Genomic DNA, 71351 nt, shown 5'->3' with positions numbered 1-71351 from the left:
CATTAGAAAAAGGGTAAACAATCTTGACGAGTCTTTTTATTAAAAACCTTTAAAGAAACGGTAACTATTACTTATGATACTAAAAGCATGTGAATGATCATATGTCCTTGCTAATTGTACTATTTGCTGTGAAATAAAAAAGTTGCTTCCCTAAAGCGAGGGACGACCACACTCTTCAGCCAGAAATCGGAGTGCAGGAACATCTGCTGGTGCTTAGTCGACACTGTCGGCAAGTGCATGATTGATTAATCCAGGCGTTACTTTGTGCAGGTCCAACAATGAACTACCCTAATTTACCTACTTTGCTTCTCCGCTGAAATAACAGCTGTTTGTTTTGCACACACAGTGTTATTCGAGCGTTTATTCCAAAGGATTTTCATGGGTACATTTTAGTTGACATGGTAGAAGATTCTGTTACAGTTACCAGGGAATCTAGTAGAAGTACAGGACGTCTAAAAATAATCGAAAACGTCATCAAATTCTACATTCTACTCATAAAAAATGTGACCACCAAAATAGGGCGGTTGAAAGCTCGAATAATAGGTATGTACCTAATAGGTGTTGTTGCCGAAACCTTACTCACACTTTAAGTTGCCTAATATAAATGTTAACTTCACGCCACTGATCAGCATACTATACTTATATATAGTTTCAAGATTTGTATCTATAGAGGAAACTGGCCTAGTTAACTTGGATTTAATGCTTAAATTACAACAGATAAGGCACCATGCGTATCGTTGCGATTAAGTTTCCTCGAAATCAGTACTCCTAATAATTAAATTGTAAAATCTGGAAACATCAGCATTGCATGTTTTCGACCAAATAGCCTAATGGTAAAAGAAATTGACTTCGTAGCTTCAGGTTCGATCCCTGGTCGTAACTAAGTAATTGACCTATGAGATTTATTTATCAATGGTCGCTGCTCAGAAAGTTTACCCAATAATTAGCAAACACAGTTTTTTCGACCCGACAGCCAAGGGGTTAGAGAACCTGACTACGACGACTTGTACTATTACTTATTCTGTGCTACGACGCTATATTTGTATTTGTATCAATAATACTAATGTTTGCTGTCGGGTCTTGGATATTTAATATGTTTTTAAGATATATATATTCTTCTCTCGTGGCCTAGTATCCATACCTAGTACAAGCTTTGCTTAGTTTGGAACTAGGTCAATTGGTGTCAACAATGTCCCATGATATTTATTTATTATTTAATTATTTTGGGTTGAATCACCTTAAGGGCCAAAGGTACTAGGGATTTGCTTTTATTTACTTGATACTTGATATGAGGTACTTTGTCAGAATACTTTTACGTCATCTTCATTTGCGCCACTAACTAGTGGGATCAAAATGATCCATGATGATGAAACATTGCTAAGTATTTAGCCTAGCCACAAGATCCCAACAAATAGGATTTACCTGATTGTTGGGTTGGCGACGTCTGTTGGGTTTACCTAACTATTTGATGTGATCTATCATAGCATTTCCTTATTGGCTCGCGTTATATGAGGTATGGGTGCACGTGCGTAACGCCAGTCACTAGTTTAAAACTTTTTGTTTATTATTACTCCTGAAGATATAATTAACTATGAATAGTTAAATTTACGGTTAATACCTATCTTTAAATCACTTTTTTGTGTAATCATCACAAAGCAATTATTTTGTGTTGATGTTCTGTCGGATGAAATAATAAATCCGTTAAGCTGTAGGAAGCTGACGGTAGAAATTACGTTTAAAATTTACCACAAGCTTAAAGGTGAAGAACATCTAGTAATTTTTAGATGGTTGCTGTAAAAGACAGGCAGACATAAAAAATAAGGTTTTCAGACTTTTCCTATTGGTTGTGCTGAAGAGCTACTTCATACCGAATTTAAAGTTTCTAGGACAACCGGAAGTGTTATAGGTTTTTCAGTTACGGCAATTTCGTACTGACTTAGAAATTTGATTTTTTCTTTACTTCAAGGGGTAGCAGATCTTAATATAGTTTCAACTAAATGCCTTCACGTGTTCCTGGGAAAAGGCTCTTGACAGAGATACAAGCAGATGGACAACGAAGTTATCCTATAAACGTTTTATTTTCCTTTAGTACTAGTTTCTCCTCAAAAAACCTACCTAATGGATTCTATGCCTTTTCCCAACTCAAGTTTCCCAAATGTTTCATTTGCTAAACAGTTTCATTTGCTAACTCAGGATTTTCTCTGTAATTAAATTTTTTTCGGCACTTTCATAAAACAAACCTAATTTAACATACTGTGTTCTATAAAAGCATGAGAATATACACTGAGAAGTCTCGAGAAACATTTTTGGTTTCGGAGAAAATTGGGAGTTTGGAAAAACAGTTGGCAAATGAAACATTTGGCAAACAATAATTCTGCGAAAGCGCAGAACCCGACCTAATGTTATACTCCCTCCCCCCCTCCGTGGTGGAACTGCCCGCGGATCCAAAACGTGGCTCGCGCAAATTGCTACTCGAACGCAAATTGTAAACAGGCGACCGTTGAGGAACCCCGCGTTTATCTCATTCGGCCAACAATGCTAATGCTGCAATTATCTCCTACCACCACCAACCGGTCCGCCCAATTACCGGCATGCAGTCTCCACGTCCCGATCGTAATGGCGTTGATTGCATGGTAATTTCTAATTAAGTAAGTAATGACGTTTTAATGAGCGTATTGATTGATGTACCATTAGGTATATTGTACTTAATAAACATAATGCGGTCAAGCAAATAAAAGGTTCTGTGAGATGTCACTTCTCCTAAGTTCCTATACTCTTGATAGTGTACAGTGCCTTCTACAGCATTTGAATTTGAATTTGATAGTGCTGGAGTCCGAAGGTCGCTGTTGGCAATAGAGCCCTGCTGCCCATTCTAACATTACGAGTATGTACCTCGAGATCGCATTCGCTATCTCTTTCTACTCTCATCCTAAACTGTGCTTTTGCTTTCGAGCGCATTAGGCAATGAGGCCTCGAGTCGCTTAATCGCCATTTGTGATACCCACGGGAAGATAAGTCCGTCCTATTCTTGTAATCTGTGAACGGTACGAAAAATCCATAGTTCCCATATTCCCTATATAGATATGATCCAATTGTCTCTTATAATAAAGTTCATTTTTTAAGCGAATGCACGAATGCACCTTAAACTAGACCGTATCATACCATGACAGGGATAGAAACGTATCAGGCATGGAATGTAATGCGACACGCACCGCAACACGTCAACGGCGTGTCGTGGGCACGCGACGGCGAAACGAGCTAGTGGGCTAGTCTCTATGGGCTCCCATTAACGCTATTGTATCTATTTAGTAAATATTTGATCGCCGCGCTGACCTCTTAACAAGCAATGCCTAACATTATTCTCAAGTAATCAAAACTCCACGAGGATAAGATTAAATAGGTCATCATTAAACAAATATTTATCAATTTACACATTCTGTGAATATTTACTGTGTGTTTTAAATAAGATAAAGACCTTATTATTGCTTTATCTTATACAATATTATGATTCACGACACCATTAGAATTGTGAGATAAATTATTCTTATCCTTTGGTCACGGCAATTAGAAGATTATCCCACAATCGCGCGCATCTCGCGCGCCATGCCTCAGCGAGGGTTCCACTTGAGCCACGTGGATAGAATTCACATTATATCTAGGCTACCTAAAAAGGAACAACACAAAACATAACCTTACCTTTTCAATACCTCCATCAATTCCCTTGTCAGCATATCAACACACACACGCCCGTCACAGAACACAATTGAAGTCGCGCGCTTAAGTTTTCGCGCACATTTTTCGCAACCGCGCCTAAGCGATCTCACTTTCACTTCACACTTTTTATTATTTAAAACGCTTGAAAATAAGCGTGTGCGAAAGTTGGCCGGCTATTGTCGAATGCCGCGTGCGAAGAGAAGACTTCACGGACTTCGACAATTGGATAGTTGAGCGTTGCATCGTCCCGCCGCGCCGGCCGCCCAGCCACCACTGTCCATCCTATTTGTACGTCTTAATCGATACTAGAGGCCAAAGATTACCCGTGTAATAAACAGGATATTTAACAATAAGCCAGTTCACTCCAGGCCGGTCTGCGGAGACACGCGGCGGGGAGCCTGTCCCGTGGACTGCGGTTCAAATGTCACTGCGCCCCTTTCAGTTTACGATGATAAGTAAAGTGTTGCTCTTGCGAAAGAGCGTGATCGCTCTTGGCCGTATGAATAGACAGACTCGCTGTTGCTAAAGCAGCGTTTATTCGTACTCAATAAACAAGTTTACTGATGACAATATCCATTATCACCTTTTCAACTTGAACTCGTGAAACAACACACGGCGAAAAATAAATACTTAAGTATATTTTTCGGATTTTTTGCTGAAATTTGATAGTTGCTGTTCATCATTGCGTGTTGTTCTTGTTCCCCAAAACATTAGCTGTGATTAACTAATACAATATTTTGGAAATACCTTGGTTTTGGATGAAAATATTTCTTAGCTCTCAATAATTTCAGTTTGCCTCCAATAAAATTTTGTGGAAAGGTACTTGAATCCTTTGATTTGGTGGTTAATTTATTAGCCCACAGTAGTCTGCATCTTCTAAATCAGACGTCAAAGCGGACAAGCAGGTGTAACTCTTAAATGTTTCAAATCACTCTAACTCTATTGCTGATATGAGTGGCTTTAAGCCCCATGTCAATTAGATTGATAGGAAATAACTCCAAAATACCATTCCAAAGTTTTTATTTTTATATATTTTCTTTATTTATTTCTAATGACATAACATATTATGTCATTACAGTTACCCAACACTGATAGAGTAGCACATTATACATATATTTAAAGTACCTAAATAATTTGCAAAGTAACTTAGGTACTTTATACTTGTATGTAACTAATATTATATGTAATCCTGCAAAGTTAGAACTCAAATATATTTTTATACTTGTTGACGAGTTATACTATAATAGACACGTAATTTTCTACTACTCCATTCATATTTTTAAATCAGCGCAATATTCACTACTCTCCTGGAATTTTCGAGCAATGTGATTTCAGAAACCAGGCGACTGGTTCGCTTGTTATTTCTGTGTACCATCAAGTCTACCGAGATTAAATTAAAGTGTCAAGACGATTAAGAGAAATCAGTTGCAAATGTCAATACCATAGCGCTATAGTGTCAAGGGGCACTTGAAGGATGTATTGATTGCGCGACGCTTTCACAATTAACTTAATGGCAATAATGGGGTCGCCGAGGCCGCATGGTCACTCACCAGAAAAACAAGTAGGTCTATCTGCTGGTACTGGTGCAACGCTGTCATGGTTAGTTGCACCATCGCGCGAGCCAGGAAGCGAAGTGTTGCACAGTTTGTGACCTGGCCGAATAACAACAGTCTTTTTTTGCAAGTCAACTGAGTTGAAGGTGCTGGTATGTTAGAAGGGAGTAACCGGTGTCAATGGAATTATAGTATGACTGTATGATATGAGGCCGTATAGTATGTATGTATATAAACTCATTATTGTACAAAAGAAAAGAAACAAAATACAATTGACAAACTTTGAGATACTTGTACAAAGGCGGACTTATTCCTTATAGTTACTCTTGCAGTCTAAGTCTAACGCACTGACATTGCAAATGCGATTACTATCTCTTTCTACCCTCGTTTTATAACGTGTGACAGAAAGAAGTGGTGAAAACGATTGTGATTCCAACTGTGTTAGACAATAAGGCCTAGGCAAGTGTAGGGGTTTTGTATATGGCGTTCTTGGCAACCCATACGCAGCTAGTTCACTACGCATTCGCCGCGACATCGTTGCGCGCTCGCGGCGACATCGTTGCGCGCTCGCGGCGACATCGTTGCACGCTCGTGGCAACATAACGTTGTGCGCTCGTTTCCATTTCAACTCACCTACAAATCGTCAGTGTGCTAAGGCTCTAAGAAATGCCGGTGAAATATCTCCGTATTAGGTGGGCAAGGTTAAATATTATTGTCCTGATCTACTTGGCTTGAATAATAATAATTTATTCTGTATTTCATTATCTTACTCGCCATTCCACTCGGCAAGTGATCAATACAATTAGCTTCAATTAAATGTAGTTCTTTGTACTTCGATAAATAGATGTCTATAGAGGTTTATTATTTATTGCCATTTTTTTTTAAACAATTCTATGAATAGAAAAGGTCAATAAGATACGAGGAAGTATATAGGATAGGAAGTATGTATTGGTGCCATGCCAATCCATGACGCATTTTATATGGTTGTTCTTTGTTATTTAAGGAATAGTTATTTGTGTCACAAGGGAGCAAAATGGTGTATTTACGGAGAGGGCGTACATTGAATCCAGAATGTAGCGAAGGATTCTACAATAGAATCCTGAGCGTAATGAGGGATTCAAGTGTTAACGCCCAAGATGAAATTGCTCCCGAGTGGCTCGTACAACTTTTCACACCGAGCATTAAGAAACTTGAAAAAAAACAAATTCTAAATATTATTAAAGAACAACTAGCATAGAAACTGGCATGGCTTTACAATTATCAACTTCAAAAAATGGCATTTGCAATAAAATGCTTAGAAAAGCCTTGAACAGAAAAGTTGCACTTTGCTCCCTCTCGTCAGGGAGGAAAAGTTACTTTTCTGAAGGAGAGGTGTGAAAAATAATTTGGTTACTATTCATCATTACATTCATATTTGCGAAATGGTATCATAATCATTTCTTTTTTTTATCGGATTGGCTGAATGTGTAGCGATATGTTTTATTCAAATCAATTTTATACATGGTACAGTTATATATACCACTAGATACGTAATATTTAATGATCGGTTATTATAACTAGATAACCAATCAATATGACCTCTTTTATACGACGTGACGACGACTTTCTCCCTTAGCTGATGGATGTAGCTTCGCCTAAGATCTAGGCCCTAGGTCGACCTCTTCCTCTCTTCCCCTCGATCTTTCCTTCTAGAATGGTTTTGAAGAAGCCGTCGTATCGTATCAAATTCCCGATCGATCATTATTACCGCGTTCTAGCATCTATTATAGCATTCAGGATACTTACTTTAACCATTATGTTTTTTTGTTCCCAGGCCGAACGTACAACGACCTAAACCAATACCCTGTGTTCCCGTGGGTACTGACCAACTACGAGAGCGAAGAGCTGGACCTCAGCCAGCCTTCCAACTACAGAGACTTGTCGAAGGTAACATCGCGTTTATGTTCTCCTGGTACTTGTGAACGAAAATCTTGCATCTAGCAATACATCCTACAAACCACATCCTCCTCAAAAGATCGTGACATTAAAGAGGTGGTGTAGATATTTTGACTTTGACTTTGTAATTTGACGTTGACTTTGTAATTTGTTTGCCAGCCCATTGGCGCGCTGAACCCGAGCCGGCGCGCGTACTTCGAGGAGCGCTACAACACGTGGGAGCACGAGTCCACGCCGCCCTTCCACTATGGCACCCACTACTCCACCGCCGCCTTCGTCCTCAACTGGCTCGTGCGCATCGTAAGTAACACACCATACTCCATCCCTTGGGCCCAGGAGGGACGGTGAAACACAACTGCAACGATACTGCAACTTCTAGTTACTTTCGAGTTTTATTTGAGTTTATGCCGTAATCCTTTGAAATACTGCACATGACGCGACCATTTTGAAACCGGTTTGAAACGCGTTGCGATAGCGATTTACCGTCTGTTATGGACCTTATACATAGGTTTACCTGCGTCGGCCAAGCAATCGATAGAAATTTATTAAATAAAATAATGCTAAAAAGTATCGTTTGAAAAATATTTTTTTGCTGACTGTAATTTTTGTTCACTGTAGGTACTTACAATGTCATCCAACCTATGTACATAACAAAGTAAACAATCCGACCATATCTGCAAGTGGTACTAAACTTGACTTGCAAGATTTGAAGCAAACAAAGAAATTTACGAGGTGAAGTTAATTAAAGCTTGTAAAAAGCGTGTATATGAGAACACCATGTAACGTGCCTTGCATAATTCTGATGAAACGTAGTTACGTTTATATCTTATTATCTTCTTAGCAATTCGTTATAAGTACGTCACAGTAAACAAATCATATGGTATCGATGCGATTTCCATTCAATGTTTCACTTTCAATCGCTGTCTTCAGAAGATACGAGAAATTTTATATTTAGGTACTTCACGACTTCTGTCAGCAGTTAAAAATTAAATGCACGTGCGCTTCTAAAATTAGCTCACAATATGCGCTTACGTTACTCGAATATGAACCGCAATGCTAGAGAGTAAAGGTGTTAACAAATGCATTTGTATAAGATATTTTATGTGTACTGTTAGATTGACTCATTAAGACAGGGCCATCAAGGAGTTTCAAAATAAATTGTCTTATTAAGCGGGCGTATGATTTAGTGAAGCGCGCTTCGACGCCCTACGTTTATTTCGAATTCAATTCGTCAGTCGGGAAGCGGGAATTGCAATTAAAGGAAAGGACATGTTTAATTTTCTTCTTAAGTATCTTTTTTATATGTATGTATCACTCAACGTAACTTATTTTAAAGTTCTTCCGGTCGAATTTCAACCATTTCTAGTGATCCAATTAACTTGTGGTAGGTACGGATATCACATTTAGTTGCATAATTTTTGAAAGATATGTACCCCAGCTATATTACTTACAGAATTTTGAGACAATTTTGTCGATCTTCCTTTCATAAGCGTAACAGATAAAACGAGCCAATTTATAAATGCTGTATCTGGTTGGAAAACTGCTCGCAGTCGTTGGCAGTATTCCAGAATGACTAGATAAGAATTGAGTCGTCATCGGCAGTGGTGGCTGACGATTTGGATTCATGGAAAATAAGTATCTTGAGGCTAACAATAGTATCAATGACGGATGCTTCAGATACCAAAATGTTAACTATTGCTCAGTTTTAGCACAAACATGAGTAATCAGCTCCCCGTTATAAAACTATTTATTTAGAATCACCATGTTTCCCGCGCAACATACCACTGTACTTAGGAAAGAAAAAAATAAAAATTATGGTTTGGATATCTATCTATCTGTCTATCTATTTAGCCTTTTTATCCTGAGCTCATTCTCCTCCGTTGTATTGTTATAGAATATCTCTAAGCTCAGTGTGTCGCTTGACAAAGGCCTCCTCTTACATTTTCCACTGTTTTCTATCCCTGGCTACCCTCCTCCAGTTCGGGCCTGCCGTTAACTTTAACTCATCCTCCCATCTTATATGTTGTCTTCCTCTGCTCCTCTTACCATCTCTAGGATACTAGTGTATGACCTCTTTGCTCCATTTTTCCTGCATGTTGATCTATTCTATAGAGAACATCAGTTACTTTTGTCTTAGATGATTATAAATGCATTTCTGTGTCTGTCTTGGCGTCTTATTCCTGGATATGGATATACGATCTGAAAATGAAAATCTGAAAGCAATTTTACTTTTATGTAAACTGTAAAAAAAATAAAAATGTTATAAAAATGCGGATTAGAACTTTTATAAATACCTAGTTTTTTGTTTGTTTGATCGTTTTACAATTACTCAGTAACAACAGTACGTACCGAACCGACCGACATTTACACGTAAGATTGTATCTACTGCTTTATTGCCGATGATCATATTATACATAACAATACATAATCCCATCCGATTTGCATTTGATTGAAAATGTTTAATACGAGTCCAGCCGCATGCAAAGGCAGTTACGAGTAAAATTACCGCTAATAATGTTCGCCATCCATCTCCGCGGATGATTGCTTGCAAACAACTCTGTTGCATAACAAATAATGGATTTGTACTGTTCATAGAACGAAATAACTGGCTATAATCTGCGAGCAATTATTCAAAAGTGCTGAAAAACTTTAGCATTCGTTTATAACAGAAAATCGAGCATTCGCGGTTTTTAAATTCGTCGAACTGAACAATGAGCAATACAGATGGTTAACAAAAAGGAAGAGATCTTGAACTGTCAAGAAACGCAAGCTGCAGTATTTTGGTTACGTAATGCGTAATGATAAAGACGACCAGCTCAGCCATTATGCAAGGGAAAATCCAAGGAAAGCGACCGCCCGGAAGAAGGTGTAGGTACTTCGTGGCTTAAAAATCTCCGGACATGGTTCAACCTTAGCACAAGATCCCTGTGCCCTTAGTTCGCGTTAAAATCTCAATTTGTTTGGAAACACGAACATCGCAAACGTTCCGCTAGAGGCGCTGTTCGTGTTTCCATATAAATTGAGATTTTAAAGCGAACGCGATCGAGACGTATTTTGTAACCGAAAACTTACACTAGGGGTACTGTTCTGATCTGCTGTATCGACGATAAGGGATAATGGTAGCCGACCTCCGGTAGGAGGTGGCACCTAAAGAAGAAGAAGAACAATGAACAGAGCCAAGCATAAAACCAAGCATAGCCGGGAACATTTTGCACGATCATTCTAGGGAACGCTCTAGTAAATGCTTGTCAATAATTTTCTATTCACGACGATGTCGGACAGATGCTCGGCAAAGAGCTTGAAGCACATTGACCGTCGTTTTGCTTGAATGCTCGCTAAAACGCTCCTGCAGGGCTACTACCCTCTCGCTCTCGTATTAAATAATATAAGTGTCAGAGGGACCGCACGACACGAACTTCGAGTTTCGAGTTTCATAGTAGCCCTACTGTTTATTTTGTCAGCTTTTACCTGTAAAGTAACATTCGCTTAATGCTCATGACACTATTACTTAAGACTTTTTAAATCTTCAGTTGATAGGTACAATCGTCTTTCAAAAAACCCTAGCTACTGCAGTTTGCTTTCTGTTCAGTAACAAAAAAAAAGGAAATTTGTACTAAATTGCTGGGCTAATGTTATAAACAAAGAAGAAAACTCTTGAAGGTAACAGAAGAATCCGTAAGACCGATTGGCTCCTTATTACCTATAGATATAGGTTTTTAATAAGATTCCGTACCCGAAGGGTGACAAATGGAACTCTATTACTGTAGCTTCGCTGTCCGTCTGTCTTTCATAGGACTGAATTTCGAGAACCGTAATAGTCAGAGCAGCTGTCTTTTCCGGTCTAGTTTGAATTGGTCTTAGGGAAAACATTTAAACTTAGTAATTTGTCTGTTAAATTACGAACAGTTTATACATATTGGCGGTACTGTACGGAACTTTAGTGCGCGAATACGATTCGCTCTTGGCTGATTTTTAAATTATCTTGCAACTCGGCTATTGTTTTCTTGTCATTGACAATTAAAAATAGTGACATTTAAAACACAACTTAATTGAAGACAAACTTAGAACTCATATCAAAAAAACCATGTACCAGGGCATTATAAGTCATGAACAATGCTTGCTATTCCGGGATCATCAAAGTATCGTCCTGAAGAGCCATCGGCGTAAAGGGTGACACTATTTACTGGACGTACTATACCGACATGGAAATACTGATATGATATTTTGTGACACGACCATAGAAACTCTTAAAACAGTAGAAAAATGTTGCAATATTGAAAAATGTTACATCACAAAATGTAATTTATCTCGTTTACTTTAATTGTTTTTTACTGTTTTAGATTCCGTAAAATTATTAAAAGGTATAGGAACTTTAGTTACTTGTGTACCTAATTCCACGTTGATGGAGAGCTAGCGACGCATGAAGTGCAAAGACAATTGACAGAAAAACATGTAAAAATCAAACTGCAAATTGTAAGTAAGTAACAAACAAAGTTATTTGTACTAGGTACTAACCACTATCTATAATAGTGATATAGTAGAGTTGCGCCCAATTTACATTAACATTATGCACGACTATGCTATCAAAGGTTTTCGTTTGGGACAAGAACTATGACAGACCGATACTATCGATACTTGCACATCGGTATTATTATCATAACGTCGATTATAGTAACTATCGATAATTTAAACAACACTGACACAGTGCGCAAGCGTGCCGGGACGCGACGGAAAAAAGTTGGAAACTAATTCAAATGAGCGTTGAGACTTAAGAGTATTAAAGCTGACGTATTTTATTTGTGGATGCTTTATTAAAGACAGTTTTATGACTTTTAAACTGCCGATGAAATTTAGAGAGACAAAGATGCGCCGTTTTCATTGAAAAAAGCGGTCCATAGAGTTGCAAGCGCACTAATACTTTACAAAATAAGTGAGACGGGATTTAAATTTCTTTTGATTTACTGTCATACAGTACAATCGTCATACAGGACAATCGTCCGCTTGAAAAATTAATAAGTACGATCCAAAATGATTTTTATCAAAATGTAATTGTGCTGAAAAATATTTAGAACCAATTTCTATACAAATGGTAATTTTTCTGAGTCTACGTGAATAGAGAAGATTCAATTTTTTTGACGATATTCAGGATTACAGATGTGCAAGTTGCGGAAAGTTTCCAGAAAGTTAGAAAAGTTCTCGGAAATTTCTGGAAATTTTCACATGAAATATAGTAAATTTAAATTTAAGAACCTGAAAATTTTCAATTCCCATACAAAATTGTGAGAAGTTTCGTAAATTGTCCTATATGAAAAATTCCGCAATTTTGGCACATCAAGCAAGGAAGTTCCCTTCCAAAAACTGGCACATCAGTATTGAGGATGGACAGTTATCCTTATTGTTGTATTTCAAATAGGCTGCATTTTTTTTTTGCTTAGACGTATAATTTCAACCTATCGATTTTACATTTGTACTGGCAGTAAATCTTTCGAGGTTTCCAAACTTTTAGCTCCCGTTAGAGGTTTCCAAATTTTCTAAATTATCTGGTGATGGTGTTGCAGGAGCCGATGACGACGATGTTCCTGGCGCTGCAGGGCGGCAAGTTCGACCACCCCAACCGGCTGTTCTCGTCCATCGCCAACTCCTGGAAAAACTGCCAACGGGACACATCAGACGTCAAGGTAACACACTTCTACTTCTATTTAGGACGCTGGTTCATCGAAATGTCCTACTACTTGTTGTTATGGCCTATCAGGGTTGAGAAGTTGTCCCACTCCCCCTTACACCGAAGTGGAAAGTGAAGTGACACAGAAGTGACTTGTCTGTGAGATTAAATAAATTAAATTAAATTAAAATAATTTTGACATCAACCCTGGATACGATAAAATCTGCCTGTTTCAACTGAATTTGTCCACAAATGAGCTGAACAATGGCTAAAAATTGCCGTACAAAAAGTGCGCGAAACAAAAGATAGTTACAGGGTAGATTTAATCTCATTTTTGTCATTACTAAGTATACCCTTGCGAAGCCGGGGCGGGCGGCTAGTAACTGATAAATATAATGTACTATACTTAGTTCAAATTGCGACATTGTATAGAAGTGTAATATTTTTAACTACCCCCATTATCTTCAACAACTACCCAAGTATGTGGTTGGACAAATTGAATCGCAATGAGCGATAGTTAGCGAGCGCGGCGGAGCGAGGACGTCCACGGTGCGATGCCGTGCCGCCGTGTCATCGTGATGTAATGATGATATCACAAGAGATCTTAATAACTGGTACAGCACTAGTACAGATTATAAAGAAAAGTATCCTCATCGACACAGATTAGACGTTAAATGTGCTTTTTGCAAAACATAGTTTAGACAGAGACGTTCATTTATCCATGGACAAGATGAACTCTGCTGACCTTATGTATAAACTCAGCGACACAAAATTTGGGCCACCGTACATACAAAATTACCTATTACTGCATATATTTGAGCGCCAGTATGTAGATATACCTACTTGCTGACAAATATTAGGAAGCCCCTGTATAAGAACGGGACTAACAATAACAAGTGACATTCATCATCTCATCATTATCATCTCAGCCTATATAACTTCCCACTGTTGGGCACAGGCCGCTTCTCAGAATGAGAGAGCAAGTGACATTCATTACTTTCGTTCAATTCATTCGTGCCAGCTCTACTGAACCATTCATATACATTTGTTGCAAAAAAAAACATTCTAGTACCATTTAAGGTAGTGTTTAAGGTGAACTGACCGGACCATGTCAGGTGCCAGCTTTATATCTCTACCTACAGTATCTGAGTCAGCCTACAGTTCTATAACCTATCTCAGGCACCCAGAGAAGTTGAGGAAGTAAATATTCCAGTTAGTTCACTTTCAAGCACCTTTCAAGTCATAAATACTTATAATTTTAACTGTGCTTGTAAATGATGAACTTGCCCGTCGATATATTATTTTCACTCTGAATTTATTAGTACCTACCTCTCGCGGCGCCATGCTGCCATGGGCACACTTCAGCTTGATCTTATACCAGCAATTTCAGGACACACAAACTAATTACAAACATTCAATAACACCAACCTCCTTGCAGGAGCTGATCCCCGAGTTATTCTTCCTGCCGGAGATGCTAGTCAACAGCAGCGGCTACCGGCTCGGGCTGCCGGACTCTCCCTCTGGCGACGTGATTCTGCCGCCCTGGGCCTCCTCCGCCGAGGAGTTTGTGAGGATAAACCGGATGGCGTTGGAGTCCGAATTTGTCAGCTGCCAGTTACACCAGTGGATCGACCTCATCTTTGGATACAAACAGAGAGGTATGCAGCTATGAGCTACTTTAGGTTATACGGTCTTGGTAGTTTTAGTATTAATAACAAGGAAAACGTGAGAATAAACTGCCATTTGCGTCTAAGTCGACAGGCTGCCAGCTCGTCAGCTGAGCTACGTAAATGGTGACGTTATCTCCTGGATACAGACTGCATAGTGGCGGAGAACTACTGTTTCTTTATGCACTCCTGGTAGCTTCAGTATCACTTCAATACCTGTTCTCGTCGTTTGCGACTTGTTCGTGTGATCGCTAAACCTCAGCTATGTTTTAATTCCTCATGCTGCCCTGCCTTATACACTCACTCACGGAAACGGAAAGTTCGGACGAAAGATGAACCAGTAATTATTGTATTATGATCCTTTGCCATTATGATCATCATCATGGCTCATGAGCCATTGCAGTAGTGGCCCTTCGTGAGTCATTACATTATGCATTCAAAGTCAAAGTCAAAATATCTTTATTCAATTTAGGCTATAACAAGCACTTATGAATGTCAAAAAAAATCTACCACCGGTTCGGAAAAACCTCTGCTGAGAAGAATCCGGCAAGAAACTCAACGAGACTCATTGAAACCTCGATCTTCTTTTTATACAAACATCTCATTTCCCCCCGCAGGGCCTGAAGCCGTCCGCGCAACGAACGTTTTCTACTACCTGACATACGAAGGCGGTGTCCGCCTCGACCAGATTACGGAGCCTGTGACCCGCGCGGCGGTAGAAGACCAGATCCGCAGCTTCGGGCAGACGCCGGCGCAGCTGCTGAGCGAGCCCCACCCCCCGCGCGCCTCGACCATGCACCTCGCGCCGCTCATGTTCGCCGCGGCGCCTGACGACGTCTGTCTGAGGCTCAAGCTGCCGTCTAATGCCGCTGTCGTGCACGTGTCGGCTAATACGTACCCGCAGCTCGCGATGCCGGCTGCTGTCACGGTGAGCTTGCTTGTAGTTTATGCTCTCCTGGTACTTTTTTTATAGGATAGGGGAAAAACGAGTAGGTGAGTCACAGTCACCTGATGAAAAGCAATCGTAGAACAAATTTAAAAGCTGAATTGCGGATGCGTTGCCGGCCCTTCAAAAAAAGAACAGCCTCGTTTTTTGAAGATCCTCAAGTTGTACCGGTCCGAAAATACTGGCGCTATAAGCTGATTCCAAAGTTTCACCGAACGTGATCTAGATGTTTTAAGCAATCCAATAATATGTCTCGAAACATCTCGAATGGTCGTTTCCAGAGGTCGTATTGATCGCATTCACCATGTTTTTCAACCCTCATCCTCTACCGTGTGACGGAAAGACGAGATGAAAATTATCGTGATACTAAATGCGTTAGACAATACGGCCACAGGTCGCAAGTCCCATTTTCTTTGTAGTTACATTTATGTGCGTGTTTTCAGGTGAGCGCGGCGCGCGCGTTCGCAGCGCACCGCTGGGTGGGGGGGGGCTGCGCGCACGGCGGCGCACGACATGCGCCCGACCACGGCGCGCCGCCGCCCGCGCCGCTGCTCATGGACCCCGTCTGGGGTGAGTACTGGGGGGGGGGATAAGAGGGCTTGGGCCGCAATTCCCACGAGGGCCCAGAGCGGATTGGGAACTTCACGCACCCACACCATTTGCTTCGCAGGTTTGTGCAGGATTCCTCGCGTTGTTTTCCTTCACCGTAAAGCTTTTGATAAATTTCAAATGTAATTTAGCATATGAATTTCGAAAACCTCAGAGGGGCGAGCCGGGGTTGAACCCACGATCCTCTGCTTGAGAGGCCATAGGTGAAACCACTTGGCCACCACAGCTTCGTAGTACTCGTATAGGGTTTTATTAGTACGTGTTATTTGTTAGCGCACGGCGGCGGCGCGGCGCTGGCGCGGCGTCAGCTGGGCGACAACTTCTCGCAGCGCGTGCGCGCGCGCACCAACTGCTTCGTGACGACGGTCGACAGCCGCTTCCTCATCGCCGCCGGCTTCTGGGACAACTCCTTCCGGGTCTTCTCCACGGAGACCGGTACGTCGCTACTAAATACTAAACAGTGCCGAATTTAACATATTTTCAGTTCTGTAATTTTTCGCCGAATTTATGTTTCCCGAATGACTAATTTCCCGACTGTTTCTTAAAGACGAACTTTTTTAACTTTAAGTAGGTACTACAGGATTGTTATAAAAGTAACCTAACCTACATGGTGTTAAAAAATCATGTACCTACAGGCAAGTGTAAAAATATGAACTTATTCAAAGTTTCAATATTAAGTACCACAGACTCTTATTCCGACGCAATAAGGACGTAGTAACATATTTTTGAGTGGTTCGATTAGATACTTCTTTTTTGCACTTGACTGTACTATAATTTAACACACATTAAGACTAGATTACTAATACGATTAGTCAAATTAAGTTGAGTCACAGTAAGACTGTCCACTGCTCCTCAAAGAAGAATGGAATAGTATCCTGTATTTTTTTCAGTAATTATCTAACAATGTTATTTTTTTAATTTCCAATTTCAATGTTTTTTCACTGTATCGTATTAGTAATCAGTAGCCTCAAAATGGGTTAAATTATAGTACAGAAATTTTTAACAACCTGTACAAGGTTCTACAGGATAGTCCTGAAATATAAGTATCCTGAATGGATTAATTTCAGAAAAAAATGCGTATGACAATGTAACTTCAGAGGCCTTGTTGTCTTACACACTCAGAATCACTATCGTTTTCACCACTTTTTTCCCTCACTCGGTATAAGACGAGTGTAGAAAGAGATAGTGTATCAATCGCGAACGCCTGAGCGTTAGATTTTTTCATTGAGCTTTGGCTACCAAGGCCATCAGCTTAAAAAGGATACATTAAACAGGGGTGACACTCTTTCCCGGCCCGGATAATACCGACATGAAAATACCGACCCTGTTTTTTGTGTACACGCTAGAGTTGTGGATAACGCTCGCTTAAGACTCCAGAGTCTTAAAGAATCGACTATATTAGAGAATTAAATTGGCTTATTTTATGCGTATGGCTGCAAGAAACTGTCTTTGCGGGCTTTGAGTCGTTAAGCCTTGAGAGTCTTTAGGGTTCGAGTCTTAAAGCCTCGAAATGAGCGTTTTTCACAACACTAGTACACGCCCATAGAAACTGACGTGAGCTTCTATGGGCGTGTACACGAAAAACAGGGTCGGTATTTCCATACCGGTATTATCCGCGCCGGGAAAGAGTGCCACCCTTAAACAGCATCCTGAGCGTTTGACAATACGGCCACAGGTTAGAAATATTGATCCAATACTGTTCGTTGTTGATACTAAAATGGTCTCGCCGGAAGTCCGGGCAGGCTCAACCCCGTCGGGTGTTTTAGTCCGCATTTTATGCTTAGGCGGGACCATTTCGGGCACAAACATGAATGTTTGTAATTTTTAGTATTATGTACCTATTTTAAAAAATTAAAATGAAAAAGTAAAATTAAAAAGTAAAAAAAAGTATATTCGAGACAGACAAAGTAATAGATAAAGCAATAAGGAGAAAATATGAAAAACAAATGAGAATACAAAATGCTAAAAATTACGAATATTTGTTTGTGCGAAATAAATAAATATAAAATGCGAATTCCTCGGGTGAAGCCAGCGCTGGTCCTCCGGCGAGACCATTTTTGACTTTAGTTTTTTATTCTTTTAAGTACATATATATATATTTCTCTACTTATTATTTGTCTTTGTACCGAATAAACTTTGTTCATTTAATTAATTTGGTTGTTTAGCCAAGATCGTGCAGATAATCTTCGGGCACTACGGCGTGGTGACGTGCGTGTGCCGCTCGGAGTGCAACATCACGTCCGACTGCTACATCGCGTCCGGCTCAGAGGACTGCACCGTGCTGCTGTGGCACTGGTAACATTATACAGTATACTGCTGGTACTATTATCACAGAACTTGTTAAGAGATACGGCCCCAGACAAAATAGTCCCGGATGGATCCGAGACGTGGTGCTTCACTGTAGGCCCTATAAATAGGCTCAGAGTTGCTCAGCGAGCTCGCAAAACAAAAATTTGACTTGGGCCGCAAGAGGATAAGCACAATACGTCTTACGTGTCTTACGTGTACCCACAGGTCGGCACGGCACGGCGGCATCGTGGGCGAGGGCGAGACGCCGGCGCCGCGCGTCACGCTGACCGGCCACGACGCGCCCATCAACGGCGTGCTCGTCTCCGCGGAGCTCGGCCTCGTCATCTCCTCCTCCATCAGTAAGTGCCAGGCTTGTCCAGGGACGCGGCTCTATGGAGCTTCAGCAAGTGAAAGTACCAGGATCACATGGTTTCATGATAGTGTATCCTTCTCGAAACTATTTGTCTGTATCGAGACTGTACGTAAGATTAATTGGACACTGAGCGATCGAGACTGTTCGTAAGAATATGGGGTACTATTTATATGATCAGCCTCCTGATTAGCAGCCTCGAGAGTCATAATCAGCAACCTCACGAGTCTTGACCAGCAGCCTCGCGGGTCACGACCAGCCTTGCGAGTCATAATCAACAGCCTCCTGAGTCATTACATGACCAGCGTCGCGAATCTTGCGCCACTTCGCATGTTGACCAACCTCAGAATTCTTATTAACCTGCATTTTATTTGTTAATTCGTTATCCCTCAAACAACAGTTCACCCCTTTGCACCAGCTACCAACGTACTAGGATAACAGGGCTACATAAGAATGTCATTCACCAGACGGCCCAGTGCTAATCCACACGACGTTCGGCGAGCTGCTGCGCGCGCTGGGGGCGGGCGCGGGCGCGGCGGCGCCGGCGCAGCTCGCGCTGTCCCGCGAGGGCGTGGTCGTGGTGGCGTACGCGCGCGGACACCTCGCCGCCTACACGCTCAACGGACGACGGCTGCGGCATGAAACGCATAACGACAACTTCCAGGTGAGAATCAAAATAAATCATGCTCTCATCCTACCGGCTGCGCCATGTCATCATCAACGGCCTTTGTATCTGTGGAAATGGACGGCATGTGCGTGATGAATGCTTTGTGAGTTTTTAGATAACAAGATTTCGACTTTCCCAACTTGAAACTACTGTTTTTACAAGCTTTTATTTAGTTTCACCTGTCCCGTTGTCTGTAATCAAATCTTGCAAATTAAATTCGACCAACCTCCAGTAATCGGATTGTCTTGTAATTTGGTAAACTTATGTAAATTGCGTGACAATACAATAATCTGGTAGTGACATACTGGTAGTCCGGCCAGGATCCTCTCCGCAGGACAAAACTCTTCAACGGTTAATGATATCGACTTAAAATCTGGTATGCAAATGTAGTTAAAAAGTACAGTCAGCAAAAAAAAATTGTATTAAAAATATATTTCTTACCAAAAACTTTTTTTAATTTAATTTCCCGACTTGGTGTGCAGTGCCTGCTGCTGTCGCGCTGCGGCGAGTACCTGGTGTGCGGCGGCGACGCGGGCGTGGTGGAGGTGTGGCGCGCCTTCACGCTGGCGCCGCTCTACGCGTTCCCGCCAGCCGGCGCGCCCGTTTGCTCGCTCGCGCTCTCGCACGACCAGAAGTGAGTCTCTGCCGGCCATGTTAGCCTGGTACCTTGGACTGCTGTTGTCAGTTTTATGGGAACAGTTAGGGGCCGTTATTGATCACATCACTCATTTAGGTGAAGAGAGAGTTTGCTGATGTAGTTCCCATGCCGTCATCTTCTTTCGACCCTTAAAACCTTAAAAATACCTTAAATTTTTGGGTTGAGTGAGATCACCAAAGCTTTACCCGAGCACTGCAGCTTGTGCGTGTAGGTACCACTCCTAATGACTTTATCAAATGCTTCCGTTTTAAACCCTCCTCTCCGCCTTCCAGGTTCCTGCTAGCGGGACTCGAGAACGGCTCGCTGGTAGTGTTCCACATCGACTTCAACCGCTGGCACCACGAGTACCAGCAGCGGTACTGAGCTCCTGAGCAGGCCCACAGGGCGCCTATGTAATTAAATATTCAATTAAACTCGTCTCTAGTTAACATAACGAAAGAATTTAGCACTCGCGTTAATTAAGTTTTGTTTTGTCGCTTCAGACGGTAACAAGGCGTGATTAAGGCAAGTTTATATTTTAAAAGCTGGGACGATTCCAAGTAAGCGAACGCTTAGGATTGCAAATTTTTAAAAGTCTAGTAATTTACGGCGAGAATTGTGATTACTTGGTTTTGTCAGGAAATGCGGTTGGATTTTACCCACGGGCTCTTAAAACTTAGTTCACATGGGTATGTCCACTCGTATGGGCTTGGGCGGTTTACTAAACTGTTCACACTATTTACGCGCAGCAATTATTTTTGTCCAAATAACGATATAATCGCATTTCAGGAGAAGCCTTGAAGGCAAATTATTTAAAATTTCGATAAAATATTGTAAATGCAGAGCTCGTGTGAATAGTGTGGGCATTAGAATTATTTATTGAGTAAAATAAAATTAACATTGGAGATCAGTGGTTGTAAACATTTATTATAAGCGTGTGCTTGTTTGATAATTCGTTTATCAGATATTAGAGTCCATTTGGAGGACTGTCAAACTGTGAATTCGACGCAACATTCCATTTTATTTTCCAAGTATTAGTTTTACCCATTTATTTTGATCGTTTAGTATCAATTAGACTAAGTTACATTATTATTTGATATTTACAGTATTTTTATATTATAGTGCCATAGCATTATATCGACTTAAAAGCAAGAATGTTTTAATTTTTGACAGCTGATGAAGTATTTAATCGTGTATTTTATGATCTCCTGATTAATTGGCGTCCATTTTATTGATCCTATTGACTTGCTATAGTAATAATTGTACTTAATAATTTATACGTTCTGGTGCAATTTTAGTTTTATCCACTTTACTATTATTTATATTTCAATGACTTATAAAACTTTATGTATTATTTCAGTATTTATATTATTACGACCTTGATCGTCTATTGCGGCAGATATTTTAATGAATTAAATTTTTCTTTTAAGTGTACTTAATTTGTGTCTAAGAATATTTTTTGGCAACTTTTTTGGTTTGTTACTTCTTTCTTATTTATATGGTGATGGGACTTACTTATGTACTTACTTGACTACTTATTATCTAGAAAATCATTATGAATTTTGTTTGTTGTAAGATACGATTTTGGTTTTTATTAAATGGTTACATTAAAATTAGTTTTGTTTTTATTTGATTACCTTTTGATATGTTATTTGGTTCAAATTTGCTATGAAAAGTTAGTAAATTCTAGGTTTACATGCTTGTGGAGTGTTTGGGCTGAGTGACAATTATCAAAGCAAGCATGGTACGCCTGTATTGTTAAGGAACGCGAAAGTGCCAATATTGTAGACATTTTCGCTAATTATACTACGTCAATAAGCATGTAGGGGATCTAGTTATAGGTAATGTTAACGCTAAATATAACTTGTGTTACGGCTGAGGTATAAAATAATAGTTTTTTACGCAACACTCATCGTGTGACGTTGTATTTATTGTACAATCGAGTTTTAAAAACTATATTTTTGCATCACACCACCCGCACCGCTCCTTCCGTTCTGTGATTTAGGCTTAAACGTGCACCTAGACTTAAAACAACCTTCTGCCATTTCCTATCTCGTGCCAAAACTAACTAATGTAATGAAAACATTGGAAACTCGACTCTGATATCATAGAAAACATAGCCTAAATAGTGACGACGCCTCGCAGCGGACATACGGAGCGCCGGCGCCGCTGCGAAACGTCACTTTACTCCAGGGGTCGGCAACGCGCAGGCCGAGACCTATCTCTTTGCGGCCCGTGACTGTTTTGTAATATCACTTATAGTACCAACCTACAATAAGTAACTAGGTAGATATCTATTAGGTACAAAATTATCTTACAAGTGCGGGTCGCCTTTGTAAATTTTTTTCACTATGTGGCCCATGTCTGCCAAAAGGTTGCTGACCCCTGCTTTACTCTATTCAAATAAACAATTAAATTATTAGATGCCATAGGACCCTCGTATTCGTATACCGCCTTACTCTAGGCATAGATAAATATTGTTTTCTAGAAAATTCTATCTTACATTCTAATTTCACGTAGTTGTCTTCTAGCTAATTGTACATTGACTTGAACCCTTATACTCACGTCCCACTGTAGTGTCTATCTATGTAGCCGCCCGACGGTTAGTATCGTAGCCTTTAGGCGTAGGCAAGCTTCTATTCTTTCGTAATGCTGGGTTCACACCGACCGAGACTGAGCGAGAGTTCGTCTCACTCGTTTACTTGAGTGAGTGAGCGATAGTTCACAGGTGTGAACTTGGCGGTAGATAAAACTGCTAATCACTTAATTCTGTAGATGAGACGGTAACTGAAGTCGTGTGAAAACAAGTGTTAATTAATTAAAATGATTTTTTTACATCTTTCAACGACTTTGGTTGCTGATCGACTAGATATCATGAATAGAACTATCTCGTAGAAAACCAAAGCTTACTAGGCTTTCAGAGATGAAGTACCTTCAGAAAAGTTTATTTTCCAACTAGGCCTTCCGATCTATGAGTCCGAACATCTGCATCTATTGGTTAGGTTGTCAGATCGCCGTGGTGTTGTCCTCTTCACTCCCGCACGCACGTCACTCTCAGGCGCTACACGCAATTCTGTCCATTATAATAAGATACCTAGTAATTAGTTCGTGAATGTTGAACTAGAATTATTATGACGTTTTTATTTCAATAGACTTAAGGTACACTGTGTATATAACGATCACTGTCCATTTTATATTAAGCTAAATTAAATGTAATTAATAACGTACCATTGTAACAGTTGAATGTTTTTTTAAATGCCTCAAACACCGCAATTGTTTCGTAGTAACAGATACAGCAAATGTAGAAACCTGGCAATAGGACAGTTTGTTGGTGTACTTGTATGCATGAATAGGTATCCTTTTCCGTTTTTTGCATTGCCTTGCACTTGCACATCCTAGAAACTAGTTAATAAGTTTATACCTGATGTTACCAAGACAGCCGAGGTGGCGATTTTAGAAATCACAGCTGTAAAAGTATCATTTGAAAATAATGAAACTTTGTGCTGTATGTGAAATACGAATGGAGCAGTTTTAGTTACAGCTGTTTTTTGAATTTTAATGATATTTAGGTAAATGAAAGATTGACTCCTAGCTGTGGGAAGGAGAGTTCGCTATTGGGTGAGCTTTATTAGTAAAGCTCATGTGAGCTGTGAGCCAAGACACTACATGATTACTATGCAATAAATGAATTATGAATTAAGACAGTGCGCGAGAGTGAGCATTTCCTTAGTGAGCGAGATTCTGCTCTAAATTCGCTCGTCCACGAATTTGATAGCTGTAAATTACCTATCCAGTGATTATCACCGACGGTACAACACCGGCTCAAGAACCTCAGTTATTATGCTCATTATGCGTAACACTTGAAGTAAGTACATAATTATTTTTTCGAACAAGATTGCGGGATTACCTATAATCATGTCCAAATTAAGACTTCTACTCAGAATCCCGCGGTGTTACACCACCCGTGCCGATCACTGCCTATAACCGATGCTGTACCTCGGCCATTCCTATTTTCCATGCAGCCGTCTAATTACCGATGCATTTTATTGCCTACAAAAGCGACACGGTAATGATGGTTTTCACGAAGGCGAAATATCGCTACTAGGTGGCGTTAGTATCGTGAGGTCCGTTTGACGTTTGCGTGCGATTGGCTCATATTTAACCAATCACGAGCAAACGTCAAACGGATCTCACAATACTAAAGCCACGCCATCTAGCGACTACATTTTGCCTCTGTGAAAACCCAAGTAAGTGCATAGATCTGGAAAAAGGATTTTGGCCATTCTCTTATCTTTATGAACTCAAATCTTATTTAATTACCATATAACTATTGGTAAAAAAGAACGGTAATTCGACAGGTGCACAGATGAATGAGGATTACTCTGGATTACTGACATAACGTCTGTCTCGGTAACATAATTTTTGCCACAATCAAAAAAACTTTTATTATATTTAATTACACTGAATTGTTGTTGACCGTATATTGCTATTATAGTTGTAATATAAATTAGTAGGAATGTAGCAACTTGCAGACTTAGCATTAGGGCGAGATCGATGAGGTTAGCTAGCAACCGGCGCCTGCGCCGCGTCTGCGTGTTTCCGCTTTATCATAAATTTCGTTATAAATTTCTTCATTTTGGCACTATACATTTTAGAATTAGTTAATAACGCAATTTTAGGTAACTAACATCAATAATTTCTGTGTAGGCGTTGTTAGTTATACACGTTGTTATGTATTTTTTAAATGGTTTATGTGTATTAAATTTATGAATAATAGTGTAGAATGTGGTGTTTACTGCTGTTGAATGAATCATACACAAATATACATATAACAAAACCTTTATAGGTACGTAACGCATGACGACGGTAGGTAATGCCGGTTCATGAGTTGAGTGCCTACTACGAAATTCGAACTTCGTTTCGTATCGTGCCATTTCGCTCACGCTAATGGTACTTAATATTTAATAGGCGAAAAAAAGATACAGTTTGATACGAATTTCGGAGATGGCCTCCAATTTTGTCCAAAGCCAACGACTTGAACGTCATTATAGTTAGCGTCTTTCAGAAGATCCTGTGGGACGTACCTCTTCTGGACTAAACCCTTGGTTACCTAAACTAAAGCAGTAACACACCACTAAATCTAGTAGTGCGTTATTCTTAGATGTTACAGATTAAACAATACCACTCATTGCTTTCTCGTAGCACCATCTTTAAATAATTAAAATGTGGATCTTACTTACACTTGTTTAGCCGTTAGCCAACGTTGGATCTCTTTTGGATAATTTGCGAAACGACTTTTTGAATTACCACATTGTTCATAGTAAATGATTATTATGCTAAGTATATGGTGCGTTTGTATGTAACGGGAGGATCTTGAGTAACAAATAAAGCATTGAATAAAAATTGTCTTTTATTTCAAAGATCTTTTATTAGGCACGATCAAAACTTGATAAAATAATGGATAAAGTATATTCACATACCTAAAGCTAAGATTTAATGCACACTACTGCACCTGCACACACCAAACATTATAGGTTATCGGCCCAGGGCACCCTGGCCACTCTTCTAGTGATAATAGATAATCGATGGGATTTGGCTTTATATACCTACTTAACGTAACGTGTAACTTATACCATTTTGTTACGTTTTACCTTATACCAGTACTCCACCCATAGGTCTCGGTGCGACTTCAGCATCAGGAAAAACAAATTTATAAACATTATTGTGATCACATAAGGCCATAAAATGGCAATGAAAACCTCCTTGTCGATTGCTGACAACACCATCAGTGGAAACCAAATAAAATTTCCAGTGACCGTAAAAGCGAACGTCGACAATATAAGCTTTTTGCCAAAACTCTGCCCAGTCTCGGGGATGTGTGAAGGCTTGCAGAGTGCAACTAACACGTTTAGGTATAATAATAAGTTGATTAGAAGTAGTGTGTATGTTACGTAACGCTCTGTCTCATTTCCACCCGCAGTAACCAGCAACGTTACAAGTGGCACCAGCCAACCAAACACATTGGCGTGAAGATAAACGTGCTTAAGCGTCTTCAAACTCCTAAAAACTTGCACAAATTCGATGTAGAACATTACCGTTATTATCATTAACCAATGAGTGAACGTCATTCGGCTGTACACGATTATAAATTCCTCCATGATTGGTGACATATCGAACATCAAGTAAAGAAGCAAATCAGGTACATTGGTTAGAATTAAACACAGGAAAACGTAGTGTCGGAACTGGCGCCATTTCGGTATCACAGTCCAAGAGACGACTCCAAAAATGATACATGCAGTAGACACCAGCACGGCACAAAAGTACAAGTATATCAACACAGTCTCTGCTAGCAGTTCTTCATTTTCTTGAGTAGAGTTCTCTATGAATTCTGATGCACCCATTTCGCTTTGAAGCATGTAATTAAATGGTTTGTTTACTTATACGTATGTTGGTAGGAACAGAGTAGGTATTCATTCCTTTTTTCCTTGTTCGTAACTGAGGTCCACGTCATTGAGTACTTCTTATCATACCTATTAAGTACGCTCTAGTACGCGCTATTAGGTATGCTCATAAAATATTTGATTCTGACGCTTCAAGAAAAAATTTGTTAAGTAGTTAAGGTACTCGTATTATAAACACGTACCTATTCCCAATATTTAACTTATCAGTTCCATTAAGGGACTACTTGGATACTGATAATGGAACTTGTGTGAATGAATAGACAACTATGAGTGTTTGAGTGCTTGTTTTTGTTTACCCACGGGCTAAGCCTACGGGTACACACCACATGAGGTGCGAAAAGTTGCCATGCGTAAGTTCCGTAACATAAAAAAAAGATTTTAAGTATGTATTTCAACTTTATCTAATTTTTGACACCCGTTTTGATTAATTAATTGCACTGAAATTAAATTACAAAAATCAACTTCATGACTACGATCCTCCTGGAAAATATATTTATTTCTTAAGCAGAAGCACATAATACATTCCGCAATTATCTTACGAAACGTAGGCATTGTGTAAAAAAGTCGGATCTTTAGTTAGCGAACAGCTCCCTGTAAACTATGGAGTGCCTCAGGGTAGCATACTAGGTCCAACTCTATTTGCCATTTACATGAATGATATTAACATCCCAATTCAAGAATCTGACATAAGTACTATGCTGATGACACGGTTATACAGCAGAAAAGAAAATGTCTATAATTTCCCTTTGGTAAAAACCTTTTAACATTAAATGTAAAAAATACTAAATTCCTCACCTTTCACAAAACACGTTCTTCTAGTTCTTAGTGTAAATTTTCGGTTACAAAATACGTATCGATCGCGTTCGCGTTAAAATCTCAATTTGTATGGAAACACCAACATAGCAAACGTTCCGCTAGAGGCGCTGTTCGTGTTTGCATACAAATTGTGTTTTTTTTTATTTTGTAACCGAAAACTTACACTAAGGGTACTGAAACGATTAAACTTAGAATACACTCATGCTCATCGAACTCTAACCCATCTTTGAACACTGTAACTGTCCATCCACAGATAATGTTGACAATAATATGATTAAGTATCTTGGTGTAGTAAGTAGTTGATAAAAATCTTTCTTGCAAAGAACTGCTTCCTGTGTGGGGATGAAATAGGGGATGAAAGTTTATAATAACATGAGTGTCATTGTTGTAGTCATTGTCGAAGATAAATCGATGGTTCTTTATGAAACTTGCCAATTGGGCACTTATAAAAAATAAATAGATATTTGCTCAAGCGTTTTTGAAAATTTTAGCTGCGAGGGGATGAAATAGGGGATGAAAATTTATTTGGAACGTCGTCATAAGTCGATGAATCTTTGTGTTTAGGTATTCGATAAGAACTAAAAAAATCGGTTAAATTCGACTTGGACTCGCGCAACAAGGGTTCCGTACGTAGGTACCTATTTATGAATTCCAGTGTTAACAGATCCTATTTTAAGCTCATAAGCAAAATGTACGCAATGTGGGGTCATTTTAGATGGCTTATTGACATAGACAGTCAGACATGAATAATTATGATTTTCAGATTTTTCTTATTTATTTTGCTATAAGGGGAAAAAAAATTGCTAATAGAGCTACTTTTATACAAAATTCCAAGTTTCTACACAGGCCGGACAGCCGGAAGTACCCTTTAACTTTTTCTGTTAAGGTGATTTGTATGGAAACACCTTTTTAATGACTGTAGCTTTTTATTGCGTTAACTTAGAAGTTCAATTTTTTCACAGCTTCCGGGACTATTGACCTGAGTTTAGGGTTTTAATTTCAACTCGATACGTAGGTACTCCGCGCGTTTACGGGATAAAGGGTCTTGACAGACAGACGGACGGACGGACAGCAAAGTTCCTTTTGAGATACGGAACCCTAAAAAACATTTGTTCCGGCTCTTTTCACATTTCGACATTTTTCATACTTGAAAATATGGGGATGAAAGTTCGTCCAAACAAATTTACTATAAGTAAGTAAGTATATTCGGAAATATGTGTTTGTAGCTATGGCAGAATAGGTGTTACCCTAAATAAATTAAATACTTTTCAAAGTTACTATTCCACGCGGACGAAGTCGCGGGCAAAAGCTAGTTAGTTTATAAAGCCTTAAATGCCAGTCTGCCCTTACGTGCTGCCTGTTAGCATGGCGTGGCATCGCTAAAACTACTCGGCGAGAACTGCAGCTGGGCTACTACGAAACTCTAAACTCGAAGTTCGTATCGTACCGTCCCTCTCCCTCTCTTATTTAATAGTGTAAGTGTCAGAGGGACCGCACGACACGAACTTCGAGTTTCGAATTTCGTAGTAGCCCTGCAGAGTCTAGTGTGAAGTCCGCCGATGAATCGAAATTGTAACCTTGTTATATTTCAAATAAATTATTTTATTTTTATAACGTTTAAAGTGGAAAGCTTAAGAGTAATAAGTATATTTAATTGAAATTTGAACTGCTTTTGCTTTTTACGTCTACGATTTACGACGACCACGCTTTTTGCCATCGCGCCCTAGATGGCCTAAATAAGATGGTCTGAATTATCGAAAATTTAATATTATGTTTCTTTGTAGCCGATTATTTGTTTTTAGATTATTTTCAAAATCAAAATCTGAGTATTTTGTATTATTTTGAACGTGTAAATTATTCACTCAAACAGTTTGCTTCCTATGTTCTGAACATAGAGATTTGCGTGATATTTTCTTTCAACCAAGTATTAAAAATTGTTGGAAATCTTATGTAAAAAAAACACGTGATCCTTAAAAATAAAATTCTTGCACTAGTTTTTTAATGAAAATATTACTTGTCCTAATCGAGTGATAAAAAAATTTTTTTTAGAAATTGAAATTCACACTGAGTTAGTTTCAGAACGCTGGCATCAATCTGACATTGACGTTTGTCTCGTCTGTTTCCGGCCTTTCAGGTTTTCTCAGCCCCCGTTGCAATCATGGCGGTGACCAATATTTCTAAAAAGCGAAAAGTACGTTGCAAATTTTATACAAATCTTCAAAATATCATTGTAAAATCCTACAACAGAATCCATTAAACCTATATTACTCCTTTAAGACTTCGTTATCTCAGTGAAAGTGGTGATGTTTTCGGATATGTTTGGAAGAATCTGTGGTTATTTTGCTATATTCGTGTGTTGTTTTGTTCTGAATCGAAGTATTTCCTGGCTATTCTACTCTACTGTGTTGCAGTGGCTGTTCTACATTGTACTATTCTGCTACGATAAACAATGTCAAAAGCACGAACTTAACCTCTTGTAACATTGCAGTTCGTCGGCGACGGAGTGTTCAAGGCTGAACTTAACGAGTTCTTGACTCGTGAGTTGGCTGAGGATGGCTACTCGGGCGTGGAGGTGCGCGTTACCCCAACGCGCTCCGAAATCATCATCATGGCCACCCGCACCCAGAGCGTGCTGGGAGAGAAAGGCCGAAGAATTCGTGAGCTCACATCCGTAGTGCAGAAGAGGTTTAACATCCCCGAGCAGTCGGTGGAGCTCTACGCCGAGAAAGTGGCGACGCGAGGCCTCTGCGCCATCGCTCAGGCCGAGTCTTTGAGATACAAACTCATTGGAGGTTAGTTTGAAGTTAATACTGTTATGATATGACAGTTTGTAGAAGCTAATATTACAGCTAATATAGAGATAATAGAGTAGTTAATATAGAGAGAGTCTCTAATGTACGTATTTCCTCGAATATGGTTTGAATTAACTATTACAATGAGTACACATCAATTTCAATCATGTGCTCTATTATCTATTTCGAAGACCCTAATTAACCTGACATTGCTGCTGCAAAATAGCTGTAATGTTTTTCATTGGGGTGAAAGCATAAGCCTTTGAATTTGTGTTTTCTTTTAATTGAAGTAAGCACAGTGTACGAAGGAGACATTTTTTATTACAAGATTTTATTTAACTTTGCCTCATACCTATATGCCGTGGTGGCCTAGTGGTTTGACCCATCGCCTCTCAAGCAGAGGGTCGTGGGTTCAAACCCCGGCTCGCACCTCTGAGTTTTTCGAAATTCATGTGCGGAGTTACATTTGAAATTTACCACAAGCTTTGCGGTGAAGGAAAACATCGTGAGGAAACCTGCACAAACCTGCGAAGCAATTCAATGGTGTGTGTGAAGTTCCCAATCCGCACTGGGCCCGCGTGGGAACTATGGCCCAAGCCCTCTCATTCTGAGGGGAGGCCTGTGCCCTGCAGTGGGACGTATATAGGCTGGGATGATGAGATCTAGTTAGGTCTTATCTCTGGGAAAACATGTGTTTATGAGTTTTAGTCCGAAGAAACTTCAGTTGCCTAGGTGTTGTGTTGTGATGCTCTCTGTCTCTCTTCCCTCTATAACTTATAATACTACACAACACAGGCCGTCACAACACACTGCATCAGATAAAATAAATGTGAACACGACCATACAAAATGTAAGAAACCGATACCGTTCTGATGTGTCATGACACAACATGACAGATAAAGGTGATTGCGGCTTAATGATACAGATGTGTTGTAGTGTAGGGATGCTTAACAATACTATGGAGTGAGCTCAATCACAAAGCATCATTGGACTTGAGAGAAAATTGACATAATTATGTTTGTGTGTGGTGTTTAAGAAGAAACATTATATGATTGTTATATTTTAAGACTGATATTTGTGATGCTGTGGTCTCTATTTAATATGGTGCATTAATAATCAAATGGTTTGGCTACATTACCTGCAGTGATATAATTGGACAGCCAAATTAAATTATTACTGTTTCCATGAGAAAATGCTCTTTATTTCAACAACTCCTTCCCAATTTTCTCTCAATAAATTTATCCCCAATGTTCTTCTTAGCTATGAATGCTATTAATAAACAGAGGTTGTTTATAGGTCTGGCCGTCCGTCGCGCGTGCTATGGTGTGCTCCGTTTCATCATGGAGTCTGGTGCCCGAGGCTGTGAAGTGGTTGTCTCTGGCAAGCTGCGAGGCCAGCGTGCCAAGTCCATGAAGTTTGTTGATGGTCTCATGATCCACTCCGGAGACCCGTGCAATGACTACGTCAACACAGCCACCCGGCACGTGTTGCTTAGGCAAGGAGTGCTTGGTATCAAGGTGAGGCAATTGTATTGTGTTGTAAATTATCTGCATTGAACACTGTCCCAATCATACGTCACTCGCGCGATGCATATATGCACTTAGTTGCATCGCATAGTTGCGCGACCGTCAATTAAGACTAGTTAGATATTTTGTTTCATATCATAGTCTATTTATTTATTTGGCAAAAAACGTAAAATACATAAGGCCTTATTCAAATAAGTCTTACAATATTATGCACCCTGGTAGGGTATAGCCACATTTAAAATAATGTTATCTAATTCTATTAGGCAACTAAAAAGTAAGATATTCGATTCGACATAGCGATTATCATGCTTAAAGACAGGCATATACAGGGTGTCCCAGAAGTACCACGTCACAGTGACACAAGAGGTAGGCCAGCTCAAGAGGAACCTAACCAACCTAACATGACCCCAGTAAAAGTTGCACGGTTTTCGAGTTATTACCGAAATAAAGATTTTTGGGGATACTCCCCTTTGTCTTGACATTTTTAGTACCAGCATCGACATGGAAAGCTTTTAATAACAGTTTTTTATGTGTATCGAATCGTGAATAGTTACTTCAGAAGTGCAGTGTGTTATTTTGTCAGTAACTATGGCAAAATGCTGAAAAAAACTTTATTAATCTTGATTTAAGTCGTCTCAAAAATAAGAATTTCAACTTTAACCATCTGCCATGAAAAAAAATTACTAGAAACAAAACAAACAAATAACGTCAATAAATTAGACATGTTATGCAGAATCAGAAATGGTATGACACATGTATCTTACTGAAATAACATTAGGCATTCTTATCACTTTGCTGATGCCGCAAGCCGTCACTGTTAAGTAAAAACATGTTACATTACCTACTAATTTATTGAATCAGGCGTTACTTTGCCGAGGTTCATATTAATGAACTGAAACAATCACCTACTTTGCTCACCCGCGACCTTATGATAGCTACGTTTATACTAGAAATGTGTGTTCATTCAGTTCCTCCTTCTCCACACTGCAAAAATACAGGGTAGTTCGAAGGACTCGCGCTGCTAGCAGACTTGACACCCCACACTTCAGTCTACTCGTGACCACGGCCACTGTAATGTTGCCGAAACGTCGAGGTAAATATTACTCGTGTGTGTAAGCGTGGTAAGTCCCGTTGGTGGTATTATGAATATGAATGAAAGTTTAAAACGTTAGGTAATATTATTTGGTTAACGCTGTAATCTGGACATCTTTAAGGTCAAAGTGAACAGACACCTTCTAGACAAACGTGTACCATCTTAGGCCTCATCTTCGCCTTCCATCAAGCGAGATTGAGGCCAAACGTAAGCCTACTAAAAATATTCTAAAACCCAATTTATTTCAATGAAATATTGTGGACTGAAGAATTGGCTTGCAAAAGGGATGGATATTTCAATTTACACAAGCTGGCAGACAGAAAACCAACACATACACATGAAGAACGAGAAGATCGGTCCCAATACCAATTCAAAATTAATTTGTGGACTGGAATTCTTAATGGACAAATTGTGGGACCGGTCGAGTTGCCTCCTATTTTTAATGGTAGAAACTATTTACAGTTTTTGCAAAACGACCTGCCTGGTTTATTAGAAGATGAGACAGTCCATGGGAGACAATTTGAACATTTATTGTGAACTAAATTTATTCCAATAAATGAATGAAAGATAAACCTGTTTTTAACCACCCACGCAAAAATAAGGGTGTTATAAGTTTGACCGCTATGTCTGTCTGTCTGTCTGTGGTACCGTAGCTCTTAAACGCGTAAACCGATTAGAATTCGTTTTTTTATTATTTGAAAGCAGGTTTTCTAGCGATGGTTCTAAGACATACTCTATCAAAATCATTACAGCCGCTTTTTAAATATTGAACTTTGAAGTGACAAAGTTGGGGATTTTCCAACTTTTTTTTGGTTAGGTTATATCCGGTTCTTTAGGATCCGGTCCTAGCCTTGAAAAGGGAGACAAATATTAATATTTAACCTTCGTGCATTTGGCAAAATAATTGTATCAGATAATAGATGAGCTATCGCTATACACAGCATTTTTGTACCACTTAGCAGGGACTGCTTTCGGAGTTCCAGTTTTAAGTTGGTTCGATAGGGCTTCGCTAAAGTGATAAGAATGTCTAATGTTCTCGGAGTAAGATACATGTGTTATACTATTTCTGAATCTGCATAACATGTCTAATTTATTTACGTTATTTATTTGTTTCGTTTCTAGTAATTTTTTTCATGGCAGATGGTTAAAGTTGAAATTCATGTTTTTGAGACAACTTAAATCAAGATTAATGAAGTTTTTTTCAGCATTTACGGTAGTTACTGACAAAATAACACACTACACTTCTGAAGTAACTATTCACGATTCGATACACATAAAAACTGTTATTAAAAGCTTTCCATGTCGATGCTGGTACTAAAAATGTCAAGACAAAGGGGAGTATCCCCAAAAATCTTTATTTCGGTAATAACTCGAAAACCGTGCAACTTTTACTGGGGTCATGTTAGGTTGGTTAGGTTCCTCTTGAGCTGGCCTACCTCTGGTGTCACTGTGACGTGGTACTTCTGGGACACCCTGTATATGTGACCTGAACTATGATGATCCTGTTTCATGCATAAAAAGGACTGGCATAAATGCAAATGTGTTGGATATTCAGATTTGCCGACTAGTCAGTACAACATTATAGTGAATATGATGAAATATTTTGCTGCATGAATATTATTTTGTACTTAACTTACTCTTAAGCTTACAAAAGATATGTACATAAAACAATACTTATTCATCTTCTTGTGTAAGCTTACCAAGTGTCTGAACCATCCTGTGAGAACACTAAACATCTATTTCCAATGAGGGTAACATCTTCAACCCTAGTGAAATTTAGGTTGTAGAATTAGAGCAGCTCTTGCTTGGTTGACTATTCTTTGTCCACAGTATCAGGGACTGTTGGCCCTATGGCCAGGGGTCTAATTTACTGTGGGAGAGTGACCAGCTTGTTTATTGGAGGGTCCGTCTGTATGGGCTCTTGTACGGTGCAAGCTGAACATTTGTGCTTCATGCCATGATCACTTTAATATTCATTTAACTGCAGCTTATAAAAATTTATCTGTGTAAAGTTCCAATCTGCATTGGGCCCACATGGAAACCATAGCCTAAGTCCTCTCACTCCTATAGGAGGCCTGCGGCCAGCAGTGGGAAGATCAAATAACCCTGTATATATATATGATGGCAGAGATGATATAGAATTTTGAACATATAGTTTAAAAATTTTCGTTTGTTAACTCTATAACCACCATAAATTTTCATCATCATCATCATCATCAGCCTATCTTAGTCCACTGCTGGACATAGGCCTCTCCAGTTGCACGCCACTGAGCACGATCCTTGGCCAGTCTCATCCAGTTCTTGCCAGCTAACCTGCGAAGATCATCGCTCCACCTAGTCTGAGGGCGTCCTACGCCACGCTTGCCGATTCGCGGTCTCCACTCAAGAACTTGTTTGCCCCAGCGGTTAAAATACCATAAATTTTAATGTGATATATTTATGAGCGAACTTCTAGACAAGCTTGAGCCAGTTATTCCTAGAAACTGTCCTCGTACACTTTCATTAACCATGAACCCTATTGTTTCAGGTCAAGATCATGTTACCGTGGGACCAGCAGGGCAAGAACGGCCCCAAGAAGCCTCAGCCGGACCACATCCTGGTCACGGAGCCCAAGGACGAGCCCGCGCCGACCGACGCCAGCAGCGAGCCGCGCCCGCTGCCACCCGCGCCGCAGCCGCAGCCGCCAGTCGTGGCCGCCACCGCCTAGGCTATAAGCTAATTAATAAAAATTACAAAAGCTTGCTGCACACTTTTATTTTATAGGTAGTTCCACAAGCGTTTTAACCACTTTTCGCATAATATTGAAGAAATGAGATAGAGTAAGCAAGAAATTTCAATGAATAGTAATTTTTGCATGCACACCAAATTGGTACCTACATAGTATAAGCCTATTTCCAATGTATGCCATGCTTTTAAATAACTACCAAATCCTACTAATATTATAAATGCGAAAGTTTGTGAGTTATTGAGTATGTTTGTAACTCCTTCACGCTGAAAGGGCCGGACGGATTTGGATGAAATTTGGTATGTAGATAGCTGGACATGAAAACCACGATTTAATTTTTGGGAAATCCCACTGAAATTTTTAAAAATCCCGAAATTTTAATTCGGCTGCTGGATCTAATGATTTACGTGTGCGAAACCGCGGGTAAACACTCGTTGTGTCATTTCTTCAGTAAAAGCAACAGGAAACTGATAGTTGAAACCCTATAATCCCTTTAATAAACTTGGTAGTTTAGTAAATTCGTTGTCGCCGCTGAAAATATAGTAAGGTTGTTGTTGTTTCTTTAAAAAAATATGGCTCTGTCCATTGGACGACAATTTTGCCAGTGTCTAGTAGGTTTTGCCGTTGTACGGTAAAAAAAATCTAGAAAACGAAATATGAGAGGTAATGGTGGATGAACGATGACCTATAGGAAGGTTTTGGTCTCCTATTACGTCTGCGTCAACGTTCCCATCGACATCTGACAACGCATAGCGTCGGCGGTCAATACGTCCGCAGTGGACGAGGACGTTCCAGTCGTTGCTCGCGAGTGGTCTTTGTATAATATGTAAAGACATTTACGACTACACGACTTGACGCAGCGTACGACGTTGTAGAGTATTTTCAAAAAAAGTGTAGCCATTTTTTTGGAAAAAATATGGTTCTTCCTACTCAGAATCAAAGAGCACAATCGATTCCGATAGTTTAAAAAATAACAGTTTTGTGACGTTTATTTCATACACACTTTTTTATTTACGCCCGAAGGCGGTGGCATTTATAATAGACCATAGCCTTTTACTCGGCGCCGGCCCTGGTGTAGAGGTAGAGCAAGGGGAGCGGTCGCTTTAGGTGCCAGATGGCAAAGAGCGCCATTTTGCAGTCTCTATTTTTATAGTGCAGTACAAAATTTTGATGGCGAAAAGTTTTGTTTTCATTGGCCTGAGCTCTCCAACGCGCTGGCAACAGCAAAATTTAACATTGATAATACGTAAAACGCATTGGGGAAGTAAATACTTAGGTATAAATGAAAATACATTTATTTTATTAACATTTTATTTAAAAATCCTGACTACATTCACCCCAAACCAAGTGCGTATAATATTGTAAATACAAAAAGTGCTGGCAGCAGGGAGGTCGATGTAAAACTTACACTGTGTACAATTTGATCTAGCTATCCGACTCGTCTTTATACAAATGGAATGACAAAAACAACAGGTATTTGTGACAAAAATGCAAGACAAGGAAAAATATTTTAACTTAATTGGGATACTTAGACCATACATGCTTAACTTACTTAAATTAACTTGGACCAAAATTTGTAGACATCTCACACTTAAGTTAAGAATTAAACTTAAAATAATACCTTTGTTTGTCCCGTTACAATACTATGAAGATAATATTATGCTGACACGTGAACCAAGTTTTAAATAAATATGTTGCAATGTACACGTGCAGCCAGTGGGTAGTCAGTACCTGCTACAGACGGTTTGAACCCGGAACCGAAAATACGGGTTGGCGTATACCGCTTTAGAACTGGTATTTCCGGTCTAGATTCGAGCATTAATACCGAAGGGAAAATACCCGGTGTCAAAGCGGTATGTACAGTCAGCAACAAAGATAGGAATAAAGGTAAATTGCCAAAAATATGTATTTGTATGGACTTTATTGCCTGAACATTAAGATCGTGTATACATATTTTTGCACTTTGGCTGTATTTATATATTTGTTACTGACTGTACAAAATCATGTAGTGCATAACGTATTTCTATTGGGGAAAGTTAAATCTCAATATCGAAATACGACGCCACTCGAAGTGTCAATCAATGAGGGTTTTCCGACAGGTGAAATATCGCTAGATGGCGTTAGTATCGTCACGTCGGGTCCGTTTGACATTGGCGTCATGTTTGTGATTGGTTAAATCACTAAATGAGCGTATCCACCATTACCTCTCATATTTCGTTTTCTAGATTTTTTTTGCCGTTCAGCAGCAAAACCTACTAGTCACTGGCAAAATTGTCCTCCGATAGACAGAGAGAGCCATATGTTAAAAAAAAAACAACAACTAAACGAGCCAATCGCAAGCAAACGTGCCTCACGATACTAACGCCATCTAGCGATATTACGTCTATCGGAAAACCCTCATTATTTTTCTTATAGAATTGACAAACTTTAAGATACTTGCAATCATATTGGAACTTTACTATTTTATTTAGTGTCAAATGTCTAAATGAATGCACGGCTGTACGATGGGTTCTTAATTGAAAGAGCACGATAAATAGAACTTTATTGATAAAATACGATAGAAAACCATAACGCACTACATAACACCTGTACCGTATTTTGGTAGCGGTTTTAAGTCCCGGGGTACGGCTACAGCTCACTGACAACACATATTTGTACGGCGGCCATACGCAATCAGCGCCAGAGCAATGTGTCCTGGCGGGGTGCAGACAAAAACATGATCATTGCTTTAGACAATTCATTCATTGTTAACTATCGTGATAGCAATCGCTTTCGATCACTAAAAAAATATGTTCGAAACAGCGGTTATAAGCCAAGAATCGCTTCCCACCAATCAGTAAGTGGTCCTTAAATTGAAATCTTATGAGACCAGCTTTTAGAAGTATAAAGATAAAATTCATGGTAAATATACATCTGAATCAGTAGTAAGCCTTGCAAACGATTATGTTTTATCAATCAATAAACCATGATATTATTGTCCACCTCTAGAGACAACCGGTAAGAGCTGCCAGAGATCTTGAGATATTATTCCTGTTAAAATATTGCATTGTGTCCTGAACCTTGGTAATAAAATGAAGAGGTTTCGCGTCGCGATGTGGCAGCTTCGCTGATGTACTTATTTCCTATCACCAACACGATGTACGTTATCTGAAAATAAAACAATACGTACTTAAATGACGTGGGTGCTTAAATTGTTAAAACATAACGCCGCCATAATGTTGTATTTTTAGGGATGTTTGGTGGCAGGTAAGTAAAACACCCTAATTGATTGCGTGTAGAAGAAGAAGAGGAAAATTTATTTACAAAAATTATATATATACAAAATAAACAAAGCGCAACTAGTGCGAGGTTCCCGGAGGACAGAAACGTTCGCCGCGTTCGCCGCGCTCTCGCTCTAAATGAGCGAGAGGATGCGTGAGCTATGCAACGCTCGGATCTCTCGCTCGCGTCTCTACAAAACTGCGCGCGGCATCGTCTTCGCTCTTTTCTGCGCGCGGCCGTCGAGGAGTGAACACGTCGTCGTAGCTCCGATGTACTTCGAGTGAAGCGTGTCTCCGCTCTCCGGAGTACGACGACGAAGATTCTTCGAGGCTTGAAGATGAAGATGCGATGATCTTGCACGAGGAAAACAAACAAACTGTTCTTCTGAGAACATAAACAAACTGTCCTTCTGAGGACACACTCGATCTTATGATCGTGGTCTCTTGACAACAACGTCTCTTCATAAACGACGTCAATCACCTACAGGGTTCCCCTTCAAGCGAAGCGTACCGGCAGGCGGATAGTGCGGCCTCGGCGAGTGGTTCTGCTTGCGGTTGTTGTAGGTGTTGGGTTGTCGTTTCCTGGGTTTTGTTGTTGCAGGTTCTGGTTTTGTTGTTTCAGGTCGTTTGTTAGTTTTGTTGTTTGTTTTTCGCTCGTGCTCGATGTGTTTTTGTTGTTGCAGATAGTCGGTGTTGTAGCTGTAGGTATAGGTATATCTTGCTCGGCGATCGTGTAGGCAGGTTTGAGTCGGTCTATTGAGATGATTGTTTGCCGGTTAGGTAATTGCAGGGTAAATATCTTGCTATCTCGTTTCAGCACGCGGTAGGGTCCGTCGTAAGGTGCTTGTAGCGGCTTCTTTACGGCGTCTATGCGTACGTATACGTATTCACACGTTTGCAGGTCACGGTGTACGAATATCGGTTTCGTGTTGCTGTGTGGTTGTTTCGGCATCGGTCTTAGGTTGCGTATTGAGTCGCGCAGCTGATCGACGTAGGCGGAGTCTAGTGTGACGTCATCGCGGGTCGGTGATAAGAAATCACCGGGTAAGCGTACGTTGCATCCGTAGGTGAGTTGGGCTGCGCTTACACCGGTGTCACTTCGCATCGCGGCGCGTACTCCGAGTAGGACTGTAGGTAGCTCGTCGATCCAGCTTCTTGCGGTCTGCAGTCTTGCTTTTAACGCGGCTTTCAAAAATCGGTGCCAGCGTTCAATGATGCCGTTACACTGCGCATGGTATGGCGTTGTGCGCGTTTTTTCGATGCCGAGTAAGCGAGAGAGAGATGCGAATACTCGGCTTTCGAATTGGCGTCCTTGGTCGGTTGTTATTGTTGCTGGGCAGCCGAAGCGGGAAATCCAGCCTTCGTAGACGGCTTTGGCGACGTCTTCAGCTGAGATTTCGCACAGTGGGTATGCTTCGGGCCATCTTGTTGCACGATCGATCATTGTCACGAGGTAGCGATGACCGCTGGCCGCGGTAGGTAGCGGGCCAACGATATCGACGTGTACGTGCTCGAATCGCTCGGTTGGCGGGAAAATCGATGGTCGACTCGTTGTATGGCGCTGCACTTTAGCGCGTTGGCACTGTACGCATACTTTTGCCCACTTGCCGATGTCCGCGTTCATTGAGGGCCAAAAGTAGCGTTGCGCAATTAATTTTCGTGTAGTGTTGATTCCGGGATGACTGATGTTATGTACTGCGTTGAATGCGATGCGACGGTGTTCTTCAGGTAGGTATGGACGTATATGTGGAGTTGAGGTTTCGCAAAATAATTTGATGTTCGACGCGGGCAGGGTGACTTGCTTGATGGATAGGTTGCTCTGTAGAGTGAGTGCTTGAATTATATCGCTTTCTCGCTCTTGAGCTTGTGCAAGTTCCTTGTAGTCGATTGGTGATGGACAAGTGATTGCTTCGACGCGTGATAAGGCGTCCGCGGCAGCGTTTTGCGACCCACTAACGTGACGAATGTCAGTGGTAAATTCGCTAATGAAAAGTAGCTGGCGGGTGCGTCTCGGTGATTCGCTGTTTGTACTTGTCTTTGTGTAGGCGAATGTTATCGGCTTGTGGTCGGTGAAAATGATTATTTCGCGTCCCTCGAACATCTTGCGGAAATGCTTGACAGCCATGTAGATAGCGAGTAGCTCTCGGTCGTAGGTACTGTAGCGTGTCTGAGCGTCGGTAAATTTCTTCGAAAAATATCCGAGTGGTTGCCACGAGTTGTTTACGTACTGATTGAGAGCGGCTCCGGCTGTTTTGTCGCTGGCATCGCAGAATATGGCAAGTGTCGCATGGTGAGACGGATGAGCGAGTAAAGCGGCGGTTTTTATGCTGTCTTTACACGCTTCATACGCTTGCGTTGCTTCGGCGGTCCAGTCAATCTGCGTTTTGTCGCGTTTCTTGACGTTATGTAGGTATTTATTTAGCGGCGCTTGAATGGTGGCGGCGTCTTTGATGTTTTCGCGGTAAAAATTGATCATACCGAGAAAACGTCGCAGCTCTTCCACTGTTTGCGGCTTCGGAAAATCTGTGATCGCTTGTACCTTGTCTTGAGGTGGTTGTATTCCTTCCGCCGAGACTTGATGACCGAGGAATTTAACGGTAGGCTGGCCGAAAACACACTTGGACGGGTTGATGGTAATGCCGTATTCTTCAAGTCGCTGTAGTACGGTGCGTAGGTGTTTTCGGTGCTCTTCCTCGTCGTTTGATGCCACAAGTAGGTCGTCGACGAAAGGGAATACGAAGTCAAGTTCGCGCAGTACTTCGTGAATAAAGCGTTGGAAAGTCTGGCCGGCGTTCTTGAGACCTGGGCACATGCGCGGAAATTCGAAGAGTCCGAATGGGGTGATGATAGCGGTCTTCTCCACGTCTTGTTCGCTGACTGGCAGTTGCTGGTATGCGCGATTGAGGTCGAGAGTGGAGAAAATTTGCTTCCCGGCGAGTTGGTAGGTGAAATCGCGTATGCGCGGTATGGGATACCGATCAGGCTTGGTAATGGCGTTGAGCCTTCGGTAATCGCCACACACGCGTAAGTCACCATTTCTCTTCGGCACGACGTGAAGAGGTGATGCCCAAGGGCTTTTGCTTGGTCTGCATAGGCCTTGTTGCATCATGTTCTGGAATTCTTTTTTCACGAGTTCGTAACGATGCGGTGCAATGGGGCGTGGCCTACAGTGAAGGGGCGGGCCAGTGGTTTCGATGAAATGTTCGACTGGATGTTTCGGCGATAATTTCATCGATGTCAGTCGAGTGGCTCCAGGAAATTCGGCGAGGATGTTGTGGTACGCATCTTGCACGTCTATGCTGCGAACGGTAGGTATTTGCGCAGCGCAGATCTGTGCGTTTGTTGCGAGGTGCGTCTTGCCATCGATGAGTCTGCGGTGTTTAATGTCGACTATTAACTCGTGGAATTTTAGGAAATCGGCACCCAAAATCGGCTTCGACACGTCGGCGATGATAAATTTCCATCGGAACGATCTACGGAGGCTGAGGTCGAGATCAAGTGTCTTCTCACCATATGTAGGTATGACGGTGTTGTTGGCAGCGTAAAGTTGAAATGGCAGCGGTTGTTCACGTGAGCCTTTTCTTTTAGGTAGCACGGAGATGTTGGCTCCAGTGTCGACCAAAAAGGTGAGCTTCGTTTTCCTGTCGGTGACGAAGAGGCGGTGTGATGAGTCAAAAATGGCGGATTCCGCTGCAGCCAACGTTGCTGTTAGGTTTTCCGACGGCTTAGGTATGGGCTTGAAGCTGCAAGGTGGTGTGCAGTTCTTCGCGGACATGCCATCGCGATGGTGATGTTGGCAGTATGGCATGGGCGAGGTCTTGCTTCTTCGGTTTCTCGTCCGGAAACGGCGGCGAGGGCGACTGCTATGGCTGCTGTCTGTTTCGGAGCGTAGCTCGACGATTTCTCGCTGGATTCTTCTTAACTCGTCGATGAGAAATTGCGTGTCGACGGTTGATGGATGTGGATGAGCTGGTGGCGGAGCTTGAGGCTTCAGTACGCCGGCTTCAGCTGCGGTGTGAGTCATCTTCACAAGGTTGATGTTCTTCACGGGGTCACCACTTTAGGGATGTTTGGTGGCAGGTAAGTAAAACACCCTAATTGATTGCGTGTAGAAGAAGAAGAGGAGAATTTATTTACAAAAATGATCTAATATATACAATATAAACAAAGCGCAACTAGTGCGAGGTTCCCGGAGGACAGAAACGTTCGCCGCGTTCGCCGCGCTCTCGCTCTAAATGAGCGAGAGGATGCGTGAGCTATGCAACGCTCGGATCTCTCGCTCGCGTCTCTACAAAACTGCGCGCGGCATCGTCTTCGCTCTTTTCTGCGCGCGGCCGTCGAGGAGTGAACACGTCGTCGTAGCTCCGATGTACTTCGAGTGAAGCGTGTCTCCGCTCTCTGGAGTACGACGACGAAGATTCTTCGAGGCTTGAAGATGAAGATGCGATGATCTTGCACGAGGAAAACAAACAAACTGTTCTTCTGAGAACATAAACAAACTGTCCTTCTGAGGACACACTCGATCTTATGATCGTGGTCTCTTGACAACAACGTCTCTTCATAAACGACGTCAATCACCTACATATTCGTATGTAAATATCATGTTTTTATAGTCTTCACATGATAGATACGTTCGTTTTCAATGTGGTGATATGATAAATATTAGTGATAAAATAGATAAATAGAACAATGATGCATTTATGAATGAGCGTCTATTCTTTCGTTTCTAAATGTGGGAGGATTACATTACTCGAGTAGCCAGGGAGGCAATCAGTAGTTTCATCTATTATGTATGTTTAAAAAACTGCGCGTTGTGGGAACAGCCACAGCACTCACTGCGTGTTGCAGCAACAGTTACAGCTTGTCCAGAGCGCACACTTGCACAACTTGACTATTGGACGTGTTGGTGGTTCGAAATGGGTCGTGATAACTTCGATCAAAGCGCGTAAAACTCCTCAAACTCCTCGTCTGGACAGGCTGTTACTCACTGCGGCTCCGTGGGCGGCGCCATGCGGCAGACCAGCTGTATCCCGCTGGCGAGGGCCCCGCGGAGGGCGGCGGGCAGCGCGGGCCGCTCGGCCTGCCGCTCGCAACGTGTTGCAGCAACAGTTACATCAGTACTCACTGCGGCTGCGGCTCCGTGGGCGGCGCCATGCGGCAGACCAGCTGTATCCCGCTGGCGAGGGCCCCGCGGAGGGCGGCGGGCAGCGCGGGCCGCTCGGCCTGCCGCTCGCAACGTGTTGCAGCAACAGTTACATCAGTACTCACTGCGGCTGCGGCTCCGTGGGCGGCGCCATGCGGCAGACCAGCTGTATCCCGCTGGCGAGGGCCCCGCGGAGGGCGGCGGGCAGCGCGGGCCGCTCGGCCTGCCGCTCGGCGAGCACGCGCAGCTCCCGGAACGTGTTGCGCGTGTACGGGTTGCGGCGCGACGCGTAGCGCCACGTCACGAAGTAGTAGTACACGAACGGAGTCAGCAGCCCGCAGTACCCGCTAACGGAATAACAAATAGTACATTGATAACCAAGGGTGGAAAGTGACCCATTTCACCCGAGATATTTCTGGCGCTCGTACGAAGTGAGAGCGCCAATAGTTCGAGGGGAAATGGGTAATTTCACCCGAGTTAGACACTACTTTTCATTTCGACTGTGAGGAAAGTAAAATACAACAGAAAAAATGAGAATAATAATAAATTGAATTTATTTATATCCAAACTCCAACGGTTCCTTTTCGACTGGCCACTTGCCAAGTTTCCACGGCCGACTATAAAAAAAAACGAGTTGGTCACAATCAAGGAACTTATATACAAAACTGGAGGTTGAACGCTGAACGAAGAAGTTTGACCTTTATTACTTATTTATATATTCTATCTCTTTCTTTCACATTTCACGAATGACTTCCATCTCTTTCTTAACCTAACTAAAGAAAGAGAAGAGTTCGTGACGTAATAAAGATCAAATTTCTTGTTTCAAACGGATGTTCGGCGTGCAACCTCCAGTGTTGTATATAAGCTCCTTGGTCACGATGTGCATCTAGATGGCCATGCCGAAACGTGAAAAAAAGTGTCATTGACGTAACTCAATTATCTTCGACTCCGTGGCTAATCGAAAAATTAAAAAAAAAAAAATACTATCCACCCTAGAGATGAAAAAGCAATTTTATACCCGGCTACCCATGAAAATTAAACTTTCCGAACAGGAGAGATGAAAACACTCTTTACAGTACTTTTTTTTTTTTTTTAGTTCGTTCGGACAGGCCTCTTTACAGTACTTTCATTCTAGCATGGTGCGGGTGACACTTGATGCATCGTTTCTTTTTACTCAAAAAAAGTTGCTGCGGTCTAACCCCCTTATTCATAAACGACAATCAAACCTATTTTAGTTAAAATGCCGCTAAAATTCGTTTGTCCTTATCTGTCACTTCGACATTTGTATTTGTTATAAAGGCACAAAGCATTTGTTAGTTAACATAGGCTTGTTAAGTTTTATGAATAAGGGGGTAAATATATGGAAGTATATTTCAGTTGTAGCCTGAATATATCTGAAGTAAAATATTCGAACATAAAGAACTATGTTATACGAAATTAATTTAACCTATCAGATTTTTAAAATCAAATAATCTTCTATATTAATAATTTCGTCCAGGGGTACGGTAGACTCGAACGAAATGCACATCAAATTGAAGAGCGTAAAAAATTAGTCGATCCGAGTCGACAACATATATCCGCAAAATTCGGATTATGGAGAATTTCGTTAAATTCTAATGGCACTGACAAACAAACCGCAGTCGCCATCTTGGGTAGTTAATAAACGTTCCGTTTCATACTAGCTAGCTCTTAGATACGGCTCGCCCTTAACACATCGCGTGCGTCACGCCAAAAAAGTATCCATTACAAAGAACTGTGACTCATGTGACTGTGTAAAACGAAACGTCTTGCCGGAAAACTTGAATGGATCTTATCAAAACTCAAAACTATCACCAACTACCTTCAACTATAACTATCTTCAGTTGTTGACGTTTGTTCCGAGTCGACAACTTGTAGGTAGAAAATTCGGATTTAGCGAGTATTTTCAATAAAAAATGGAATAAATTACTGAGTATATATAATGGCGTTGCGAAGTAAACATGTCAAAGTCATCACATCAAAGTGGCGTGAGTGTCACGTCATCACGTGTCACAGGTTTGCATTTCGTTCTCCATTGTGACCTTTTAAGGGCCCCACACACGGTACGATTCGTCGATTTTCATCAGATCGATCGTACAGACGGATCGTACCTTATATGGGGCCCTTTAGGTCTAATTTCTTTGATTATGAGACAGACATACGTAGTCGGTCCCAAAGTTCTGTCACTGGAACATTATTTTTAAATTTAAAACATGATTTTAAGAAAATTTGATTGAATTCCATTTTTGAATGTTTGTCAATTATTTTAAAACAATAAACAGTCATTCGCTGCAATTTCTCACGATGGAGTGGACGTTGAAAGAAAACCGAATAGCTGTTTTAGCATTGCACCGCTGTGGGCACTCGCCAAGTACCATTTTCAAGTTGCTCAAAAATGTAAATATAACGCTTAGGTTTGTGTACCGTACGATTGACAGGTACAATGAAGTCTCCAGTGTTGAGGACAAGAAAAGAATTGGCCGGCCTCGCTCCGTACAAACACCAGCAGTGATCAAAGCGATCAAGGCACGCATAGCAAGAAATCCTGTCCGAAAACAGAAGTTGATGGCTTTGCAGATGGGTGTCAGTAGAAAAACCGTCAAAAAGGTTTTAAACGAAGATCTTAGTCTGCGAGCATACAAAAAATAGAGTGGGCACTTACTTAATGCCCGTCTAAAAACAATAAGGTTTAAAAGATCCCGGAAGTTGTTAAAGCGGTACGCGAAAAATCGACACCGTGATATCCTCTTTACAGACGAAAAGATTTTCGATATTGAAGAGAAGTACAATAAACATAATGATAGAGTGTACGCTAGGAGCTCTGAAGAGTATTCTCTGATCTTATTACGGGCCAACTGAGGTTCATTTTTGCGAAAAAGGGGTCAAAATCAGTGCGAAAGTGTACCAAGAGACGGTTTTGGATAAGCATGTCAAAATTATCTGCCCAACACGCTATTTTCAGGACATAATTTTGTGTTCCAGCAGGATTCTGCGCCAGCACACAAAGCCAAGACCACTCAAGCCTGGTTTGGCCGTCAAAAAATCGACTTTATAAGACACGAAGATTGGCCTTCCTCCAGTCCGAACCTTAATCCTCTGGACTTTAAAATTTGGCAGGTCTTAGAGGGGAAGATCTGTGCTAAACCCCATAAAAATTTGGAGAGCCTGAAGTCATCTTTAAGAAAAGCAGTCGCTGAAATAGACATGAAAATGGTGCGTGCTGCGATAGACGACTGGCTGCGCCGATTAAGGGCCTGTATTAAAAACAAAGGAAGTCATTTTGAATAATTTTAAGTACTTAAATTTATTTTTTTATTAAATGTACTTTAAATTGGTATATAATTTATTAAAAACTGATTGGTACTTTTGTTTTTATCATTATTTTCATTTGTGACAGAACTTTGGGACTGACTACGTAGTTATTTGGGCAAATAAGATTTAGGAGAAATATCTACTGGTGAAATACCGATACGTAGGTTAGCCGTTAAAGTGTTTGTGATAATAATTAAGGCTGGGAATATACGTCAGATTTTTCGATAAGTACAACAGTCTACACTGGCAAAAATTTTTTTCAAACATATTATTATGAGTCTACATTTTACCCGAGCGAAGCCGGGTTTTCATCTAGTAAAATTTAAAGCACAATTAAGTGCAGAGAAGAAACGTAATATGCATGTAACGTAACACCAGAGACTCGTTTAGTGATGTAACCTAATGGATCTTGAGTTATATCGGTACTTTTATTAATTGATAAGTAACGAACATTCATGTAATCTCCGTTTAGCTTTACTTAAATAACTTACTAACTAATTTGGCTCAGGGACCCAAAGAGGGTCTTGGCCTCCGAAACGAGAGCACGCCATCTGTCCCGATCGTGCGCAGCCTCTTGCCAGTCGTCGACTTAGAGACGTCGCAGATCCGCCTGGACACTGTCCTCCCAGCGGTACCTGGGTCGCCCAACCGGGCGGCGACCAGCCGCCTACTTACTTAAATGGCGCTTTACTTAAGTGGCAAATAATATCCCAACCTAGAATTTCACTAATATTCTCATCAAAATAGTGTTTTCGCCTAAATCAGGGTTACTCAAAGTGGGGTACGCGAACCCCTAGGGGTTCGCTATTCGACGGTAGGGGGTTCGCGACAAGGTTTACGTGACTCCAAAAACCACCAGGCTGCAGCTGTCACCTGCACCATGCTAGAATGAAAGCACTATAAATACGACTCATGTTCTTTATACACAGAAATCTGAACGCGAAACTCTTAAGGCTACATACGCACTATACGGCTAACCGTGCGGTTTGAGCGCGCCGTCTCTCTCGAGCGATACTTTGAAGAGCCGCACGGGCACGGCTGACCGCATAGTGCGTACGTGTCTTTAGGCAGATATTAAGGCGTATACTCACAAGAGCGCCATGACCGCGACGAGCGGGAACAGCAGTATCTCGGCGAGCGCGGCGGCCCGCAGGATGTTGCGCGACTGGAACTCCACCAGAGAGATCAGCAAACGCGCCACCCACAGGGAGTTCTGACCCAGCGTCTGCGCAACACAACCATGCAGATATAGTCAGCATCATCATATAATATCTTGGGGCAAATCACACCAATGAGGGCTATCGCGTATGAATTCGCCGCTAGAGGCGCTAGTGTAGCGTGAGGTCTCCGAAATGTCAAATCTCATCGTTTTTGGGTGAGCTACGAGGGTTTATAATTAGAATAATTTTGTGAATATTTTGCATTACCTGACATTAATTATGGCAATTATGCGTTACGGGGCAATGAATGTCTGTGTTTTGAGACAGTATAGTCTTTCGGAAACTTTTGTCCTCCCTTTTTTTCCGAACAAAACGGGACTACGCAACACTGTGGTTGCTCGATATTTTTATGGTACGGTTTTAAAGTGCATTAAATATGATTTTAATCTAAACTTTGTTTTCACGCCCGTAATAACAGACTTTGAAAGCCACACTTAAAAACTTCACGCAACAGTGGCGCCATCTAGAAAGACGAAAGCAAAAGCATGTAGTATGGGTGCTAGACAACGGATAGACATACATAATATAGATAAATATATATGCACTTAACTACAAACAAACATACATTCGTGTCCATCATACAAATATTTGCCCGTCGCGGGGATCGAACCCGCAACCGCTAGCTTCATAGTCAAGGTCACTAACAACTTAGCTACCCGGTCGTCATCAGCCGTAGGACGTCCACTGTTGGACTTAGGCCTCCCCCATAGACCTCCAGTTGCTTCGGTTGGAAGCGGCCTGCATCCATATTGAACCCGCGGCTTTAACCAGGTCATCCGTCCATCTCGTTAGTGGACGTCCTACGCTGTGTTTGCCGATCCGCAGATAAATAGTGCATAAACTGTTTCCATCGCGAAAAATCGGATCTCAATTGGAATACAACGGCACCCGAAGTGTCAATCAAATATTGTATCAACAGATCTATCTAAGGATACTCCACGCTATTAGGATAGACGAGAAAAAAAACACTTCACTTTGTCGGCATATTTGCTAAATAATACTCATGCAAAATAAAAGGCGTGGTGGTGGCTCGCGCCTCTGGGTTTTTCGAAATTCATGTGCGAAATTACATTTGACATTTACTGCACAAACCTGCGAAGCAATTTAATAGCGTGTGTGAAGTTCCCAATCCTGTGCCCAGCAGTGGGACGTATATAAGCTGGATTCATGCAAAATTACAACTTTCTAGCACTAAAATAGTCTATAAGCTAAGCCGCGGAAGGACGGACAGACAGCCATGGTGAAGCGATAATGGTTCCGTGGCAACGGTCCTGATCTACTGACTCATCAACAGCCCACTCTCGGACCTGGAAAGCTGAATTTTTGTAGAAGTTCCGTTTATGATCTGGACAAGGCATGACAACTGGTTGTGCGAAATCCCTCGGGTACGAACTGGGTGAAGTCGTGGGCTCAAGCTAGTTATCTTATATAACGAATTTAACTTACATCGAGTATGGTGAGCGAGTAGGACGCCGCGTGAAGCAGCGCGAACAGGAAGATGGGCGTCAGGATCACTGCCTACGAGTCAAGGCATTTTGCAAAGTTATATGTACCTAATAAATGAGAGAATACATACCTACTGACCTAGACACAAGCTAAAAGCTATTTTTTTTTTTCAATAAGTACCTCTTTTACCCGCTTCGCACGCGTAAATCATTAGATACAGCAGTTGAATTGAAATTCCGGGATTTTATTAAATTCTCGTGTGAATTCCCTAAAATTACATCGCGGTTTTCATTGGCGTTAAATTAAAACACTCATGCCAAATTTCATGACTCTAAGCCCAGCGGTTGTTATTTTGGGACTTTATCCCTATCCCGTGGGAGTACCAAAATAAAAAGTAGCCTATGTGTTATTCCAGATGTCCAGCTATCTACATACTTGTATGTATACCAAATTTCATGACTCTCAGCGGTTGTTATTTAGAGATATTATCCCTATCCCGTGGGAATATCGGGATAAAAAGTATCCTATGTTTTAATACTATAACTAAAATTCATCCAAATCCGTCCAGCCGTTTCAGCGTGAAGAAGTAACAAACATACTCACTCACTCACTCACAAACTTTCACATTTATAATATTAGTAGGATAGGATATTCGTTATCCCAATCAGTGGCGTAGCGTGGGTATTATCCGCCCGGGGCGGAAGAAAATCTTGCCGCCCTCTTATTTAGGGCACTAATTGTAATCGGTCCGAATCGTAGATGCTACTTTTTTTTGTTATGGAATTATCATCATCATCCCAGCCTGTACCTACACGTCCCACGGCTGGGCACAGTCCTTCTCTCAGAATGAGAACACTTGGGCCGTAGTTCCCACGCGCGCCCAGTGCGGATGGGAAACTTCACTCACACATACCATTAAAGTTTTATGCAATTTTGTCCCCCCCCCCCCCCCGCTCCAGACACGCTACGCCACTGATCCCAATATTCCTTTTCTTTCTTCATATTTACAAGAATTCGTCGTAATAAGCAAATATTTTTGATGCTTTTGTTCTGCGGTTATTTAGGACACGATTAACGGTGTGTGTTACCTAACTGCAACACATTTATAGCAATATTTAGGAATCGGCCACTAAAATGCAAGTCACTTTAATTTTATTTCATCTGCAATCGCACATTCCATAGGGTAGATACTTTCAATTGACCTAAAATTATGATTATTGTGGAGATCATACTGAAAAAAAAAAAAAAAGTTTACGATAAAAACCGGTTTTGCTTCCAACGTCAGTTTAGAGGCCTTGAGTGGTGCAGCACGTGGCTCAACTAACATTTTTTTATGAGTATTACGGTTAATTGGCAGTAGTCGGTAGCCTCGTACAGGTCAATGACCAGGTTTGGGCAAATGGCTGAGTGTTTATTTTATAGGCCTTTCGATAACTTTCTTGACTCATTTCATTATTTTTACTATTCATGGATTTTTCATTTTTTTTTTACTTTTTTTTAACATGTTTCCGGATATCTAGTTAAACGTATCGAATGAAGTGAATCTTATAATATTTCTATAGAGATGAACAAAGCATTCTTGTCCATGGAAAAACATACAAATTGAAAATTTCGTTACGTATATTTTACGAAACCCTCAGCGCGCGATTCCGTCTCGGACATCGGGCAGGCTTAACTTTTAAAAATTTAATTACAAGATGTGTGCATGTAACCGAGTCGCTTCGCTAATCGATGATATATATGTATACCTAGTGCCATCCACGAAGACGCGTGATTTTGTCAAAATTAGACATTAATGACATTGTAATAAGAACCACGGCACGCGTCATCGTGAATTACTCTACCTATAGATACTTAACAAATGACCCTGAACTCTTCAAGGCGCCATCTTTAATTGATATTTCCATAAATATTTATTAGTACAAGCAGCTAGTGAAGGTTGATTTGACGTTGGACACTTATTAGAATTCAGAGTTGGAAGTTCCATTTTTTTCGAGTTATCATACTTATCTAGATTTTTTTTACAAATAAGATGTCTAAACCATGGGCAAAAATGCTTTTTTTTTATTAACGTAGCTACACGGCGATTATACTGAGCGAAGTCCGCACGACCGGTCAGTTGTCGATTGTTGACATGTGAGAGAAGGACGGAGAATATATCGCACTTCCCTTTGCAGTTTACGATCAGTGGTTATAGTAAATGAGTTTATACAATGTCAAGTAACAATTACATGTCAGGCAACTCACGGCCTCAAAAAAATGAATATCTTCGAGCAGTCATTTTATTACGCTGTAGTCGCGCATTGCGTAAATAATAATTGTTCTCGGGTCTTGGATTTATCTATATAAGTATGTTTATCCGTTACCTAGTATCTATAGTACAAGTTTTGCTTAGTTTGGGACTAGGTCAATTGGTGTCAAGTGTCCCATGAGATTTATTATTATTATTTATTATTGTATCAATTTCACAAGAAATCCGGTAAAAGTGTTGAGTGAGAATAATGACGGCGGTTCAAACACCAATTTGTTCATCGCAGGCCTACTTATAGGATGCGTTTTGAATATTGATTTTGAAAAGGATACACAGGTTGGGCGCGACGTTCATGAAGATGAGCGAGTAGAAGAGATAATGCGCGGAGTCTTCGAGGAAGAAGCGCGCCACGAACTCCCGCGACAGCGCGATCTCCCGCGCCGGCACCCGCTGGTGCAGCCGCAGCGCCGACACGGCCGCGTTGCCCAACAGAGCCTTGTAGAACGCAGACACCGGGCTACGACAGTAACACAACACGACACGTTATTATTTTCTACGATTACGAAGTCTTTCAAATTCACAAAATTTCGAAAATTTTCGAATTCAAATTTTATTGCATTTCACGTTGTAGGCACATAGTTATTAAGATTAGGTCAATATAGAGTCAAATGTGAACCCTGTAAGGCACAGTAATGGCACAGCAATCACTACATGTGTAATTTTATGAATAACTAGCAGTTACCCGCGACTCCGTCCGCTTAGAATTCGGTTATCGCTATCCCGCGGGAGCTATGCAAATTTCCGGGATAAAAGCTATCCTATATCCTTCCCCGGGACTCAAACTATCTGTATACCGAATTTCATCTAAATCGGTTCAACGGTTTAGATGTAATAAAGTAACATACAAAGAAACATACAAACAAACAAACAGACTTATAGATTTCGCATTTATAATATTAACTGGGATCCAACCCACTAATCCATCGTAATCGTTAAGATTCCCGTTGAAATTCTCAAAAAAAAACCGTGCTAAATTTGATGACTATACACAGCGGATGAGATTTCGAGACTATATCCCTATCCTGTGGGAATATCAGGATAAAAAGTAGCCTATATGTTATTCCAGACTTTCTGCTATCTACATACCAAATTTCATCCAAATTTGTCCAGCCGTTTAGCGTTAAAGAGTAACAAACATTCACAACACACACACACACTCATGCTACTTTCGCATTTATAATACATAATACATATTTTCTCAAAAATGTCCGTAAATGTTGACATTATTCTTTACATATCAGAAGGTGAAGTGCATAGTATATGGTCAGCGAAAAATTAAAAAGTTAAAAAGATTGCAGGCGCGCTAATTCATTATTGTCGAGCTAGCGCGCCTGCAATCTTTTTAACTTTTTAATTTTTCGCTGACCATAAAGTCACATTTTTTTTAAAGTTAAAAAGGCCATGGAAATGTTGGCACAACTCATATACAGCCAAGTCTAATGGCCGGTATCAGATATTTTGTTGGAACTCCGGACTTTTTCTATTGGGTCTTAAATAGCTTGTGGTGTTTTCAGTGGAAAAATACACCTGCAGTTTATTTTTAATGAAAAAAGGCGGGAAAGCATAAGAAAAATATTGGAATAAAATTAAATTTTATAATATATTTTGAGAAAAAGTTTATTCCATTTCAGAATTATTCACCATTTTTGAGAAAAGCTTTATATTAGTCTCGGCTGGAGTAGCAATTGCTGGCTTCGAATTAGTTAACTCGTACTCAGCCAGCAATTGCCTACTTCCAGGCCACGACAATAATCTACTATTAGTTACTAGGATGCCTGGAAAAAGGTTAACTAGTGGGGTGCTGAGCCTGCAATGAGGTACTGACTTGTTGAAGATGGGCAGCACGTATCCGATGGTGCAGAGCACGGTCAGCAGCCGGATGGCCCACAGCGCCACGTCCACCTTGTTGGCGGACACGTGCGCCTTCAACGCCGGGAGACCCTTCGGCGGGCCCGAGTCGCCGCTCTGACCCTCGGACATTGTTCGCTGCAGCTGCGGGACGTGGATTGTATATCAGATCATCATCGGATATAGACCCCCATAGACCAGTTGCTTTAGTTGGAAGCGGCCTGCATCCACCGTGGACCCGCGGCTTTAGGGCCTACGCTAGCTGACGTGGCATGCACGTAACGCCGAGGCCGCACTAAGGCTCAACCGCCGCGGGTTTTAACCGCGTGACTTTATTATACAAGTAATCTTAAAGCCGCCAGTGCGGCTGCTTGCATTAGTTTACTTGATTCACAAAGTCACGCGGCTAAAAACCGCGGCGGTTTCACCGTCGGGCGGCCACGGCCTAAGACCCGGTCCAGACGGAGCGTTTTGCGCACAAGTCGCGCGACGGCACACGCGCGTAGACACTATGGAATCGCGCGAGAGCACTGGACGGGGTGTACGTGTCTCTAGTACCTTGGGAACGCGCGAGTGCCCTTGCTTGCGCGCAAAACGCTCCGTCTAGACCGGGTCTGAAGTTAGCGATCGCATTCACCATCTCGTTCTACCCTCGTCTTATACCGTGACAGAAAATTGTGGTGAAAACGGGTCTCCTTCGTAATCCATAATATCGTTTGTCCTAAACTCAAATGCCATAACACTTGCGATAATAATCTTATGTCCTAATAATCATAAGCCATAATATCACATGTCCTAATATCTACTCTAAATCCCTAATATGTTTTATACTAATATAGTAAGACATAAAACTAACGAGTAGTAATATTAAATGCCATAACAGACCACTTGTTGGCAAACAGCCACATGCAAGCTAGAAAAGTAGATTAGGTTAGAACTGAGACCCCAACAGTGACAAACCGGTACCAGAAAAGTACCTAAGTTAGGATAGGTTAGAACTGCGACACCTACAGAAACGAACCGCATCCAGAAAAGTAGGTTATGTTAGGTTAGAACTGCGACTCCTACAAAAACAAACAGCAGCGTGAAAAGTATGCTAGCTTAGGTGAGAATTGCGACCCCAACAGAAACAAACCGCAGCTAGAAAAGTAGGTTAGATTAGAATTGCGACTCAATATTAACAAAAAATATAATGTCATTGACATTATCGCAAACAGTCATGTCATTTACATTAGGACAATTTTCTTTGAGATTATTTATCTATTTTGAATATTTAGGGATAATCTGGCGTAAGACGGCATATGAACATATGAGTTACCACTACAGATACTTTATATTGTGTGGTGGCCACAAGTTGTTGCCACCAGTGCCCTTCTAATTGGTTGACAGACAATACAACTTGTATCAGCTGACCATTAAATTTTTAATATTTAAACCACAAAAACCTATTTGTAAAGGCAAAATGACTTCTGTTAAACATTTTGCAAAAGAATCACAAACAAATTGTCTTCATAATGTACTACATTCAGTTAAACTGATTAAAACAAAAGTGGTGTCTGTAAATTCACTAAATCACTAACATAACTCACTAATTCTCCATAAAACTGTAACTAAGTTAAAGTAACTGTGGTTACAGCCTGTGGATGTTAATTGCTTTGCATATTAATTAATAACTGTAGTATATTGCTTACAGTATATTCTTCTAGTTGTTGCATTTAGCAAAAATACCTCATGGGAACTTGTACTAATCATAATAATAAGACTTTTTTTAATTGATGTGCTTGATAAAATTTAATTATATATGATGTTCCATAGTTCACTTGACATAATTTTAATGTCATGTCATGACTGAATTGATTATCATGAATAATATTTAAGTTTGTGAACAATCACTAGACTGGAGACTAGAATGCAAAACAAACTCAATACAAGCTTAACTAATAAATAAAATGAAAAGATTTGTACCTCATTTTTACAAACATGAACCTTTTTCATTACAAAAATATAAAATGTAAATTATATAATATTTTATGTCATGACACATGGATTTCTGACATCATTGTCACAAAGTACCTACTAAACTTGCTTGACATTTGAATGGAATTAATTAACTGAACTTAATATTGTAATAAAAACAATTTAAGTTTGATAATGGTTATCTGGAAAAGATTGCTTTTAAGCAATAAGACATAGGTATACAGGCCTGCCATGCATTTTGTTATTATTTTTATTTAAGTATGTATTTATCTATGTAAGTACCAAACACTTCTAATGCTTTATTTACAGAATAAAAAAAAATACTATCTAACATCTATAACTATATATAAACTAAAATGTTACAAAATAAAAACATATGCATTTTGTGTTTTTATTAAAGAATATTTTTATATGTATATTGTATTGTAAAGTTTTTCAGTAAAGTTTTGATTTCTCAGTTTAGAAGAATAGTGAAGACACCAGACTTACTAAGGTCTCTAGAAATGTGGCATTTAAATATAGTAGTAGCAACAGCTACAAATTTTTGTATTTGTCATTTGACAAGTATTGAAAAACCCTATTTGTTCTCTATGAAAGTACATGTGATTGAAATGGAATATAGGTATTTCACCATTCAATGAGGGAATGCTGCCAGCCTTTTGGGCACCATGCCACGGGGGCCTTTTTTAAATTTAATTTAGTTAGTATTAAGTTTTTAAGTTTTCTTAATATGTGTATTTTTAGTCTTGTTTAATAATTAAATATATATTTGTTTTCATTACTAACATCCATTAGCTGTCAAATAAGTGTAAGAAATGAGTGATCAATTATTTGTATAAGTGAAGTAAAGTATTATTTCCCGTGTGAGCAGATGAAAGTTTACTTTTCATTTCACTTTCTATTTACAACTGGGTCAGAGACTGGTGAAAAGTATTCCATTAAAATATAGTTCAAACTTACACCTCTATGTGATATTGGCGTGTGTATGAAATGGATAATAACTACAGAAAAGTGTGATAAAACAGTCACAGTTATCTATAGATTAGACAAGTACAAAGTACTGATAAGAGGTCAAGCATGCTAGACTTCCAGCCAGTCAGAAAATTACGATCAATTTAGCTGATTTGGTCTATTAACATAATGAAAAACTAATATTGGCTATAACTCAAATTGAAGAAGTGTTAATAATTAATAGGTATTGATGAGTTTCCATAGGTAATGTAGTACAGTGGGTCACGAAAGTAATTTGAAAAGACGGAAACTCGACTTTAAAACACGCTATAACCTTCAAATAGAACCAAATGACGACATCGAATGCCACCAAACGACATCCAAGGACTTATTTAAACAGGAAAACTGGTTTCCACGTACAATTATTAACAATTAAGATGTAACTTGCGATTTTTAAGTTATCACTGGGAAATTATCAGATCAACCAGGCATATACAAAAAAAATACTAATACTGATTATTACTCACGTGAAATATAAAATTGGTAATAAATTAACAACAAATAATGCCTAAATAATTTTTAACGCACAATTATTTTCACAACGCTACGGAATTGAACATGATTTGCCAAATGACATGACAGACAGTTTCACAGATAAAAAAAGATATACGTGACGTTGCACTGACACTACTGACAGGCTAGAGCTGTACTAGTAACCGTGGCGTGGAAATATTTACGGTTATTAAGGCTAGATCTTCGAGACGTTTTGTCTTGTCGTGTATAAAACTTTTAAGTATTGAACCAATATTTTGACAATGACACTGACATTGACAAAGTAAATACATGGAGCTCGAGCTAAGTTTATTTTGATAAGTTAATTATAACAGAAAATGTGGACTAAGAATTTACTTAAATTCAGAGATTACTTTAGAATTTCACACATTCGTAAAAATTACAGCGCAATAGCTGCCGTTTTAGAGAAGGCTAATGTCGGTGAATCCACCGAAATTAAGGTTATGATCAAGATCAACTTTTGAATAACTATTTAATTCTAGCTTTATTGCTAATTTTATATCTAAATATTTCCAGGGTTGGGTGAAAAACCTCCGCGTTCAGAAAGAGCTTATATTTGCAGACGTGAGCGATGGCTCCAGCGCGAAAAGACTTCAAATCGTTATTCCGAAAAATTTAAAGACTGAAGCTCTTTCTTACGGCAGCTCAGTGCATGTCGTTGGGAAACTGTCACGCAGCCCGCGCGGCCAGCTCGAGCTCACCGCCGACAGTGTCAAAGTGCTCGGAGAATGCGTAGTTACTGATGGATACCCATTCAACCCTCGCACAACTCACCCACCTGAGTACATAAGGCACTACTTGCACTTACGCGCTCGCACTAACTATATATCATCCATATTGAGGGTTAGGCACTCTGTCACGAGGCACATACATGATTTTTACGCAGCTAAGAATTATATCCACATCCACACGCCCATGTTAACATCAAATGACTGTGAAGGGGCTGGAGAGGTGTTCAAAGTGCAGCCAGACTGTGAGGCGACAGTCAAAGCGATGATGCAGGAAGGCCGAGACAGAGACACAGCTTATTTTGGCACTAAAACATTCCTGACTGTCTCTGGCCAGTTGCATTTAGAAGCTATCTGCAGAGGAATGGGAAATGTCTACACTCTAGGACCCACATTCAGAGCAGAAAACTCTAGATCGAGATTACATTTATCTGAATTTTATATGCTTGAAGGAGAGCTAGCATTCTGTGATAACATCAAAGATCTACAAAGTCATATAGAGGAGTTATTAAAATATGTTTTTGTACAGACAAGAAACACAAATGAAGCTGATTTGTTTACTTTAGATAAAGAAAATATTAAAGCACCTTCATGGTTAGACAAAAAGTTTGTAACATTGAGTTACGAGGAAGCTAGAAGCTTTCTAGATAAAAAAGGAATGAATGTAACGGATGAGGGGATCAATAAAGAACAGGAATTAGCCCTGGTGGAGTACTGTGATGGGGTGCCTGTGTTTGTAGTGCAGTGGCCCAAACAGCTCAAGTCATTTTACATGAAGGAATGTGAAGATGAACCTAATAAGGTAACTGTTGAAAGTAGACATAAGTTTAACCCTTATTTTTTTACTTTAGCTGATGTTAAATAGGTAAGGATGAATATAAACCAGATCAAACTCAAATTTATTAAAACTTACAGATTTAACAAACATATTGCATGAATGTTTAATTACAATATGTAATTTAACTCTGTTTACTGATAATTCCAAGATAGCTATTGTAAAAGAAAAAAAATTCTCTTTACCAATTTTCATTTAACTGTAAAATTTAGTTTTTATTAGCTGAAACTCAAAGTAAATAAATACTCAATTGAGTTGGCAACAATTGACATCACAGTTCAGTATTACCATAGAAAATTTGTGGGGGAATTCATATTTTGGCAATGTCAAATAGCCTATGTTAATGTGGGTAGACACTTTTTTTTTCTGTTAAAGCCATTATCAGCGACGAATCATACTTTTAAAGTCACATTTAAAGTCACATTTATCACTACTAAATTTCACAGGTCGATGCACTGGATCTGCTAACATCAATAACGGGAGAGTTAGTAGGAGGAAGCCTCAGAGAAGATAGCTATGAGAAGCTTAAAGCCAAGCTCCCCTCTGACAGCTTGGACTGGTATCTGGAGTTGAGGAAATTCGGGAACATCCCTACGGGGGGCTACGGGCTGGGCCTGGAGCGGCTCCTACAAGTGATGTGCGGAATCAGCAATATTAAGGACACCTTGCCTTTTCCAAGGTGGCCGCATAACTGTAGCTTGTAAATAGATTATAAAATACACTCGGATATTTCGTCCATGTACTTTCTCAACCTCATATCTGGCCACATTAAATTGCTTTATTATCTTTATGTTAAGGGGCTGTTCCACCATCCATTGATTAGTGTTAACTGACGGTTATTTCGTCTATTCGAACAAAACAAATAGAGACGGCATCACATTTAACCGTCAGTTAACACTAATCAAAGGATGGTGAAACAGCCCCTAAGTGTGATAGAGTGTTGATTAGTTTGATACAGTTCGGGTAGATATGGTTGGGAAAGTAAATGGACAATTTGACACCATTAATGAATGAGGATTGCTGTGACAGGCTAGTTGGTGCAAGTATTCTAAAGCCATGTTTAGACCTGCGAGAAAAATCATGCAAGTTACATTACATTGCGAGGGCGTAAAGCGAATGAGTTTGAAGTGGCCAGTCTAGCGCCACAATGTAATGCAACTTGCCCGATTTTTCTCGCAGGTCTAAACTGCGCTTAAGGTCTGTTTGACGATGAGGGTTTTTCGACAGGCAAAATATCGCTAGATGGCGTTAGTTTTGTGAGGCCCGTTTCCCAAGTAGCACAATGGGTTGTATAATAGCCGGATAACAGATTCATTTTAAATAGACGACCAGATGGCCTAGTGGTTAGAGAACCTGACTACGAAGCTTGAGGTCCCGGGTTCGATTCCCGTGTCGGGACAGATATTTGTATGAAAATTGTATGTTTGTTCTCAGGTCTTGGGTGTTTACTATGTATTTAAGTATGTATCTATCTAAATAATTTTATTTTTTAGCCGTTGCTTAGTACCCATAAAACAAGCTTTGCTAAGCTTACTTTAGGACTAGGTCAATTGGTGTGAATTGTCCCGTGATATTTATTTATTTATTTACACTTAAAGCTGAATAAAATACATAGCTGCTCAAGAGCTGTGTAGCAGCAATTTAACAATGTTATAAAGGGTAACAACAGTAATAGGCACTGAATATCGACTGACAAAGAGATCACAAGCTACCCTTTAGTCAGAAAATCACATGTATGCTCTAATACATATTTTAAGCCGGAAAAGGCTGCTTGCGGTCTGTGTAACAGTGAAAATATTTGAAGTTATAGCAAGAACAATTTATATTATGTCAATGAGGGTTGTGGCTCTTAAGCGATAAGGCCGCCTATTGCTCACCTTGTAATTTTAATAATTTGTTTTCTGTATCGCTTACTATGTCTGGTGTACAATAAAGAGTCTTTGTATTGTATTGTATTGTTTTCATAGAGGCGAAATACCGCTAGATGGCGATAGTATCGTGAGTTCCGTTTGACGTTTGCTCGTGATTGGTTAAAAAGCTAAATGAGAGAATCGCAAGCCAACGTCAAATGTCAAATGTCACGATACTAACGCCATCTAGGGATATTTCGCCTCTGTGAAAACCCTCATTGACATTCGCGTCGCGCTCGTGATTGGTTAAATAAGTAAATGAGCCAATCGCAAGCAAACGTCAAACGGACCTCACTAGTTCTCCTGTCGAAAAACCCTCATTTTGACATTTATCTCATATTTGGGAATTGGTTTATTTTATAACTAAATGAGCCAATCGCAAGTAAAACTAACGTCAAACGGACCTCACGATATGAACGCCATCTAGCGATATTCCGTCTGTCAGAAAACCCTCATTTTAAAAGGACAAAATGTTCTTTAGAGCTGTGTCTTGGAATAATTTGTTTCAAAATCCACATTATGTAGTAAATTAAGAGATAAAATAAAGGTAATTTAAACTAACGGATATTATGTTTATTATTTATGTTGTTTTATTAGAGAAGAATTAATCCACGCTGTGACTCGCTTCGCTACGCACCCTATGAATGAGCATGTTGCCTTTATCCTTTTGGATATAGTCAGGGGGAGTTAGAAATTATGATTTGTTACTTTTTTTGGGTTACTCGGCATTGCAATATCATCGCCAAAAGGAATAATCTTAGTTTTTATATAATAATAATTCAATAAGAAATATTACTTTCAATTAAAAATTACGTTGTCTCTAGCGACTTGCCAGTGTAGCGACTCCTAGCGTCATCTAATGAGCAAACATAGAAACTCCAAATCCTACAACGCGATATCGGAAATTCAGAATTTCTCAACCAACCAACTCGGACATTACACCGTATTAGTGTATAAGTATTATATTTAATGTATTTGTTTATTTATATAATTTAAATAATAAATAATTATAAACGTTGTTGGGTGGTGATCTCTTACCATCAGGAGACCCACTTGCTCGTTTGCCATCCAGTCGAATAAAAAAAAAACTATTCGTTTCAGTATAAACTTTTGAAAACTCACTAAACCTATTTTTATATATGACTGCAAATGTCAACTGGCCAAAGAAGGGCTTAAGGTGGCCAAAACCGGTACTTCTGCCCTAATTGGTTGTCTGGAAGAGATCGCTTTTTAGCGATAAGACCGCCTATTGTCTAACTGGTTTTTTTTTGTAATGTCACTGTACCTACTGCTTTTGGTGATCAACAAAGAATATTTGTATTGTATTGTATTGTATACCTACAACAACTTCCGGCGCTCTTCCTTCAGACTTCGATCTCCAGACATAACATCCACCTGAAGAGAAATCTGTCTATTGTAGCCTCTCCTTCACACCTGATACTAACTAAAGTTGCAACTCCAGCCAGCACAGCACCAGAACACCGGGCAGAACAGACGCCTGACTAAAAATATTAGCAACGTGTAGTAATACGTTACACGTTATCTCGGTTATCTTTGCTAATATTTTTTGGCAGGCGTCTGCCAATAAAGATGTATATTATATGTATCCCGAGATTTCCAGCAGGGCTACTACGAAACTCGAAGTTCGTATCGTACCGTCCCTCTCGCTCTCGTACTAAAACAGTAAGTGTTAGAGGGACCGCAAGACACCAACTTCGAGTTTCGAGTTTCGTAGTAGCCCTGCTGGGGATGAGGGATAGGTATACATAGAGGTAGAGTGCTGGAACTAATCTGGGGCGTGGAGGGTGATAATGGGTCTGGTCTGATTCTGGGTTCAGGGTGATGCAGGGATAGTTGTAATATGGGATCAAGGTGATCAATGATTCAGGGATAGAAGTAAGCCGAGGTGAGGGTGATGTTGGGATCAGTAAAATGTTTGGATGAGGATAATTTAGGGTTGAAAGTGATATTGGATCATGGTGATTTAGAAATGCATGTAATCTGGGATCAGGATGCTGTTGGGGTCAGTGAGATTCTGAGGTTGAGGTGATTCTGGAGTCAGTAATAGGTTTCTGGGGTCACTGTAATTTTGGGATCAATGATTCAGAGATAGAAGTGATCTGAGGTGCGGGAGATGTTGTGGTCAGTAAGATTCGGAGGTAAGGTGATGCTAGGATCAATAGGATTTTGGGATCAGGGTGATTTAAGCATAAAAGTGAAATTAGGTTAGTGATGTTGGGGTCCGTAAGATTCTAGTGGAAGGGTGATTCTAAGGTTGTTGGGTGATTTGGGACTAAAAGTGACCTGAGGTCAGTATGATTCTAAGGTTAGGGCGATTTTGGAATCAAATTAAATCTGGAGTTAGTGGAATTCTAGGTTTCAGGGATTTGGGTAATGTGGGCGTTGGTAGTATTATGGAGTGTGATTCAGGGTGATTTAGGAGTAAAAGTGATTTGGGGTCATGAAGATGTATGGGATCAGTAGGATTCTGGGTTAAGGGTGATACTTTGGTTAGGGTGATGCTATCGTCAGTCAGTGTGGTTCTGGGTCTAAGTCAGGGTGATGCGGAGTTGGTAGGATTTTGGGGTATGTATGAGGTGAGGATGGAGTAGGATCTAATTATTGACTATTGTTGTTTCGTGTGCGATTTTAAGTGTAGCTTTGTGTATTAGGGGATACGTTAAAGGTGTATACTCAGAAACATTTATGAAAGTTATTTTGTACGCGTCAAGTTTTATAATTTCTGAGTGTACAAATTTAATAAACGGTCCCAACTTTACCAAGCGCACATTTGGCTACTATAATTATATATATGGAGAGTTCCATACAATTAAGAAAGTAAATTATTAAAATATAGTGTCTAATTAGTTAAAATTTAATGTGTTAGCTAAATGTGCAACTTGCTATTTCCTACTGAAAAAAAATCGAGGCTTTGCACCACGAAACTTAACATTTAAAAAATATATATTTTATAATTAAAGCTATCTAATTAGACAATATGAGTGCGTATATTCTATCGTTTAGTGGTACAATGCCTAATTGTAAGTGTAAGGGGTAGGGTATAATGACTTGATAATAAAATGGTCCCAACTGAAATTAAGTTTAAAAATAATATTAACCTTATAATAGCCGTCATAGCTATAAGACCTAACCTGAGACAACAGCTGGAACTTTTTATTGTCAAGTCACATTGACTTTCGAAGAAATGATAAGAACAGTAATTAAGTTTTTACCTTTTATTTAAGAGTAAGACAAAACAATGCGATTCTTAATTTAAAAAAAAAGTTGTGACAAAAATTATTAAAAGGAAATAGAACAATAATAAAAGAAGGAATATTTTTAAGTTATTTATTTTTTTCACTAAAATGATTTGAGCAAGGTATAACTAGAATAATTCGGTTGTGATGTAATCCTACTTAATCATGTAGGCATTCATTAGGAATTTTAAACAGATACATACTACTATGTAGTGTAGCTATGTAAACCGGACTCTATGTCCTACACGATACGGTAGATATTGCCTATGAAAAGAGATTCGAAATCTTTTTCAGAAAATTTACAATACTGATCTCTCAAGTAAATGGAGAACAAAACTTAGCTACCTATCATTAAAGCAATATTTTATTACTAATCATTTCTAATAAAAATGTACAAATATAACACACAATATGTACAGAATTGTAAACATGGTGTGCAGCAAAACAAAACGCAACTTTACTGAATACATCAGAAACTTAATCTTAATATCACATTTTGTTTAAATTAAATACACATAATTCATCATTCGACTATACAGATGATTACAAATAATGTAAAATCATACGCCGTATCAATATAATACGTCTTCTACGCACGAGAAGAATTTATCCTAACCATTTATATACAAAATAATCAAACAATACATTCGTCGATATTTAATCGAAAGTAAAATCCTGATATGTTACAGGCCTTTGAATCAAAGAAAATAATTAGACAGCATTGAATATATTAAACGGAGGAGAGTTAAAAATCTCTTTAATTAAAAGAGAGTTTGTTGTATTCACAACATTGGCAAGTAGCTCATCCGTTTAATCACTAATACTGACTTATATATACACATTAAATTACACTTGGTAAAATTAAAATTCACTTCAAAAGTCAGTCGTGCTTGCACTAGGCAAGCAAACAAGTTCACCACTTGACACAATCACATGATGGAGCACAGACCGGAGAGTTCTGTGCCCTTTTGTTTGGGGAGCTGTCTGCTGAAGACAACCCCTTCTAGAGTAGGTTTGCGTTTGTACTCTAGTTCGATCTCTTCGCCGGGTGGTGGTGGTTCCTCATCCGCACTGACGTCTTCCAGAGAGTCTAGATGCGGGATGGGCGCGGGGGTCGGCTCGACCGGGGCCAAGACTTTGCTTATGTTGATGCGGATCCCGGGCAGAACTGAGGCCTGCGCCGGCGCTTCCAGCTGCACGTTGCCGTCGATAGAGGACAGCACGGTCGGCCGCGACGTGTCGGGGGCGGCGCGGACCAATTCCTCTTCAGCTGTTATGATAGGCTCGTCATCTGTTACAAATGAAAAAGGAAGATTAGACTTTGATTCTTCAAATTTTTTCAAATTTTTTCGAAGATTCAAAATAAAAAACAAACTTAATATTATTTATTAAACTAAAATTAGAAAACTAAGTCGAGATTGTACTTTCAAACCATTATAATTTAAAAACACGCGTATTCCCAGAGACGGGATCAAGTTAGATCGATTATTTACCCCGAATTTCCCCACAAAGCAAATTTCCAAGGTCCCCAATTAATATAAATAAATATACAAGAATTTCTTAAAGGTATTAGACAAGATAAATAGCAATAAATTAATTTTACGATAAAATTTAGGGCAATTAGTTTAAAAAAAGATACTGACCGGGATCAATAGGCTCCTGCTTGACGCGAATATTGGCGAAGTCGATCTTGGCCTGTTGGTCGCGGGCCTCACGCGCCGCCGCCGTCTCGTCGTCGGTGTCGTAGTCGTCCACGACCAGCTGGTCGACGGGCTCGGCCTTGAACACCACGTCGTCGTCGTCCTCGGCCTCGGCCTCCAGGTCCATCGGGGGCTCGCCCACTACTGACTCTTCCACCTCTTCAACCTCTTCGATCTGGGGAAAAATATTCAAGTTAGTTGGTGCGCTGGATATTATGAAAAATAAATTATCATTGTTCCCTCTTAGTGGTTTATTATTTTATGCTGTATGAGGCAATAATATCCAAATGTAATATTGAATTATAATGATGATGTGATGATAAAAGATCAAATTGATTAATTATTTATTACAAGTCATTAAATTATACTTGGGGCAGCACATATCACAATTAAGACACGAAGGCACTACACAAATGATGTTGAACCGTATTAGATTATTAGACTTACCTCAATAGGTTTTTCTGGCTCGATGACTTCGACGACGGACTCATTGTCGGACTGATCAAGCGTGTCGTCCACGTCTTTGATCTCTATAGCTTCTTCTTCTGGTTTCTCTACTTCGGATACCTCCTCTTTTGGAGGTTCTTCTTTCATAAGAGACGCCTGCAAAAATAGAAAGGAACGTGTTGAAGAATGGTCTTTTTAAAAAAAATGTTGTTGTCAATCAAGATGATTACATTGATTATATTGATTTCATGGAAAATAATCGCTTTTAAATCTTTTCAAGTCTGGATGGTGGTCACCGGAACAGGTTTTCTAAAATTACAAAACTCAACTAATTTCGCGCTGAAACTTCGAGATAGTCTTATAAAATGAAGTTTAATTCTGGAATGCAAGCAAACCAACAGGATCTACTAGAAAAGAAAAATCAACACCAACCTTATAATCTTCGAGGCACAACGGATGGTAGTTCTGTCCCTCATGACTGACGGAGTTCCTGAGATGCCACTCTTCGCGGTCCTCGTTATAGAACTGCAGGAAGGTGTCGCCGCAGAGCGCGCAGGCGGCGCGCGCGGGCGGCCCGGCGGCCACGCTGGGCGGCGCCGGCGCCGGCGCGGCCGCCGCGGTAGACAGGAGGCCCGTTGTCTCAAACCAACTCTTTTCTGGAACACAAATTGATGAGTTAGCATTTTGATCATCCTTGTAAAATGTACGTCAAATATCGACAAATCAAATAAAAAATTTCACGTCAATCCGTAAATGTCGATATTTGCTTTGACGTATGGTTCTAATTTAGCTAGCCAGTCTTAGATTTCTGCAGTTACACTATAGTCAAAAGACTATGTTCATCGAAACTTGTATTATATTATATTTTTTTGAAAACAAGTTCCAGACTATGTGGCTATTATACTAACTTTTAAACTGAACCCGATAGATTATTGTCCGAGATATTTCCTCACAAATAAAAATAAAACATCTATGTTCGAACTTCTCCGCTACAATTGGATAAAGAAATATTTTCTCTGTAAAGAAAACTGGCCACTCGAAGCCAACAAAACAACAAAAAAACCAGTTAATAAAATGGTAATGTGGCACTTACTCCTCTCCTCCAAGTCCTCGAGCTCCTCGTACTGCAGCCAGTCGGCCAGGTCGTAGTGCCAGTCGCGGGAGTGCGCGCGTCGCGCCGAGTCGCGCTCGCGGCGGTTCTGCCGGAAGTGCCAGTCCAGGTGCTGCGAGTACCGCACCGTGTGCTCCGGCGGGAAGCGCGCCCCGCACCCGCTGCACTGCATGCCGCCGTACAGCTTGCTGATCAGCGCAGCCTGCTTACTGCACATGCACAAAAAATCACAGTTAAATTCAACTCAACTTATACTTTGAACAAAATGCTACTACACTGTTATACTCAACATAATAAGATGAAATCGACTCTCACGAAGAAGAGATCATCATCATATCAGCCATAGGACGTCCACTGTTGGACATAGGCTTCCTCCAAAGATCTCCAGTTGTTTCGGTTGGAAGCTAGCTGCATCCTCAGTGAACCTGCGGCTTTGACCAGATCATTCGTCCATCTCTTTAGTGGACGTTCTATGCTGCGCTTGATGATCCGCGATCTCCATTCGATCTAGTATAGATAGAATTTAAAAAAATACTTACACCCTGAGTGTCTCCGGTTTGGTCAGATCGACCCGATGGACTACGTTCTTATCTTCCTTCGGTTTCCTTTCCTCCACCTTCGGCTCTTCTTTGGTCTCTTTGGTCTGCGTGGGCACTTTGATGATGCCAGTGGCTAGCAACTTGGCGAACAGGTCGTTAATGTCCGGGACGACGGGGGCGGGGGCGGGGGCGGGTTTCTCTTCGACGGGGGTCGCCACGGGGGTGTCGAGGCCGGGGATGGCGGCGGGCCGCAGGAACAGGGGCTCCGCCGAACTGTAGTCCGACGACGCCGAAGCAGGGGCCATGGGGGACGGCATCACGCTGGCTAACATGTCCAGACCTGCTGCAAAAAAATTACAGCGTTAGTACAATTTTTTTCAATACGAAGTATATAAGTAAGTATTAAATACGTAGCGATAAAAAGTAATTTTAAGAGATATAAAAGTAAAAGTTTAGATGAAAATTGTTCTGCTGCTGCTATTTTTATTTCCTATATTAAAGCGGACACTACAAGATGAAAAAGAAATTACCTTGATTGCTTTCAGGGCTAGGTGTCTTGATAGGCCTCTTAGCCTCGTGGTCAGTTTCCATGGGCTCGGGCCCTGGCAGGGCGATGAGGGGCAGGTCGGGGGCACGCAGGGGCATAACCAGTTCGGCGCCCTCCATGCCCACCGGGGCGTTAAACCCGGGCCGCACGTGCCGCGGCAGCACCGAGAATCTGATGAAATGCTTCTCGTTGCCGATGAAGATAGGTCTCGGCAGCCCGCCGAACTCCACTTGGAAGGGCTGCTCGTTGATAAGAACCGTTCTGAGAGCGTCCACGAACCGTATCGTAAAGAACTTGCCGTTTATCGAGAACTTCTGCACCTTAGCGTCCAAGAACACCGGGCACATGCGGGTCGCGTCCACTATGAGGTTGATCTTTCCGGCCACTAGGTCCGTGCGCTTGACTTTGCCGATGTCCACCTGCGGCAGAGGCCCCTCCAAATGGATGAGGCGAGGCTTCCCGTCGATGATGACGCCGAGGGGTGCGCCGCCGAAGAAACACTCGTGCCATCTCCCGTTTATGAACAGCTCCCTCGTCGGAGCGCCGAATCTGATTTCGAACACTTGATCGTCGATCTCCACTTGTTTATAAGGCTCGTTGAAGTTGAGGACTATGGAGTCCTTGTTGTCAAAGGTGACCCGTCTGGCGCCGGGGAGGAACTTGATCTCGCGGGGATCGTCCCAGTCCAGCATCACGATGGCGGTATCCCCGTAGAACCTGATCTCTCTCGGTATTCCGTCGATCTGGATGGTCTTGACCGGGTCGAGGTCGATGAACTCGAGCGCTTGGATGTTGGTCGCCGGGATGTGGACGCTGGGAGCGCCGAGCGGGGGCGGAGTCGCCTCGCGCACGTAGGGCTCCAGGGGACACGCGCCCTGGCAGGTGCCCATCTGAGGTGTGGGGAGGGGCTGCACGAAGGGCACACGCGGATCAAAGCGTGGCGCCCGGTCGTACTTCCCTCTGAAGTAAGGTGGGACGCCTCCTCTGGGCCGTTGCGGGAAGTCGTCCATGCGAGGGCGGTAGGGGCCGCGCCAGGCGGGCGGGTGCGCAGGGTACAGCGGGCGGCCGGACGGGCGCGGCAACAACCCCTTGTGATGCGGGCCGTCCATGGGATGCGGGCCGTCCCTGGAGTTCATCCGCATATCAGAGTCGTGCATGAAATTCGGACCATCCATCGGTGCGTCGGGCTCCGAGAAAGCGGGTGGGATTACTCTCTCGTCTATGTCCCCGAAGTTGTTCCCTTTCGGTGAGACTCTGGGGCTCTTTATCTTTTTGACTTCTTCGTCTATGTGAGCTTTGAGCTTCATCTTTGAGATCTCCAGCGACTCCCTCTGTTTGGCCTCTTTCAGTTTGAGTTTTTCGTTCAACTGCAGTACTTGGTACATGAGAGTTTTGTACTGATTCTTGTCGAGCTGACCATCGCTGTACTGTTCCTTGGCTTGGTTCATGATGATATTGATAGTTTTTTTATGGTCTTCAGCATCAAACTCCTCGGGATTCTCGGCTCTAAGATCCACGTCTTCTGTGCTGATGGTGCGCCTTCTGTCTTTCTCTACACCTACAAAAAAACATTTATTATTAGATTATGGATGGTACAATATGACAATATGTAGATAAATAAAATCATTTCACTCCGTTGACAAAAATTAAAATGTTACACACATCTAACCTTCAAAAAGCAAGGAATAACTTACTTGGTGATTTGCTGAAGAGGAACGGTCTTCCAAGACGGTCTTTATCATTGCCTTTGGTGGCTTCAGCCAGCTTGGCCCGGACCAGATCCAACTTGGAAGGAGTCTTCTTGGTCTCCTCCCGTTCTTTGACCTCATTCCAATCCTTCTTAGGGGAGGCCATTGGCGAGTTGTGCTCGGCCTCTTGTGTGAACACGCCGCTATCCGCTTTGGGAGACGCAGACGCTGTGTTCTCTTCTACTTGTGGCAGCTTACGGAGGTCCACATCCTCGTTACCGAAGAGTCTAAAAATAAGGAAACTTATGAGAATGGATTCATTGGTAACAGCTATAAAATTCATTAAATATGGCATGTCCAAGTTTTTACTAATTATTTTGACTATTTAGATATTAAAAAGAATGCTTACATATCAAACTTGTCCGGTTTGCTCTTTTTGGATTTAGGCTCTGAAGTCTCAGGGGAAGATCTTTTATGACCAACAGGAACGTTGGCCTCTGTGACAACTGGGTGGAGCACTCTCAAATCCACATCCTTGTTTTCGACGACTTCAGACGAATCTGTAAACGGAGCTAGGTTATTACGCAGATACAACGTCGCACTTCTAGAGTATTCCATTCCACTGAAAGATGTCCCAGTACCTTACCCATGTTAGTCTCCATACCCAACTAATCCGTTAACTAGCTCACTTTAAGATGGTTATGGACTTGGCCCTATCAATTAACCTTTCATATGCTTTGGCACTCACCAGTGCAAAATTTAAGGCTATCTTTTCCATTTTATTATTTTTTTTATTTATTAATTATTTGTTGCTAGATGTAGTTTGTTTTACCTTCCGCATTCGAAAGGTTAAGTGTTTTTAATCACGCTGTATCTATTTTATAATTTTAAGAGACTGAATATCTTGCAGCTGTGATCCAGAAAGGCGAACACTTTCTATTGAACCCAATTAACATAGGACCAGCATGCCTTGACTTATAGTTTGTTCACTAATCATCATAATCAGGCATTATAACCAATATTATTTAAGATAACAACCATATTCACTGACAATAATATTGGATAGGA

General features: G+C 40.7%; 6 protein-coding genes across 6 annotated transcripts in view; 3 read left to right on the top strand and 3 right to left on the bottom strand.

Annotated features, from left to right (window-relative positions):
- LOC141435475 (trehalose transporter 1-like protein) overlaps positions 1–4121 on the bottom strand; it is a 51320-nt gene extending 47199 nt beyond the window's left edge. The window contains exon 1 of the mRNA XM_074098163.1: positions 3697–4121. Coding sequence (XP_073954264.1) covers positions 3697–3731 — 35 coding nt within the window. The 5' untranslated portion in view covers positions 3732–4121. The remainder of the gene's footprint in view (positions 1–3696) is intronic.
- rg (A kinase anchor protein rugose) overlaps positions 1–24381 on the top strand; it is a 446901-nt gene extending 422520 nt beyond the window's left edge. The window contains exons 44-55 of the mRNA XM_074098176.1: positions 7081–7193; positions 7362–7502; positions 12761–12880; positions 14303–14522; positions 15149–15459; positions 15921–16047; positions 16360–16521; positions 18252–18381; positions 18601–18734; positions 19213–19409; positions 19895–20046; positions 20343–24381. Coding sequence (XP_073954277.1) covers positions 7081–7193; positions 7362–7502; positions 12761–12880; positions 14303–14522; positions 15149–15459; positions 15921–16047; positions 16360–16521; positions 18252–18381; positions 18601–18734; positions 19213–19409; positions 19895–20046; positions 20343–20433 — 1898 coding nt within the window. The 3' untranslated portion in view covers positions 20434–24381. The remainder of the gene's footprint in view (positions 1–7080; positions 7194–7361; positions 7503–12760; positions 12881–14302; positions 14523–15148; positions 15460–15920; positions 16048–16359; positions 16522–18251; positions 18382–18600; positions 18735–19212; positions 19410–19894; positions 20047–20342) is intronic.
- A 5025-nt stretch (positions 24382–29406) lies between these two features.
- Positions 29407–35478, top strand: RpS3 (ribosomal protein S3). The gene is made up of 4 exons (XM_074098771.1): positions 29407–29517; positions 29815–30118; positions 31415–31635; positions 35265–35478. Exons 1-4 carry the CDS (start codon positions 29485–29487, stop codon positions 35442–35444), a joined length of 738 nt encoding a protein of 245 aa, XP_073954872.1. The 5' UTR covers positions 29407–29484; the 3' UTR covers positions 35445–35478.
- Positions 35479–43963: 8485 nt separating this feature from the next.
- Kr-h2 (transmembrane protein 33-containing Krueppel homolog 2) lies at positions 43964–57589 on the bottom strand. Its single transcript, XM_074098770.1, has 6 exons — positions 57476–57589; positions 53998–54164; positions 52445–52629; positions 49862–49929; positions 48287–48420; positions 43964–44212 (listed from the first exon to the last, which is right to left on the bottom strand). The coding sequence occupies exons 2-6, from the start codon at positions 54150–54152 to the stop codon at positions 43987–43989; spliced, it is 768 nt and encodes a 255-aa protein (XP_073954871.1). The 5' UTR covers positions 54153–54164; positions 57476–57589; the 3' UTR covers positions 43964–43986.
- A 105-nt stretch (positions 57590–57694) lies between these two features.
- AsnRS-m (asparagine--tRNA ligase, mitochondrial) lies at positions 57695–61034 on the top strand. Its single transcript, XM_074098769.1, has 3 exons — positions 57695–57961; positions 58038–59051; positions 59531–61034. Exons 1-3 carry the CDS (start codon positions 57839–57841, stop codon positions 59786–59788), a joined length of 1395 nt encoding a protein of 464 aa, XP_073954870.1. The 5' UTR covers positions 57695–57838; the 3' UTR covers positions 59789–61034.
- Positions 61035–64253: 3219 nt separating this feature from the next.
- The window catches only part of LOC141435927 (uncharacterized), an 18719-nt gene continuing 11621 nt past the window's right edge, over positions 64254–71351 (bottom strand). Inside the window, 9 exon segments of the mRNA XM_074098767.1 lie at positions 64254–65542; positions 65895–66126; positions 66399–66554; positions 66831–67054; positions 67492–67718; positions 68049–68391; positions 68579–70153; positions 70290–70570; positions 70693–70843. Of these exon segments, the coding sequence (XP_073954868.1) occupies positions 65181–65542; positions 65895–66126; positions 66399–66554; positions 66831–67054; positions 67492–67718; positions 68049–68391; positions 68579–70153; positions 70290–70570; positions 70693–70843 (3551 nt within the window). The 3' untranslated portion in view covers positions 64254–65180.

The sequence above is a fragment of the Choristoneura fumiferana genome, chromosome 15 (assembly GCF_025370935.1).
Source record: "Choristoneura fumiferana chromosome 15, NRCan_CFum_1, whole genome shotgun sequence".
Lineage (NCBI taxonomy): Eukaryota > Metazoa > Arthropoda > Insecta > Lepidoptera > Tortricidae > Choristoneura > Choristoneura fumiferana.
The sequence above is the reverse complement of the archived record's forward strand: the minus strand, read 5'-3'. Positions and strand labels throughout refer to the sequence as shown.

Bases quoted from the DNA above. Each gene is read 5' to 3' on its own strand.
- AsnRS-m (XM_074098769.1), top strand. From the start codon at position 57,839: ATGTGGACTAAGAATTTACTTAAATTCAGAGATTACTTTAGAATTTCA. The intron at 57,962-58,037 runs GTTATGATCAAG...AAATATTTCCAG, and splicing joins GTGAATCCACCGAAATTAAG to GGTTGGGTGAAAAACCTCCG. The intron at 59,052-59,530 runs GTAACTGTTGAA...TAAATTTCACAG, and splicing joins GTGAAGATGAACCTAATAAG to GTCGATGCACTGGATCTGCT.
- Kr-h2 (XM_074098770.1), bottom strand. From the start codon at position 54,152: ATGTCCGAGGGTCAGAGCGGCGACTCGGGCCCGCCGAAGGGTCTCCCG. The intron at 49,930-52,444 runs GTATCCTTTTCA...ACTCGTAGGCAG, and splicing joins GAACGTCGCGCCCAACCTGT to TGATCCTGACGCCCATCTTC. The intron at 48,421-49,861 runs GTAAGTTAAATT...TGTGTTGCGCAG, and splicing joins ACTCGCTCACCATACTCGAT to ACGCTGGGTCAGAACTCCCT.
- RpS3 (XM_074098771.1), top strand. From the start codon at position 29,485: ATGGCGGTGACCAATATTTCTAAAAAGCGAAAA. The intron at 30,119-31,414 runs GTTAGTTTGAAG...GGTTGTTTATAG, and splicing joins GAGATACAAACTCATTGGAG to GTCTGGCCGTCCGTCGCGCG. The intron at 31,636-35,264 runs GTGAGGCAATTG...CTATTGTTTCAG, and splicing joins AAGGAGTGCTTGGTATCAAG to GTCAAGATCATGTTACCGTG.